This window comes from Nicotiana sylvestris, chromosome 7 (genome assembly GCF_000393655.2).
Source record: "Nicotiana sylvestris chromosome 7, ASM39365v2, whole genome shotgun sequence".
Classification (NCBI taxonomy): Eukaryota; Viridiplantae; Streptophyta; class Magnoliopsida; order Solanales; family Solanaceae; genus Nicotiana; species Nicotiana sylvestris.
Genome location: NC_091063.1, coordinates 50,481,307 through 50,553,395, shown reverse-complemented (window position 1 = coordinate 50,553,395; position 72,089 = coordinate 50,481,307). Strand labels below are relative to the sequence as shown.

At 37.4% G+C, this 72,089-nt stretch overlaps 2 protein-coding genes and 1 non-coding gene across 4 annotated transcripts; 1 reads left to right on the top strand and 2 right to left on the bottom strand.

Moving 5' to 3' along the window:
* The first annotated feature begins 33,159 nt into the window (after positions 1–33,159).
* LOC104236893 (GDSL esterase/lipase At4g10955) lies at positions 33,160–36,638 on the top strand. Its single transcript, XM_009790970.2, has 2 exons — positions 33,160–33,411; positions 35,377–36,638. The coding sequence occupies exons 1-2, from the start codon at positions 33,254–33,256 to the stop codon at positions 36,350–36,352; spliced, it is 1,134 nt and encodes a 377-aa protein (XP_009789272.1). The 5' UTR covers positions 33,160–33,253; the 3' UTR covers positions 36,353–36,638.
* A 266-nt stretch (positions 36,639–36,904) lies between these two features.
* TRNAR-ACG (transfer RNA arginine (anticodon ACG)) lies at positions 36,905–36,977 on the bottom strand. Its single transcript has one exon. It is a non-coding gene; the product is annotated as a tRNA-Arg (tRNA).
* Positions 36,978–42,292: 5,315 nt separating this feature from the next.
* Positions 42,293–63,541, bottom strand: LOC104236817 (callose synthase 7-like). Of its 2 annotated transcripts, none has more exons than XM_009790863.2 (42): positions 62,949–63,541; positions 61,312–61,412; positions 60,636–60,748; positions 60,460–60,547; positions 60,258–60,368; positions 60,012–60,134; positions 58,668–58,766; positions 58,435–58,526; positions 57,913–58,036; positions 57,229–57,363; positions 57,075–57,151; positions 56,911–56,998; positions 55,414–55,536; positions 54,226–54,343; positions 53,737–54,068; positions 53,611–53,663; positions 53,339–53,399; positions 52,483–52,564; positions 52,354–52,403; positions 52,193–52,279; positions 51,979–52,083; positions 51,771–51,865; positions 51,580–51,661; positions 51,333–51,496; positions 51,065–51,188; positions 50,821–50,924; positions 50,604–50,697; positions 50,346–50,497; positions 48,411–48,520; positions 48,197–48,316; positions 48,024–48,092; positions 47,736–47,925; positions 47,551–47,662; positions 47,273–47,392; positions 47,086–47,201; positions 46,924–47,007; positions 46,513–46,625; positions 46,213–46,442; positions 44,196–44,993; positions 44,053–44,103; positions 43,319–43,504; positions 42,293–42,727 (listed from the first exon to the last, which is right to left on the bottom strand). In XM_009790863.2, the coding sequence occupies exons 1-42, from the start codon at positions 63,163–63,165 to the stop codon at positions 42,494–42,496; spliced, it is 5,727 nt and encodes a 1,908-aa protein (XP_009789165.1). In that variant the 5' UTR covers positions 63,166–63,541; the 3' UTR covers positions 42,293–42,493. The 2 variants fall into 2 exon arrangements, with proteins under 2 accessions (XP_009789165.1, XP_070006827.1); XM_070150726.1 differs by lacking the exon at positions 62,949–63,541 and adding an exon at positions 61,616–62,882.
* Between the last annotated feature and the right edge of the window lie 8,548 nt (positions 63,542–72,089).

The window sequence follows — 72,089 nt, the reverse complement described above, 5'->3', positions numbered from 1 at the left end:
CTGTTTTGTTCTTTGGCGGTGGCAAATCTCGGATGGATTTGATCTTGGATAGGTCTAACTCAATACCCCGTCGACTGACGATGAATCCTAACAGCTTTCCTGATGGAACCTCGAACGCGCATTTGGCCGGGTTGAGCTTGATATCATACCTTTGGAGTCTTTGGAAAACTCTCCTTAGGTCTGCTACATGGTCTTCCTGACACCAAGACTTTATGATCATATCATCTACGTACACCTTAATTTCTTTGTGTATCATGTCGTGAAACACAGTAGTCATTGCTCGCATGTACGTTGCCCCGGCATTCTTCAATCCGAACGGCATTACCCGATAGTAGTAAGTTCCCCATAGCGTAATAAAAGTTGTCTTTTCCGCATCTTCCTCGTCCATTAGGATCTGATGATAACCCGCATAGCAATCCACAAAGGATCCGATCTCGCACCCAGCACAATTATCGATCAGGATATGGATGTTGGGCAATGGAAAATTGTCCTTGGGACTTGCTTTGTTGAGGTTGCGGTAGTCGACGCACACCCTGATTTTCTCATCCTTCTTTGGAACTGGTACCACATTGGCCAACCACTCGGGATATCGAGTGACCCGAATGACCTTCGCCTGCAGCTGCTTAATCACCTCTTCTTTGATCTTTACACTCATCTCTGTTTTAAATTCCTTAGCTTTTGCTTGACCGGAGAGTATGCCGGGTCAGTGGGCAATTTTTGAACCACTAAATTGGTGCTTAATCCCGGCATATCATCATATGACCATGCAAAAACATCTTTGAATTCCACGAGGGTTTTGATCAATTCTTCCCTGACATTAGGCTCAATGTGGATATTGATTTTGGTTTCTCGGACATTATCAGCGTCTCCTAGATTCACAGCCTCAGTGTCATTTAAGTTAGGCTTGGGTTTCTCTTCAAATTGGCACAGTTCTCGGTTTATCTCTTCGAAGGCTTTATCTTCATCATATTCAGATTCATCGTCACAAACGACCTCTTGTATCATTAAGTCGGACTCAGATTGATTTATTAGACTAGGTCGAAGATCCGTTGTGCATGCCATGTCATTAGAACCAGTAAAAAGAGAACTGTTCAGAAAGAAAAAGAACAAAACAAAATTAAAATGAGACAAAAGAAGAAAACTTTATTAAACTTGCGGGATAAAAGGGTTTACACTTTTACAAAATGAAAGTAAAATTTGGATTACACCCTGGAATAATCCGAACAAGAAAAAGCATAAATCAAAGACTACTACCAAGGCTCCCCCCGGACAGGAAGAGGAGTAACCGTCCAATTGTTGGTTTTGGCCTCAGGCCCCACAAATTGTATCTCTGCTCTGCTGGAACCTTCTCCAGCTTCTACCATACTGACATCAGCGAATAGCCTCTCGAAACTCTGATTTAGGTCCCCGTCCATCCCGATCAATGGTTCGAGAATCTTTAGGACCGGTGGCCCCTTGGCACTTGCTCTGACAAAAGATCTCGAGAGACGTGGCACGGGTTTGGGAAGATACCAGACTTTCTTCTTCATTTTCCGCGCTTGCTTTACATCTGCTGCGGTTGGTTTGAACCCCAACCCGAAAGTTTCCAAATTTTTAGGCAGGGAGACAGGTTGGACAATCCCCTGAAGCTCGGCTCCCAGGCCTTTTCCCGGCACAAATCCATTACCCAGTATTTTCGAGACCATCATGACTGTTGCGGCAGCTACCCTAGGGTGCGGGATGATTTCTCCTTCAGAAATTTTGTTTGTCGACACTGTATCGAAAATCTGGTAGACCCAAGGACCTTTGTCATCATCGGTCTCTATGAAGGGCACAATGGCGCCACCCATGGTGCACGCCGTGTCCTCGCCGTGTAGTATGACCTCCTGCCTATCCCACTCGAACTTGACCATCTGGCGTAGGGTGGAGGGCACTGCTTTGGCTGCATGAATCCACGGTCGTCCTAACAGAAGGTTATACGATACTGTGGCGTCTAACACCTGGAACTCCATGGTAAACAGGACTGGACCGATGGTCAATTCAAGTACAATATCCCCCACAATGGCTGTTCCATTTTCGTCAAATCCTCGGACCCAGATGCTATTCTTGTGGATTCTTCTGTGGTCGATCTTTAACTGGTTCAGGGTGGATAATGGATAAATGTTGGCACTTGAACCGTTATCCACCAATACCCGAGTAACTACTGAGTTTTCACATTTGACAGTTAGGTAGAGAGCTTTATATGCTCCGTACCTTCCACCGGCAAATCATCATCTGAGAATGTTACCCTGTTCACCTCGAAAATCTTGTTGGCAATGGTTTCCAGGTGTTTTACAGAAATCTCGTTGGGCACATGAGCTTCGTTCAATATCTTCATCAGGGCCCGACGATGTTCCTCAGAATGGATTAGTAATGACAGTAGTGAAATCTGGGCCGGTGTTTTTCTCAGCTGTTCGACCACGGAGTAGTCCTGCACTTTCATCTTTCTCAAGAACTCCTCAGCCTCTTCTTCGGACACAGGTTTCTTGGTTGCAGCTGGGTTGGGTCTTCTCAGCTCCATCGGAGCAAAACACCGTCCTGATCGAGTCAGCCCTTGCGCTTCACAACTAACCTCCTCCACTTGTTTTCCTTTGTACATCACTACTGCCTTCTCGTATTTCCAAGGCACGGCCTTCCTATCAATCATAGGCAACTGGACTACAGGCTTTATGGTGACCAGTTCCCTGTATACCCCTTTCAACACAACTGCAGGTGTGGGTGGAGTCCCTGATATTACCAACTTGTTTGGCTCGGGTTTGCTTGTTTTGGTGGATGGGCTCTTTCCCAATATCACTACTGGCTTGACGCCTTTTCCCTGCGATTGCACCCCCGGTCTTCCACTGGTCGATCCCTCTTTCGGAGCGGCTTGAATCATCATTACTGTCTGTGAGGGCTTCCTCAACTCTCCTCCCTCATACACCAACTCGATCATGTGAGCCTCGTGGTGTGTTGGCAATGGGCTCTGGTTGATGTTAGGCGCCTCCGGTGTCTGGACCTCGATCTTATTGGCATCAATAAGATCCTGTATGCATGCCTCAACTTCCAACACTTTTCGGTATCATGCCCCAGCATCCCTGAGCAGTACTCACAGCTTATTGATCTGTCCAAATTTTGGGGTGGGGGATTTGGCTCTCGAGTCTCGACAGGACTAACCAAACCCAATTGCCTCAATTTGTGGAACAATGCGGTGTAGGTTTCTCCCAACTCAGTGAAAGTTCTATGTTTCTGTAGCCTATCATTCCTGGCAGCTTGATTTCCCCAAAAACCTGCCCCTGGAGGGTTTCTATATGCCCTTGGTGGAGGATAGGTGTTTTGTGGGGGTGCATATGTGTTCTGGGGAGCCGGCGCGTGCCATTGCGGGCGAGCCGGAGGCTGAGTGTACGTCTGGGCTTGGTGTACGGAGAAATGTGGTTCTCGAGGCGGATAGTTGTGCTGCGGTGGGTTATATGGGTAGTTTGGCCTGTGAGGTCTGGGTTGGTTGTAGTGGGGTTTGCTAGACCTGGACCAACTGCTTGCCTCAATCGTGGCGATTTCTTCTTTCTTCCTTCTTCCTAGCGCACCTCCCGTGCCGCTCTGAATAGCCTGGGTCGTGGCCTTGAGTGCCGAGTAATTCAGGATTTTGTCAGACCTCAGACCCTCTTCTATCATGACCCCTATCTTCACTACCTCGTTGAAGGATTTCCCAACCGTCATCACCAAGTGACCAAAGTAGGTTGGATCCAATGTTTGCAAGAAGTAGTCCACCATCTCTCCCTCTCTCATGGGAGGATCGACTCTGGCCGCTTGCTCTCTCCAGCGGAACCCGAACTCGCGAAAACTTTCCCCGGGCTTCTTCCCTGTCCTTAACAATGTGAGACGATCAGGGACTATCTCGAGATTGTATTGAAAATGACCTGCGAAAGCCTGCGCCAGATCATCCCAGGTGTACCATCTGCTGGAATCCTGCCTGGTATACCATTATAGTGCCGATCCGCTCAGACTTTGGCCGAAATAAGCTATCAGCAGCTCATCTTTGCCGCCTACCCCCCTTATTTTGCTACAGAATCCCCGCAAATGCGCCATGGGATCACTGTGCCCTTCATATAAATCAAACTTAGGCATCTTGAAGCTAGCCGGGAGCTGGACATCCGGGAAGGGGCATAGATCTTTGTAGGCCACGCTGACCTGGTTGCCCAATCCGTGCAGGTTCCTGAAGGACTGCTCCAGGCTTTTGAACTTCCTCAATGCCTCATCTTGTTCTGGGGCTTTAACCGGCTTTTCAATCTCTGCCGATACCTCCAAGTGCGGATTGTAGGCATGTGGCTCGGGGGCATGGAATGTGGGCTCAGGGGGATAGTATTGCGTATCGTGAGCCTGAACAATGGCTCGCTGGTCGTTCTTTGCAAGGTGGCTGATGTGGGTCCTACAAAAGTGGGCACATTTGGTGTTGGGAGAGGTTGATGGGGTAGTGGAGCTTGGGAATCATGGGGGCTTCTCTCTTGATGATAACGGGGATTTGGGAGGCTTGTTGAAGGGCCGGAGTGAGGGTATTCCGGCATGTGCCCCAGTGGCTCAGGGCTCTTTTGTGCTTTGGCTAGAGCTAGCTGCATTGCATTCATCTCTAGTCCCATCCTTTCAATCTTTTCCATCGCTTCTTTTAACAACTGGCTCATCGGCCTTTCTTCCTCGGTACTATTCTCTGAAGTAGTCACGCTTGTTGCTACCGGTCCTTTGGATCTGGTTTGGTAAGGGTGTGTTGCCAGAATTCTTTAACAACTAACTGTCTGGTATCAGACAACAACAAACTTTGTTAGCGTTAGAGTTTAACAGATTTGATAACAACACATAGAGGATGCAATGCTCCTAAGCAGTTAACCGTTTCTACATGTTTTACTTCAAACAACATGCGTCATCCCGGCTTGCTCATTTGTCCTTTTAAAGCACTTTGGGAAACCCTGTATTTTATTTTATTTTGTATTTTCTTTTCTCTCTTTTTCTTTTCTTCCTTCTTTATTAAAGGCGGTCGAATCTTATGTGGATTGCCTACGTATCACGTCCCCGCGTGAATCAGACCGGCGTAGTTCTGCCATAAGGTAAAGACACACAAAATTCTTTTTGGAATCATTGAATTCATCATCAAAATTTGCTATTACAAATTACTTCAAACAAAGAATAGCAACAGTACAGACTCCACAGTTTTTAACTTGACTTGGCTAAAAGAAAAGAAAACAACATATGGGAAAGCACAAAGCCTGAACAGGACTCGACCGAAGATTAATTTTCCAACTTAGGGGCCCACGAGGAATCATTCGGCCTTTTCGCGGCTCTAGGTGTGAGGTCTCTCTGCAAGCTTTTCAATTCATTCATGATCCGGTGGATGCAGCCCATGATGGAAACAAGGAGGGTTTTCCGAGGCATTTGCTCGCATGCTAGGCATCTCATGTAGATGTAGTGCCCAATCTCGTCGATCCTTCCTCGAATGTTGTCCCTTTCAACGAACAACTGCCTTATTTGTCGGTTCTTCAATCCTAGTGTTTGCGCATTGTTGGCGAGTTGATCCTGGAACATTTCCATTTGCCTTTCCATTCTGGTCATCGTATCGTAACAGCGCCTTCTGTCGGCTTGGGCATCTCGTGTTTGCTTGAAGATCCGCTCTTGAAGAGTGGAGTTCGTTTCCCTTAATGTCCCGATGCTCAGTTCATAATCCCTTATGACATGTTACAGGTGCTGCCTCCGGGCCATTGTACCTTTTTCCCACTTGGTCCGTAATCTTGTTGTGCTAGCCTTGGATTTTTCCAAATCTTCCTGGCATTCCGCAACCTAATTTCTTAACCCTGCTATCAACCTTTTATCCGCCCGGCTTCTCAGTCGGTTGTCGGCCTCTCTTTTCATCTTCCGGATCTGAGTTTTGAGGATCTCGCCATCTCTGATTAATCTGTTCTTTTCTCCCTTGTGGGCAGCGGACTATAATTGGCTTTCAAACTTCATATCCTGAATTTGTTGTTTCAGTTTGCCTGTTTCGGCAAGGTATTCCCGCTCTTTGGCCAACCAGCCCCACTGCTCTTGTGAGGACCTGGCAAATTCTTGCAGGTGAGGTCTGTCGCACCTCCTTTTTCCGCGCCCGCGGGGCGCGTGGGGAGTTTTCTCCAATTAAAGGACAGTCGAAACGGGATTTGTTTGTTTGTTTTAGAGTCGCCACCTGAGAATTTTAAGGCGTCCCAAGTCACCGGTTTTAATCCCTGAATCGAGGAAAATATGACTCTGTCTTTTTAACAGTCTGCGCACCAGAAATCGGGATAAGGAATTCTGTTAACCCGGGAGAAGGTGTTAGGCATTCCCGAGTTCCGTGGTTCTAGCACGGTCGCTCAACTGTTATATTCGGCTTGATTATTTTGATTTGTAAAATACATTTTTTATTGCATGATTTTATTGTTACCGCTTCTATTTAAATTGTTTATAATTAAAGACCCTTCTTCGAATCGAATCACGCGTACGTGTGTTCGTTTTATATATTAATATTTTTTAACGTGAAAATCGTGTCACGCGTACGTATACACAATATAATAATTATTATTTATTTATTTATTTATTTCGAAATTTTTTTATTATATAAAAAAAAACTTAAGTTCGAAATTGTGCTAAAATAAAATTATGAACGTTCTTCGCTCTTGTATAATTAAATATTGAACCGCACATCTCGAGTTATATGAAATTAATATTGATATTCTCCGAAGAGCCCCCTTTTTATTAAATGTTCTTTCGAAGTTGCGCGAACGCATAATCCGAATTGCTTTTAGAAATATAATCAGGTTACGCGAACGCATCCCTAATCACGCAAAAGATTCTTAATAGCAGTATAGATTTTCCATAAATGTTTATTGCATCTATCTATTTTTAAATGTAAGAATCGTGGAGAATTACCGATTGGGATGCCACCAAATTTCTTGACAAAGAATTCAAAATTTATTAGGCGTTGCTACAAGTCTTATTTTACGCGTATGAATTATATACCTCAAAACTATTCAAATTTTAAAGAATTAATGATATGAAAAAGAAACAAACAACATGTAACTAAAAATACTACCATTTTTATCGTGGATACAACATTAACATATCCAAAAATTGAATCGCATATAAAACTGGAAAAAGAATTAATTTGATAAACAAATTAATAGTTTCTGCAGAACTTTTATTGTTACATTTAATGCGAATTCTATTTCTACATATCCTTGACATAAAATGTTGCAATTCGTGCTTGTAAATCCCATATCCTTCTCATATACTTGTTTTTAGTCCAAAGTTATAATTGTTTGGTTAATTTGTTTACAAAGATTGAGTTTGAGATAAATAAACCAATTCTTATTCTCTGCCTATGCGACTATTTGCAAACACTTAACTCTATATTTTGTAAAAAAAAAATCATTGACATTATTTCATATATTAAAAGAAATGAGTTGATCGCGTTCCTAAAATAACTAAGCCATTAGTTATTAAGAAAGAGAACTAATCTACTAATTGATTTAATACTATATTAACCAACTAAAACAAAACTGAAATTTAAACTAATAAAATCTAAATGAGTAGAAGACATCCTTATGATTCCAAACTTCATTTACTTGCCATGTTGAAGCTTTTCATGACATGAATTTTTAGATATATACCTGATATTGGAAGCAAAAGAAAATGATGATGAGAATCAGCAGCAATAATAACAGTACAATAGCAACAACTGCTCAGCAACAGTAACAACCCAGTAACAGACCGGTGGAGTAGTAAACCCAAAAAACAAAAGCTTTAAGCTTTAAATGTAACAACAACCATTAATACTAATTTCAAACAAAGAAAGAAAGCAATATATTTTTTAGCTTTTATTTTTATTTTGAAAGCTTAAATATTTTTCGGAATTTTTCTCTCTTCTATTCTCTGTCCGTTTTTTTCTCTCTATCTGTATTCTTGTTCTCCCCCCATTTGTCTTCAAGACTTCCCATATATATAATCTCATCCCATAAATCTTTTAATCAATTAAATCAATACTTTTTCTCTACCCAACCCATTATCTTTCCACTCATCCCCATTACATTAAATAAACATATCACACCACCCCATTATATTTTGTCCCCCATGCTTTATTTAAAATAATGCAAGATTCCCCTTTAATTTAAATCTTGTCCCCCCTTTATATTAAATAATCATATCACAACCCACCCCATTTCATTTTGTCCCCCATGCTTCAAATAAACAATTTCAAAATGTACAATTCCTAAACTACCCCTTCCGACCTTACTGAAATTACCAAACTACCCCTGAACGTACTACAAATTTACCAAACTACCCATCAGCTATAACACATCAATTAATCAAACTTAACCAAAATATAGACAATATGATCAATTTCTAACAATGTTCAAACAACAATATGAACATGGATGAACATCATAACAACAATATCACATGAACACGATTTTAACAACATTTCAACAACAAATCACATGAACACGAATTGAACAACAAAGAACAACTAAAACTTGATTGAACAATATTTTAGCAACAAACAATCCTATTTTCGGATTCAACAACAACAACAAACAAAGTATGAAGATTTCTAAATTCAATCATATTGAACTTAAAATCAACTCTAACAACATTACAACAAACAATTCTTATATTAAACTTTAAACAAGATTATGAGAACAATTCAAGCAATAATCATAAATGGTAAACAAGAAATCAAACTATACAAAATTCGGATTCAAGATCATCCAAACAAAGTATGAACATGAATGAATCTATTTTAAGACAACAAACATGACGGATTAAACGATTAAAACAATATATTCCTTTAATACAACTAAATTCTTTAAACAAATAACAAGATCGACGAAGAAACAATTATGAACTTAAACTTGAACTTAACAATATTAACAATTTCTAACTATACATAAACACATGAAACAAATTGAAGAAATAGTTGATTAAATTTCAATTTGAATCTAACAAACATCAAACTAACAAATATTCACTTAAACAATAATACAAAACATGACATGAATATGAAAACAACTAATTAAACTTCCATTTTAAAATCTGAAAATTAATTTAACAAATAACACATGAACATGAACTAAAAATTAATTCAAACGATAAACAAAACAAACAAGAATCAAATACTTATCGGCTTTTACTTCGAAAAATATAAAAACGAAATAGACTCAAAACCAAACTAACCGGTTTAAAACAACTATGAAGCACGAAGAAGATGAAGGAACAGCAGAAATGGCAACGTGCGCAGCAATCTAGCTGTGTCCATGGCAATGAAAGAACCGAAACATGGCCATGGAAGTCGTTGAAACAGTAGACAAGGCAGTAACGGACGGGCTGGCAGCGTTGCGGCAACGGAGGAGCTTTGTCAACGTACTTTGGTGAAGCAGTAGCAGTTGATCGATGCCGAACAGCAACAGCAACGGAGGCCATGGCAGCAGCAGTCGCAAGGCAGCTGGAAGGAGGGAGGGAAACCGCAGCGATGGGGTTCCTCCTTTGTTGGTCGAGGGTTTTTTCCGGCGTGACTGGGGTTACCTCGGGTGGAAGACGAGGCTGGTTATTCGATGAAGAGGATGAAAAGGACTGTGAGGAAGCAGCCATGAACGAGCTTGAGCTTGGGGTCATTCATGGCGCGATGAAGAAAGCTTGGGGTCGTTCATGGTGCGATGGTGGAGTTGTTGGTGTTCAAAAGAAGAAGAAGCAGCCATGGGACTGCTCGTTCATGGTGCGATGAAGAAGATGAGGATGAGGCTGTCATGGGAGCTTGAGGGGGAAGCCATGGATGAGCTTTGGAGAAATTTGGAGAAGAAGAAGATAGGGGAGGGGGTGGCGGATTGTTTAGAATTTTTTTTTTAGGGTTTTTTGTCTTCTTGTTTTGTTTTGTTTTTGTAAAATGTAAGACAAAAGGGTTTGGGTCTTTTGGGTTATGGACTGGGTCGACCCAGTTCGAAATGGACTGGGTCGTAGGGAAGATTGGGCCATTTTTTGGGCCTATGGCTTGAAATCGAAGAAGAGGCCCAATTCCGACTTTCTTTATATTTTCGCTCTTTTTTCTTCTTTTATTTCTCTAAAACTAAATTATAAAAATACTTAAACTATTATTAAGAATTAAATTAAGTTATAAAAGCGCAAATTAACTCCCAATAACAATTAACGCACAATTAAGTATTAATTAAGCATAAAATTGTATATTTGGACATTAAATGCTAAAAATGCAAACGATGCCTATTTTTGTAATTTTTAATTTTTGTAAAACAAATTTAATTACTAACAATTGTAGAATTAAATCCTATATGCAAAATGCGACATATTTTTGTATTTTTTATTAATTTAGCAAATAAACATGCACAGATAAATACAAATAATTATTCAAAATATCACAAAACATCACAAAATTGCACATCAAGAAAAATCATTTTATTTTGCATTTTTTGGGAGTATTTCTCATATTGGGCAAAAATCACGTGCTTACAGCTGCCCCTCTTTGCCCGAAGACACGAAGGGTTTTCGTGCAAAGATAAAGGCGAGCGATTTTTGCCCATCCGAGTACTCCGTTGAAGCATTTTTTGAAAAAGATTTGACCGAACCTTTGCTTCAAAGGTTTCCTACATATCCTGGGCTAAACAGGAATCAGGTCAATGTAGTTCGGGAAACTTTGGTAGCTGGGACTACCGTTGGACTGCACTGTTACTGTTGTTGCATGCTATTACTACTGCTTACTGATCTCCTTGTTACACCGTGTTTAAAAGAAAACAAGAAGCTAAGCTATACTGCAATTTTTCTTGTTGCCTTGCTTTCTTGTCTGCTTGCATTTTTTCCGGTGCTTTTCTTCTTTTGACACATGCACTTGAGTTTGTGCTGTGACCTCTTGTTGCAACCTTCTGCTTCCCGGTGCCGGGGAATTTTATTGTTTCCTGCTGGGGATTCCTATTGTAACCCTCTGTTTTATTGTTCTTTGACTTGATCTTGAAATGTATGCCTCTGTTATCTGGGCGGGCTCCCAACTTCAATACTTGAAAATTAAAGACTTGAAATGTATGCCTCTGTTATCTGGGCGGGCTCCCAACTTCAACACTTGAAAATTAAAGACTGAAATGTATGCCTCTGTTATTTGGGCGGGCTCCCAACTTCAATGCTTGAAATATAAAGACTGAATGTATGCCTCTGTTATTATGGGCGGGCTCCCAACTTCAACACTTGAAAAGTAAAGACTGAATGTATTCCTCTGTTATTATGGGCGGGCTCCCAACTTCAACACTTGAAATGTAATCGCCATTCCTCTCTTCAGGCGGGCTCCTGACTTCAAACCATACATCGCCATTCCTTTCTTTAGGTTGGCAAGATTTCAACATCTTTTTAAAACATCTTTCCTCTCTTCAGGCGGGCTCCTGACTTCAACAACAACTTTGAAAATAATCGCCATTCCTCTCTTCAGGCGGGCTCCTGACTTCAACCAATAAATCGTCATTCTATTCTTCAGGGGGGCTCCTGACTTCAACAACTTCTTTTTTTTTTCAAATTATCCTAGGAGAAAATTCATCAGACTAGGATTTGATATCTTATCTTAGGAGAAAGATTCATCGGACTAAGATTTGATATCTTATCTTGGGAGAAAAATTTCATCAGACCAAGATTTTGACTCTAGGAGATAAATCGTCAGACTAGGTCCATTTTGTTGTGATCTTAGGAGAAAGATTCATCCGACTAAGATTTTATCTTGGGAGAAAAATTTCATCAGACCAAGATTTTGACTCTAGGAGATAAATCGTCAGACTAGGTCCATTTGTTGTGATCTTAGGAGAAAGATTCATCCGACTAAGATTTTATCTTGGGAGAACAATTTCATCAGACCAAGATTTTGACTCTAGGAGATAAATCGTCAGACTAGGTCCATTTTGTTGTGATCTTAGGAGAAAGATTCATCCGACTAAGATTTTATCTTGGGAGAACAATTTCATCAGACCAAGATTTTGACTCTAGGAGATAAATCGTCAGACTAGGTCCATTTTGTTGTGATCTTAGGAGAAAGATTCATCCGACTAAGATTTTATCTTGGGAGAACAATTTCATCAGACCAAGATTTTGACTCTAGGAGATAAATCGTCAGACTAGGTCCATTTTGTTGTGATCTTAGGAGAAAGATTCATCCGACTAAGATTTTATCTTGGGAGAACAATTTCATCAGACCAAGATTTTGACTCTAGGAGATAAATCGTCAGACTAGGTCCATTTTGTTGTGATCTTAGGAGAAAGATTCATCCGACTAAGATTTTATCTTGGGAGAACAATTTCATCAGACCAAGATTTTGACTCTAGGAGATAAATCGTCAGACTAGGTCCATTTTGTTGTGATCTTAGGAGAAAGATTCATCCGACTAAGATTTTATCTTATCTTGGGAGAAAAATTTCATCGGACCAAGATTGTATCGGGGAGGTAAATTCATCAGACTAGGACTTTTTATCCTAGGAGAAAAATGTAGTAAAGATCAATGATTTGAGAAACTTACCTTCGTAATTTCTTCTTTTCTTTTCTCCTTCCTTCGCGCTGCTTTGTTCTTGCTTGCTAGGGATAATACCACTGCGGTAGTTTTCTTTCTTCTCCTCCTTCAAATTCAATTTTTTTTTTCTCTTTTTTTTCAGAATTTATTTTCTCTCAACACTGCTGGGGATAAAAGTGTTATCTTCTTGGGATAACGTCGTTGAGGATAACGTTGCTGGGGAATTTTATCCCTTCAAATCGATGCTTCATTCTTCTGGAAGCTCCTAGGGATGATAATGGCTTTTGTTTTTCTGAGCACAAATGTCATCCCTTTGTTCTGTCTGCTGGGGATCAATTTCCTCCATTGGAAACTTATTATAATGGGGCAACACTGGTTCAAAGACCACTTCCCTTGAGACTGGTGTTATTTTTTATTCTTCCTCAAATGGTACCTGACTTCCAGAAAATTTTCCAAATGAAAGGAAAATTTTCTGCCCCAGTTTTACAGTCTCCCTTATGGCATGCATTTCTGTCATCAATGCCATTTCTTTTACCTGTTTCAAAACAAAATTTGTTAGCTTAAAGCGTGGTAGTTGGTTGTGATACTCCACTGGGACGGCTTTTCCCTTTTTCCTTCCTTGCTCTGCATTCCACAAGGGACGATATTATTTGCTGGGGATAATCCTTTTCTGCTGGGGATATCCCTCTTGACACTCGTTGATCTTTTTTTCAATTCCCTTTTGCTGGGGATATCTTTTTGACACTGGTCTCGCGCTTGTTCCTTGCTTACTATACCATTTGTATGTACTAGTCAGATCTTATCTTGGAAAGCTGATGGCCTATTTTGAAGTCATTTCCCACTGGTTCTGACCAAACAGACTCTACTGGGAAAATTTCTATGAAAGGAAAAGACAAAAGGGAACAGAATAAAAGATAACGGAAAAAGATGACTCTTTAACAAAAGAAAAAAAAACTATCAAACGCAAATACCGACTCTAATGGTCATGACATGCACATGTGGCCTATCCTCTGCCGTCAATCGTCTTTCAAGACCTTCAATTGGCAATTCCTCATCTGATTCCCAATCTTATTCGACTTGTAGTGCCCGAAGGGTTTTCACTATCAAGCCTCTCTCATTTTGGTTTTTCTCTCAGCTTTCATCGCCTTATGGTGTCCGTGAAGATTTTCACCGATAAGACTCTCTCATTTATATCACTTTCCAGCTAGGGATTTGGAGTGTTGCCGGTATGACTCTCTCTGCTGGAGATTAGAGTCCTTTCTGTTGTGGAACAGAATGTTATGTTCGCCGGTAAGACTCTCATTTGTCTGACTTGGCATCTTTTGCAGACTGGTCAGAAGGTCTTTCTTTGGACCGTAATGTGGGTTTTTTGGATAGGCTTAGAAAGAAAGGGTATTAAAGGCTCAAAAACAAATCAAATTTGGGGTTCAAAATTACAACCTTCGAAATCATATTTGTTTACAACAAGCGCAACATTTGCCCCAGTTTCTTGCTTGGGGATTATTTATTATTATATACATTTTTTAAATTTTTATTACACCATGCACACTGTGACCATTGTGGCAATTATTCACCCTATGACCGAGCCGTGAAGCGCCTACGTATCCTCTTTGAGGAATCAGGTCAAACGTAGTTCCCAATTCCTCTTTTTCATTTGACTTTCTTTTGTTTTTTTTTTTTTGGTTATCATTTTTCTTTTCTTTTCCTTTTTTCGTTTTTTTTTTGATTTTTTGATTTTTTTTTTTTTTTTACCTTCCAGGCTCGTATTTCCTAGTCGTTGCTATTGATTCCGAACGAGGGGTATGAAAGAAAATAAATAAGGCTCAAAGGGGGTAACGAAGGATAAAGTGTTTAGATAGCAGAACAAAATGCCTTCGTCATTCCAATCTTCAAAACATGCCAAGTGCAAACAACATAATTGAACATAGATTTATAGTCTCTTCCGATGGTGCTGGTCTTGACAAATATGGTAAACACTTGCTTTTCATTTGTCATTTCTAAAGCACTGCTGGGCGACACTCTCACTCTCATGAACGACCCTCATGCCAATTCGGCGAATCTTGCATTTAGCGGTTTTCTTTGTGTTTTACTTGCCCTAATTCCACATGACTCGGGCTTCAAATAATCTCACACCGTTCTTATTTCCTTTAAATGGTCTGATCACCTCTCCAGGGTTTTATGATTAACTTTAAAGACCAGGCCCAAACTGTGCGCGCATGTCATGTCACTAGAATCTTTGTTGAATAGAAGCAAAACAAAAGAGTAAAGAAAACTAAACAAAGAAGATGAAAAAGACTGGAATTTGCTTTTAGACAAAAGGTAGAACCGTTTACGACAAAATAAACAGTTACAACCCTAAAACTAAACTAGATAACACCACATTAGGTACTAGACAAATAAAAGGATAAGGGGGTTTGACCACAAGACAATATCCGAATTACAACCCTAAAATAATCCGGATGAATGAAATGACAACAAAATAAACCACCAAAAATCCTCTCTGGCTGACCAGGAGATGGAGCGCCTTTCCAATTGCCCAATACGGTGTTTTAACCATTAAGTTCTGCATCATCATTGCCAAGGCCGTTACCAACTTCAATATCATTATCATCAGTTAGCGGCTTCCCAGGATGACTCTAAAATCCCATGTTACCAGGCATCCTCCCCATAAAGTGTGCATCATGATGTGCAGGTAAAGTATTCTGCGCGATATTCAGGGTGTCATTACCTTGGATCACAATCAGATTTTCCTGTATCATCCTTTCTATTTCTCTTTTCAAATCCCGACAACTTTCAACATTGTACCCCTGGGCATTGGAATGGTATTCACACCTTTTAGAAGGGTCAAAGCTTCTTGCACGTGGGTCCAGATGATTTGGAGGAATAGATGCAATCATGTCGTGATGCTTTAACCTCTCGAATAAGCTTTCATAGGACTCTCCTATTGGTGTAAAATTATCTTTCAACCTTCGTTCCCCTTTATACTTCTGGCTTGGATGTGGGTTATAGGGCACCTGAAAGTTATGTGGAGGCTTCTGGAGATTTTGTGACGCTCGTGCTTGCCTTCTGGGGCGTTTTTGTGGCCGGGCAACATACTGAGGCGGAACAATAGAGTGTTGTGGGTTCTGAGGGGGATAATATTGCTCAGGGGATTCATAGATAACTTTAGGAGGCTGCTCATACCTTCGAGATGTTCTCATAGGACCTCTTCTTGACCCTGATGTCATCATGATTTCTTCAATCTTCTCATTTGTGTCGCAAAAATTATCAGACTCAACCCGGACAGCGTGAGTTGCAGCTTTAAAAACTGCTTGACTTATAATTTTTCCTGTCTTAAGACCATTCTCTATTATTTCTCCCATTTTGATTGCTTCCGAGAAGGATTTGCCAACTGCGGACATCATGTTCTGAAAGTAATCTGGCTCTTGCGCTTGAAGGAAGACATTTATTAGCTCGTGGTCATCCATGGGTGGCTTAACTCGAGCCGCTTGCTCTCTCCATTTAATGGCATATTCCCTGAAACTTTCACTTGGTTTCTTTTTCAGGTTTGAAAGGGAAATGCGGTCTGGGGCCATGTCGATGCTGTATTGGAACTGTTTGACAAATGATTGTGCCATGTCGTCCCAGACATACCAGCGAGACGTGTCTTGATCCATAAACCATTCGGAAGCTACTCCCGTAAGGCTTTCCACAAAATAAGCCATCAACAATTCTTCATTTCTTCCCGCACCTCTCAGTTGATTGCAATACCTTTTCAGGTGGGCAATGGGATCTCCATGTCCATCGTACTTTTCAAATTTGGGAGTCTTGAAACCAGGCGGCAAGTGGACATCGGGGAACATACATAGATCTTTGAAGGCAACACTCTTTTGACCAGACAACCCTTGCCTGTTTTTCAACCATTGTTCTAAGTTTTTCACTCTTTGGGTCATATCTTCTTGTACCATCTTTCGGGCAGGCTCTTCAATCTTTGAAGGAAGATCAAACGAGTACGGGTGGTACTTAGGAGAGTGGTATTGCTCTTGTTGTGTCGCAAATTGTGACTCATGACGAGGCTGTCCTTGCCCACTGGCCCATGCTTGACACACTCCGGTCATTTGCTGTTTCAGTATTCTATTTCTTCCCGGCACAGTAGACTCTTGTTGAACCCTCTTAACAAACCGACCAACTCAACTTTCTTCACAATTCAAAACAAAACATGTTAGAATGGACTCAGTCGGTTCTTATTACTAGCAACATCTTTTTCCTTTTTTTTCGGTTTTTTTTTTAATTTTTTTTTCATTTCTTTTTTGTTGTGGTCGAATCTTATGGAGATTGCCCATGTATCATGACTCCGCATGAATCAGACCTTGCGTAGTTCGGACCAATAAAAGATAAACAATATTAATCACTTTTTTTCAATTTTCATATTAAAATAAACTGGGTTTTAAAGGTTTGAAGATGACCTACAAACTCGAAAATCAAACAACCCACATATTCTAATTAAAGATTTATAACCTCGAAACAAAAAGGTCAGCTTCCTTTCCCCGTTTGACAAATGCAACCAAATGGCTATTTTTGCAAATGTGGCCCCTTCCAAATCTCACAAGAATTTGAGGCCGGGGAGGATTATTTTGACACTTTACAAACTTGTTCGTTCTTTTACGAAAATAGCTTTTCGACAACTGAAAGATACTCTAAGGCTATTTTGGCAAGAACGGTTTAAGACACTGTCGAAGCTAGCTCGGCTTATTTTTGACTAAAAAAAAATTCACCTGACCGTTGACTCTTTTTTTTTTCAAATTACAATAAAAACCAGGTGTTGCAACACGGTCCTTCAGCGCCTCGGGGACGAAGATTTTTTAAGGCTGTGTGGGTCAACTGAACCAAATTTTAAAAATGACCCAAAGGTGGCTGTTTATGCAAAGTCAGTCTTCCGGCGTCCCTTTCGGGAACATTCGGCTATGTCTTGATAAAACGGCGTCACCCGACTTCTTTATGACAAAACTAAAATTTGACATATTTTTTTTTTTTTTAGCAAAAAGTGGAGGCTGGACACTACCCGACTTATTTATGAAAAAATTAAAATTTTGACATGTTTTTTATTTATTTATTGATTTTTGGCTATTTTAGCAATAAAGGGGGTTGGACCCGATGAGGGTTGCCTACGTATCTCACATCCGGTGAGAATCAAACCCGCGTAGTTCGGGCCTTGTGAATAAGTAAATGAACTAATATTTTTTTTTATTGGAACTGTGAAAGAACTGCTCAAAGGAAGTATATATATTTTTTTGATTGATTTCTTTTTGAAAGAAAAACTCGTAAAAATTCCTTTTCTTTTGATTTGAACTTTGAGAATTTCAAAAGTAAAAGGAAGTTTTTTTTTCGAATTTCCATTTGTCTCTTTTTTTTATTCTAAAGAAAAAAAAATATTTTTGGAATTTTACTTTTGATAAAAGAAATGCTTCTAAAAAATATTTTTTGAATTTTGAATTTTCTTTTCAATTTTGAAAGAAGAATCAAAATATTTTCGGATTTTTTTTCTTAAAAGAAAATATTTTTATTATTTTTGTTTTATCAACAATGGAAAATAAAGATATTTATATTATTTTTTGCAAGACATATTTTTTTTTGGAATTTTATTTTGAATTTTCTTGGCAAGACAAATACTCTTTGCAACAAATAAAGATATATATATATCTTTTGGAAATAAAAAAAACTTTTCATATATATATATATATATATATATATATATATATATATATATATATATATATATATATTTGCAACAAATAATAAAACCACTTTCAACGCGACTCTTTTTATTTTATTATTTTTATTTTTATTTTCATAAACCAATAAATAAATAAAAAAACAATTTTAAAAACAAGACTCTTTTTCATTTTCATTTTTATGGCAAGACAAACTATTTTTTTTTCTATTTTTTTTTATTTTTTTGAAAAACAAGACAGAACAACGCTTTTTTTTTCTATTTTTCCTTGGTTTTAATAAAACAAACTAATAAAACATTTTTTTTTCATTTTCTCAAAATTTCGGCAGAGTTTTGACAGTATTGGGGCATTGGTTTTTTTTTCAAAAATAAACAGTCAATTCCCTAACCGCTATTTCTTTTTTTTCAATTTTTAAAATATTATTCATGATATTCAAAAGTCAGTCAACACACAAATCCGGATCAAATAAATGCGCAAGTAGCAGCAAGTAAGATGCATCAGGATGGTCATTTTTTTTGGTACACCTGTCCTAGACAGACCCAACCCCTGTGTTGAGTCTCCAAAGTCAAATGCACGTGATGCAAACAATCGCTCCTACTAGGGATCCGGCATGAAGCTGAGTTATTCTAAGTGAAAAAACCTGAGGCATATTGATCTAGCCCTGGCTTACCCAAACGGACAGTTTGAGCCGAAGCGGGGGCAACGTACCGGGAGCACGAAAGTCTACCCGGCCTAGTTACTTGTCCCAACTTCGTCTTATTTGGTATGACTTTAACAGAAAGGTGGGCCACGCGCACGTGTGCACCATAAATTTAGAAGACTCAGAAAGAAGGGGGTTTCGTAGCAGTTGTATATATTCATAATTCAAATAATATTAAAGCGGTAAAAGTGTCATTTAGCACATTGGGCATATATCATGTAAAAAAATCAGATAATAAATAAAGCCAACTATAACAATTATTTTAAGCTCGAATTCTCGAACCCTGAACCAGTGGTTCTGGGTTTAAATCCCCAGCAGAGTCGCCAGAGCTGTCGCACCTCCTTTTTCCGCGCCCGCGGGGCGCGTGGGGAGTTTTCTCCAATTAAAGGACAGTCGAAACGGGATTTGTTTGTTTGTTTTAGAGTCGCCACCTGAGAATTTTAAGGCGTCCCAAGTCACCGGTTTTAATCCCTGAATCGAGGAAAATATGACTCTGTCTATTTAACAGTCTGCGCACCAGAAATCCGGATAAGGAATGCTGTTAACCCGGGAGAAGGTGTTAGGCATTTCTCGAGTTCCGTGGTTCTAGCACGGTCGCTCAACTATTATATTCGGCTTGATTATTTTGATTTGTAAAATACATTTTTTATTGCATGATTTTATTGTTACCGCTTCTATTTAAATTGTTTATAATTAAAGACTCTTCTTCGAATCGAATCACGCGTACGTGTATTTGTTTTATATATTAATATTTTTTAACGTGAAAATCGTGTCACGCGTACGTATACACAATATAATAATTATTGTTTATTTATTTATTTTTTCGAAATTTTTTTATTATATAAAAAAAACTTAAGTTCGAAATTGTGCTAAAATAAAATTATGAACGTTCGTCGCTCTTGTATAATTAAATATTGAACCGCACATCTCGAGTTATATGAAATTAATATTGATATTCTCCGAAGAGCCCCCTTTTTATTAAATGTTCTTTCGAAGTTGCGCGAACGCATAATCCGAATTGCTTTTAGAAATATAATCAGGTTACGCGAACGCATCCCTAATCACGCAAAAGATTCTTAATAGCAGTATAGATTTTCCATAAATGTTTATTGCATCTATCTATTTTTAAATGTAAGAATCGTGGAGAATTACCGATTGGGATGCCACCAAATTTCTTGACAAAGAATTCAAAATTTATTAGGCGTTGCTACAAGTCTTATTTTACGCGTATGAATTATATACCTCAAAACTATTCAAATTTTAAAGAATTAATGATATGAAAAAGAAACAAACAACATGTAACTAAAAATACTACCATTTTTATCGTGGATACAACATTAACATATCCAAAAATTGAATCGCATATAAAACTGGAAAAAGAATTAATTTGATAAACAAATTAATAGTTTCTGCAGAACTTTTATTGTTACATTTAATGCGAATTCTATTTCTACATATCCTTGACATAAAATGTTGCAATTCGTGCTTGTAAATCCCATATCCTTCTCATATACTTGTTTTTAGTCCAAAGTTATAATTGTTTGGTTAATTTGTTTACAAAGATTGAGTTTGAGATAAATAAACCAATTCTTATTCTCTGCCTATGCGACTATTTGCAAACACTTAACTCTATATTTTGTAAAAAAAAAATCATTGACATTATTTCATATATTAAAAGAAATGAGTTGATCGCGTTCCTAAAATAACTAAGCCATTAGTTATTAAGAAAGAGAACTAATCTACTAATTGATTTAATACTATATTAACCAACTAAAACAAAACTGAAATTTAAACTAATAAAATCTAAATGAGTAGAAGACATCCTTATGATTCCAAACTTCATTTACTTGCCATGTTGAAGCTTTTCATGACATGAATTTTTAGATATATACCTGATATTGGAAGCAAAAGAAAATGATGATGAGAATCAGCAGCAATAATAACAGTACAATAGCAACAACTGCTCAGCAACAGTAACAACCCAGTAACAGACCGGTGGAGTAGTAATCCCAAAAAACAAAAGCTTTAAGCTTTAAATGTAACAACAACCATTAATACTAATTTCAAACAAAGAAAGAAAGCAATATATTTTTTAGCTTTTATTTTTATTTTGAAAGCTTAAATATTTTTCGGAATTTTTCTCTCTTCTATTCTCTGTCCGTTTTTTTCTCTCTATCTGTATTCTTGTTCTCCCCCCATTTGTCTTCAAGACTTCCCATATATATAATCTCATCCCATAAATCTTTTAATCAATTAAATCAATACTTTTTCTCTACCCAACCCATTATCTTTCCACTCATCCCCATTACATTAAATAAACATATCACACCACCCCATTATATTTTGTCCCCCATGCTTTATTTAAAATAATGCAAGATTCCCCTTTAATTTAAATCTTGTCCCCCCTTTATATTAAATAATCATATCACAACCCACCCCATTTCATTTTGTCCCCCATGCTTCAAATAAACAATTTCAAAATGTACAATTCCTAAACTACCCCTTCCGACCTTACTGAAATTACCAAACTACCCCTGAACGTACTACAAATTTACCAAACTACCCATCAGCTATAACACATCAATTAATCAAACTTAACCAAAATATAGACAATATGATCAATTTCTAACAATGTTCAAACAACAATATGAACATGGATGAACATCATAACAACAATATCACATGAACACGATTTTAACAACATTTCAACAACAAATCACATGAACACGAATTGAACAACAAAGAACAACTAAAACTTGATTGAACAATATTTTAGCAACAAACAATCCTATTTTCGGATTCAACAACAACAACAAACAAAGTATGAAGATTTCTAAATTCAATCATATTGAACTTAAAATCAACTCTAACAACATTACAACAAACAATTCTTATATTAAACTTTAAACAAGATTATGAGAACAATTCAAGCAATAATCATAAATGGTAAACAAGAAATCAAACTATACAAAATTCGGATTCAAGATCATCCAAACAAAGTATGAACATGAATGAATCTATTTTAAGACAACAAACATGACGGATTAAACGATTAAAACAATATATTCCTTTAATACAACTAAATTCTTTAAACAAATAACAAGATCGACGAAGAAACAATTATGAACTTAAACTTGAACTTAACAATATTAACAATTTCTAACTATACATAAACACATGAAACAAATTGAAGAAATAGTTGATTAAATTTCAATTTGAATCTAACAAACATCAAACTAACAAATATTCACTTAAACAATAATACAAAACATGACATGAATATGAAAACAACTAATTAAACTTCCATTTTAAAATCTGAAAATTAATTTAACAAATAACACATGAACATGAACTAAAAATTAATTCAAACGATAAACAAAACAAACAAGAATCAAATACTTATCGGCTTTTACTTCGAAAAATATAAAAACGAAATAGACTCAAAACCAAACTAACCGGTTTAAAACAACTATGAAGCACGAAGAAGATGAAGGAACAGCAGAAATGGCAATGTGCGCAGCAATCTAGTTGTGTCCATGGCAATGAAAGAACCGAAACATGGCCATGGAAGTCGTTGAAATAGTAGACAAGGCAGTAACGGACGGGCTGGCAGCGTTGTGGCAACGGAGGAGCTTTTTCAACGTACTTTGGTGAAGCAGTAGCAGTTGATCGATGCCGAACAGCAACAGCAGCGGAGGCCATGGCAGCAGCAGTCGCGAGGCAGCTGGAAGGAGGGAGGGAAACCGCAGCGATGGGGTTCCTCCTTCGTTGGTCGAGGGTTTTTTCCGGCGTGACTGGGGTTACCTCGGGTGGAAGACGAGGCTGGTTATTCGACGAAGAGGATGAAAAGGACTGTGAGGAAGCATCCATGAACGAGCTTGATCTTGGGGTCATTCATGCCGCGATGAAGAAAGCTTGGGGTCGTTCATGGTGCGATGGTGGAGTTGTTGGTGTTCAAAAGAAGAAGAAGCAGCCATGGGACTGCTCGTTCATGGTGCGATGAAGAAGATGAGGACGAGGCTGCCATGGGAGCTTGAGGGGGAAGCCATGGATGAGCTTTGGAGAAATTTGGAGAAGAAGAAGATAGGGGAGGGGGTGGCGGATTGTTTAGAATTTTTTTTTTAGGGTTTTTTGTCTTCTTGTTTTGTTTTGTTTTTGTAAAATGTAAGACAAAAGGGTTTGGGTCTTTTGGGTTATGGACTGGGTCGACCCAGTTCGAAATGGACTGGGTCGTAGGGAAGATTGGGCCATTTTTTGGGCCTATGGCTTGAAATCGAAGAAGAGACCCAATTCCGACTTTCTTTATATTTTCGCTCTTTTTCTTCTTTTATTTTTTCTAAAACTAAATTATAAAAATACTTAAACTATTATTAAGAACTAAATTAAGTTATAAAAGCGCAGATTAACTCCCAATAACAATTAACGCACAAATAAGTATTAATTAAGCATAAAATTGTATATTTGGACATTAAATGCTAAAAATGCAAACGATGCCTATTTTTGTAATTTTTAATTTTTGTAAAACAAATTTAATTACTAACAATTGTAGAATTGAATCCTATATGCAAAATGCGACATATTTTTGTATTTTTTATTAATTTAGCAAATAAACATGCACAGATAAATACAAATAATTATTCAAAAATATCACAAAAACAACCAAAATTGCACATCAAGAAAAATCATTATTGCATTTTTTGGGAGTATTTCTCATATTGGGCAAAAATCACGTGCTTACAAGGTCTTCTAGCCGGCCTTCCAGATGACGTTTCCCCTTTGTACCAAGCCTGATACCCGGGCGAAACTTCCCTTTTTGCCCGATTCAATACACAAGTGTTTGCTTCTAAGTATTGACATTGGCTCCAAACTTGGCGAACCCTTGCTTCAGGAAACTAGCCATCGGGACTGATCTCAATCACCTGGGTGCTTAGATCGTCGTCTTTCGGCACTATTTGACACCTCCCAAGCTGCCTTAAAACCCGATGCGGCGCATATGGTTGAATGCTCTTAAGTCCCATTAAGAGAAAATGGGGTCTGGCTGCTGGCATGTATATGACTTCGTCGATCGGTAACCATCCCAGCGTCCACTGTATTTGACTGGCGTTGAGGGCACGGAAATATGAGGTCCATGACGAGACTCCTTCAGGTAGGTAGGCCTCATTAACTCTTGTATAGAACTCCTCTATGCAGGTCTTTTCAGCGGATCCATGGCTCAGAAACTGGGCTCGGTGACATAGGTGTTCAGTCATCCACATTTGCAACAACAAGTTGCAACCTTCGAAAAAGTTTCCTCCGGCCTTGCAGGACGTGAGAGCCCGGAACATATCAGATACAATCATGGGCGCCAGCGTGCTATCTTTCTGTGTGAGCAAAGTACTGACGACCACCGCTATCTTTATGTCGATGTTCCCGTCTTTTCTTGGGAACACTAAGAGCCCTAAGAAAGTTATCATGAAAGCAACCCGTCTATGTTCATCCCACTTTCGACGGTTACTTTTGCTGCACAACTGGTTTTCTAGCTTGTCGAATCCTCCTATGTGACCATATCTTTGGTATATGAAACTCATAGTGCAAAAACCTTTTGCCAAGTCAGGGTTATGAATTGTTCTGACTATCTTTAATGAGTCCAGAAACCGGTGTACTGCCACAGCTCTTGGAGTAACCAAGTATTTATGCCTCAATGGAGCCTCAGCACTGCCGATATACCCTGCTATTTCTTGTAAAGTTGGGGTAAGTTCAAAGTCCGAGAAGTGGAAGACATTGTGCGCAGGGTCCCAGTGAGGGACTAGTGGCCTTATGATATCTCCCCGTGGCCTGATATCCAACAAACTCGTGAGGTCTTTCAGATATTTCTTGATTTCGTCATGCCCTTCTTTGCCTAAATCATTCCACCAAAGCCGCAATTGGAGGGGAATTTTATTCATGATTGAAAAGGGTTCATTTGGAGTCGTGCTCATTCTGCACATTTATTGATAAGATTTTAACAAACGAAACTTATTTTGATAAAAACAACAAAAAAACATATGCTCACTTTCCTCAAAAGGATTTCTGAACACGACCTCTCAGCACTTCATGAACGAAGATTTTTAAGGTTGTGTGATAATAAAAAAAACAACAAGAGGTGGCCGTTTGTACAAAGGTAGCCTTCCGGAGTTCCTTTTGGGAACATTTGGCTATTTTTGATATAAACGGCGTCACCCGACCCTATGACAGAAAAATATACTTTGGCGTTTTTGCTACTTTATCAATTTTCAAAAAATGGGAGGTTGGACCCGACGGGGGTTGCCTACGTATCTCACACCCTATGAGAATCAAACCGGCGTAGTTCGCCAATACAAACTAAACTTTCTACTATTTTTCCTTTGCTTTTAATAAAACAAACTAATAAGACGTTTTTTTTTCTTTCCAAAATTTCGGCAGAGTTTTGACAGTATTTGGGTATTGGGTTTTTTCAAAAATAAACAATCAATTCCCTAACCGCTATTTCCTTTTTTTCAATTTCACAATATTCATAATATTCAAACACCGGTCAGCATGCGGGCACGAGACAAATAAATGCACGGAAAACAAATAGGATGCATCAGGATGGCCTTTTCATATCAGGTTGCTAGTCCTAGACGGACCCAACCCCTGTGTTGAGTCCCCTAAGTCAAATGCAACGTGATGCAAATAAGCGTTCCTACTAGGGATCCGGCATGAAGTCACGTTATTCTATGTTCAAAACCTGGGTCGGTGTTCTAGACAGTGTACCCGAGCGGACAACTCGAGCTGAGGAAGGAGCTCCTTTCCGGGAACCAAAAGGCCAGCCGGCTTAGAAACTTTCCGAGCCTCTTTTATTTAGGGTATGACACTAACAAAATAGGGAGTCTCAACCAGTAAGCACATCCCCGGAGGTAAGAAGAGAAAGGTTTCGGCACAGTTTATATACAGTTCAAATAATATCAAAGCGGTAAGAGCAACATTTTGCACATTTTAGGCTAAAACATATAATAAAATCAGATAATAAATAAAGCCAAATAATAACAATTATTCTAAGCTCAAATTCTTAACCCTGAACCAGTGGTTCTGGGTTATACGGGATCCCCAGCAGAGTCGCCAGAGCTGTCACACCTCCTTTTTACATACCAGAGAGGTACAAGGGAGTTTTTTCCAATTAAAGGACAATCGAAACGGGATTTGTTTATTTATTTCAGAGTCGCCACTTGGGAGGTTTTAAGGTGTCCCAAGTCACCAATTTTAATCCTGAATCGAGGAAAAGAATGACTCTATATTACAGTCTGCGTACCAAAATCCGGATAAGGAATTCTGTTAACCCGGGAGAAGGTGTTAGGCATTCCCGAGTTCCGTGGTTCTAGCACGGTCGCTCAACTGTTATATTCGGCTTGATTAATATGATTTTATACAAATATGAACTGATGTGCAAATTTTAACTTTTTACTGCTTTCATAATTATTATTATTTTTTATAAGACTTGCAAAGTTGTGAAAACATATCTCGAACCACGTTACATCAATGCACCCGTGGTTATTGACATATCTCGACTCGGTTGAGATTTGGAATTAGGTCACATAAATGTGCACCCGAGTTAAGGAAAATAAATTATTAAAGGCGTGCCTAAAGCAACTAGAGTATTGTTATTTTGGGGAAGGCCGTAAAATTCGCTAAACGGTCTGTCCCGAATTCTAAGTATTTTAACATATATACATTTAGAGGGCCCCGCAGCTTGTGCATTTTTTGTTCGTCGAAGCTCATCTCTTTCATTATTTAAAGGAATTTGCAACGTCATAGAAATGCATCTCAGACCACGTCACAATCAATGTACCCGTGATTAGAGACACATTTCGATTTCGTTGAGATTTGGATTTGGGTCACATAAATGTGCACCCGAGTTTAAGGAGATAACATTATTAAATACGCGCCTAAAGCGACTAGCGCAGGGTTATTTTGAGAAAAGGCCGTGAAGTTCGCTAAGCGGCCGATCCCGAGTTCTAAGTAATTAACACATACATTTGTGAGGGCCCCGCAATCTATATATTTTACTAGGCGAGGCTCATCTCATTTATTTTAAATGGACAAATCCTAAAGCGACTACATCTTTTCTATTAAAATTAGTCTCTAAAAACAAAAGAAAATACCTCAATTAATTACATGCTGAAAAGGTGTAACTTATCAGTTATTAGTTTACGGCTGACATAAATGAGAAATTGCAACAGAGTTTGTACAAAGAGGGATTGCTTTCGTTCTATATTCTATTATTTAACAAAACTGAAACATCAGATTGACGCACAATAATATTGAAACAGATTATTTTTAGATGAAGAAATTAGACGTATGCAACCTTATTTATTGACGGGCATGCACATGAGGTTCAGTTAATGATTCCTTACATACTTGACACTAAAAAAGAATGAAACAACTGAAACCGAACCTATCTAACTTAGTGTGATATTGCCATATGTTTGACTACACGATTTTTCCTTTTTGCTATAACCCAGATTGCCTAGTACGCCTTCGAAATATACATTATCTACTGATGAGTTAAGGTGAAGCAAATGTGATTACTACATTCATTTCAACAGACCCTATGTGAAACCATTGTTGGCCGAGTATCATTACTATCCAGCTAGCTTCTTTCTGACTAACATACAACGATAGATTACCAGACCAAACTCCTTATGGACTGAAAACTGTTTTATTACATAGTTTGAAAACCAAACTTTACATGTTAAACACACAAATATTCTAAACTACAAACAGCAGAATAATGGTAACTATGCTAATGTTTGGACTGCAATACTTCTTATGCTCTTATTCAGCTCCAAACTCATCATTACATCAGTGAATTTAGAGTGTGTACCTGGATGTTTGGACAATAAGAAGGAGAAGAAGAAAAGTATCAGCAGCAGGCAACCAAATAGCAATAACAACCAGCAACAATGTCACCAATAATCCACAAACAAACAACAGCAGTTTCAACAACGAGGAAACCCACAGGTGGTCGAGCACCAAGCAAACAATCCCAGAAACAGAGTAGTAAAACAGCCGAGAAAAACCAGAATATTCAATGCAATAGCAACAGCAGTTCAATAGTCACAAAAGCTCGGCAAATAACCAACAACAACCTCAAATGGCACTAAGACCAGAACCAGCTAACAGCATATAGAAGTCCAGAATAGTAGTAATCCCGCAAAGCAAATCAGAATATCCTAATGGAGTGGTAGCAGTCCAATTAGAGTAACTGACTTGGCCAAGACAGCCTGACCAACTTAATTTCTTATGCAGTTTCAGACACTGTTTAGTTACAGTATTCTGAAATTTCTTTCTGTTTTTCCTCTGAAGACTAAAAAATGTCCAGCCCCTTCTTAGCTAAAAATAGCTCTATTTATAATCTGAAAGAGAACCCCTAAGGTCTGCCTAGAATTTCACAGCCCCCAGGTCTGCCCATACCCTTCACTTCCCATGCCTAAACATCTTCTTGATGCAAGTTATTTGGTTCCCCATGCTTGGCCTATTGCTCTAATCAAGAGTCATGGGTTTTAAGTATTCATTTTAAACTCCCATGCTCCTATGTTTTATCCCCACTAATACTAGATTAATAGTATTTCTGATTAAACAATTGATAGCCCATTAATCCTGAACATTTAATCAGTTTTTCCCCAACCAAAGTTACCTAACAGACCCTTGATCATTGCTGTTTTGCCCCACCCTTTCATTCTATTGAATATGCCAGTTATGACCCTTTTAGAACTAGTTCGAACCCCCCCCCCCCCCCACACACAGCTAACAAACAAACCTATAATCAGCCCAATACAACCATTCAACAAAATCAGCCAGTAAGAGTTAGGTCGTTTGTTTTTTTTTAATACTGCGAAACAAACGACAACATGTGTCGAGTCGACTTTGCGAGTTATAGCGTATACTAATTAGTCGCTAATCAACTAAACTAAAAAAACAGGACAATTGAGTGATTCAGGCATTTTCCGGACAACAAAGGAACTTACGAACCTTAATTATTTGACGATGTCACTCAAATCGACTATACGAACTATTATACGTAACAATTAATCGACCAACCACATAGACTAAACAGGGCACCAATTTATTTCAAGACTCGGGGCATTTATCATAGAGTTTATGAAACTTAACTAGTCGACAACATCAATCGAAGCGAATAGACATCTTATAACACTCAATTAACACTTAAGAAAAGAAATCGACCAAACAAAAGGGTCTTTGAAGATGGGGGGGGGGGAATTGACAGAAAAATAATCAAAAATTCAGAACAAATCTACGAACATGCACAACACAAAAGGAAAGAAAAGAAGATTACACCGGAAACTTACCTCAACACGAACCAGGTTTGGTTTTTAGGGTTCTTGAACTCAGATTTGGTGTTCGAAGAGTTCTGCTTATATTTGACCGGAACCAAAGCTGATTAGGGTATGAGGGATGTCAGGGGAGTGAATAGGGTGAATTTGGGACTCATCCGGTGACTTAGGGTTTCGGCTCGAACCTTCGAATGATTATTCGAGACGTTCCAGGAAGATTCGAGCCAAACCATTACCAGATCGGGGTTGAGGGTGGTCTTGTGTCTTAAGGGTGTTAGTCTGGTGGTCATTGGCGTTGTTGCCGCCGGGTTCAGGTGAAAGGGAAGCTATGGCGGTTGCTAGGGTTTGGGGGTATTTTGAGGTTCCGTTCTGAGAGACGGAGGAACAGGGTGGGGGCTTGGATAGGGGGCATGGGGTGCGATGGAAGGTTTATATACGGAAGGGGAAAATAGATCAGGGCCGTCAGATCAAGTGAAATCGAGGGTTAAGATCCCTTCACATAAAGGGAACGGTGTCGTTCCATCTGAAGGAGGTCGGGCTGGTCTGGGGTTAAAATGGGTCGGGTTTGGAAACGGGTCGCGGAAACGGGTCTAGGGCCGTTGGATTGGATTGGTTGGAACGGCTGAGATGAACCGTCCCTGAAACGACGTAGTTTTGGTGTTGAACTACGTCGTTTTGATGGCCTGGGGATGGGTTGCTTGGGCTGGCTGATGTGGGTTGCTTTTGGGCCTATTTTTGTTTCATTTCTTGGCCCAAACCAATTTTCATCACTCTTTTCTTTTGTTTTCTAATTTTAAAACAAAAAAAATGAAATTAAAACAACCATTAATTCAACACTTAACACAATGATCACACACATATTAAAATATTTAAATGGTTAAATCACATCCTAGAATAAAGGATGCATATTTTTTGTGAATTTTCTTTTAATGACCGAATTATGGCTTAATTACACATGACATACATATTTTGTATTTTGTTTGATAAGATTAAATGAACAATGGACAGAACCACAAATGACTACCCACACATGTCACGTAAAATCGAAAAAATTGTACAGCGAGGCCATTTGCCATTATTTTTTATTTCTTTTGGAATGATTGTCCGTGAAGCAAAAATCACGTGCTTACAACCCTCATTGAACAACCGAGCTACCTCCTCTCTTAGCTACCTGCAATCATCGATTTTATGACCATGTGTTCCATAATACTTGCACATCAAGTTTGGGTTCCTTTGAGAAGGATCGGTTTGTATTGGCCTGGGCCACCTTGTGTCTTTGATCCTTCTAATAACTGACACGATCCCCAATGCATCTATGCTAAAGTTATACTTTAACAATCAAGGTGCCTCCGGGGGGTCGGTATGCTTATCAAACCCGCTCTTACTCATGATTCCTCAAGAACTTTGGCCTCGATCGTTTCTCCGATCATTTCCAGGGGCGTTATGGCTCGAGCCCTTGTTTCTCCGATCGACGTATGGTTGATACCTTTCCTTGATCGATCTTGATTCCCTGTCTGCATCCCTCGGGGCCTTGGCTACGAATCTGTTAGGATGAACTGAACACGAGGGGGCTCCCAATTGGTCGTCCTCGACCCTGATTTTTTATTGATAACGATTGTGCACATCTGACTACGTCACAACTGGATACTCGATCAGATTCTACTTTAACTGTCAAGATGCAATCGAGCTCCTTCCATTAAAGCCCTTTAGAAAAGCTTGTACTGCCCAGTCATCTGAGACCGGTGGTAATTCCATTCGTTCCATCTAAAACCTAGACACGAACTCCCTCAACATCTCGTCGTTCCTTTATTTTATATTGAAGACGTCCGATTTCTTCTTAGCCACCTTTATGGCCATGGCGTGTGCTTTCACGAAGGCGTCTACTAACATAGCAAACGAATCAATAGAGTTAGGAGACAAGTTATGGTACCAAATCATGGCTCCTTTCGACAATGTTTCCCCAAACTTTTTCAATAATACTGATTCGATCTCGGCGTCATTCAAGTCATTTCCTTTGATCCCACAAGTATATGAAGTAATATGCTCGTTAGGGTCGGTTATCCCATTATATTTGGGTATATAGGGCATGCAAAATTTTTTGGGAATGGGCATCGGAGCCGCGCTCTGAGGGAATGGTTTTTGTATGAACTTTTTTCTATCTAAACCTTTCAAAATTGGAGGTGCCCCCAGTATTTGGTCAACACGGGAGTTATAAATTTCCGCCTTTTTATCATTGTCCTCAATCTTCTTTTCCCTAGTTTTGATCCTCTTGGTGAGCTCTTCGAGCATCCTCATAATGGTGAGGTCAGTCCCCGAGCCGTTCTCTTTGATCTTCCTGGTACCGGCTCAGTACGTCGAGTGTTTCTTGGTTCGACTATACTTGGAGTTTTATTCTGACTCTAAAGTTGAGCAATGGGAATCTGTTGAGCTTGTAGCATCTCGAATATCACTTGGAGGCTGATTCCTCCATCTCTCATTCCTTGTGTTCCTTGGACACCAGAACGGGCTTCCCTACGTACATTCCCTCCGGGGTATGTGCCTAATCCTCGTTTAGAGCAATGTGTGAACTAACATCAACTGATTCTATATTTGGCACTTCCCCTAGGTTTATCGGTGGTACACCGACCCCTGCATTGCTATTTTCTCCAAGACCTTCGTTGTCATGAACATGTGCATTTTGTGAGTTAGACATGTTTTAGCCTGAGAATCAAAAAATCTTGACAAGAAAAAGTGTAAAAACAACGTGTGTAATGAGAATCGGTAAAGAAATAATCACTATTATCTTTAGCTTTACGGTCGGCGCCAAACTGTTTACCTCGAAAATACGAGTAACCATTAAATTTGATTAGTGGTTTTAAAGATACGTGATTTAGTTCAATACCAATTAATAATCAAGAAATATGAAGTAGAAATGAAAGAAATAAGTGAATCAAACCAATGTTACTCAGCAGTGGTGGCCTCAGATGAATTAAGTGCAATAAAGTAAGAACAATAAATGTAAAGGACAATTCTGATGAACAGTAAGAGAGAAACGTAGGGTAGTATATTCTTGCCAATGATTAGATGGTGTTACAAATGATTGGGGTCCCCTTTATATAATAGGGGATCCCTAAATAAGGTACATTTCTATTTACAGTAAGGAATATTATTGGTACAGCTGTCTAACAGCCTAGTACGGAATAGTACAATCTTATTCCGGGATTTTGCGCCATGATCTTAGGAGCGTGGCAGGAATCTTTCTCATTCTGTTACAAGTCCATAACAGTACTATTTCGGGGTCGAGCATACTCGGTCTCGGTATGCATCATGCTTCAATCTTCGGACATTGCACTCTGTCTTCGAACTTGGATCTGGTCCCTCGAGCTCGAACTCGACCTTACCTAAACTCAGGCTTTAGACGACCTCTTGAGCCCATAGATTGAAGGCATACGATCTCGACGGTATACAACCTAATAGTTATGAAATCACAAATTCGAATTCTAATTCATAGTATCACAAGTTCCAATCTCATAAGTAACAAGTTGCCCAATTACTTTTTCCTCTGCCCGTTGACTATGTGAAAAAAGAAAAGAAAAGAAAAAAAGAGGAATGAGAGAAGTATTGCCAAAAGTAACCTCCATAACAAGATAGGTTTTGTTGCGTGCACCTGGATAAAGTTAAGGGCTTTCTTGCCAATTACTCATCAGGGGTGACGGGCAGTTGAGAAAGGTAGCAAATCCAGGTAGGAAAAAAGAAATATGACCGTTAGAGACACCAACATTTCGAAATAAGCGATTTACTCCTAGATTATTATAATCCAACAACTTGAATTCCCTCATTAATTCCTTCGAATCCAATACCGTGAAAAAGCCTCGACAACACCCAAAAAAGGCAAGCCCACACCACTTCCGTCTCTGAAGATCCCCCATTTTCTGTGCTGGGGTCACACATGTTCAGGTGATTAACAAGAATAAGAAGAGAAGCGAGGTAGGGTTTGCATAGATGGCCAAAATTAGTGCAGAGGAGATGAGAAATGAGGTGGGGACTGAAGGAGAAATAGTGAAGGAGAGTGCCACTGAGTCTCATCCCTATGCATTCCATGTATCTGGACCTCGCAATGTTTCTTCTCCTAATTGGAGAGACCTTATTAATTCCAGTTGGTTAGTTTCCTATTATTCTTATTTTCCTCTTTCTAAATTTGGACACCTTTTCAGCTTTTATTTGGTTCATTTAGTGGTTTATACGAAGCTGATTGTTAATTTAAGTGCCTTGAATTATGGTTCTTTTTTCATCTTTTTTTTTTTTGGTTGGATATGTCGGTCCTGATTATCTGACTATAAATGTTATGCTGGTGATGTGTTCTTTATCAGTTGGTAATGGTATAATTTAATTTTCTCAGAAGGTGTGACTAAAATTTATCACAATATCCATTAATGTAGTGGCAGTTCCTTGGGTTCTAGATCCTTTTTTCTTAATTAATGAAAGCATTTGCAATAAAAATAAATGTGTGGAGAAGACAAGCATAAAAAAATGAGCAAGATGTGATGAAGTTGAATTTGTTGATGTCGTTTGGGTGTATCAAGAAAATGTTGAGGACATTAAAGGATCTAACTCTAAATAATTTATCATTTCGGGACTGATTTTTGTTAGAAACATAGAAATGGCAAACCTATAAACATCAGAACTGGATTAAAGGAGTCAAGCAATGAGGTAAAAGTTTCCTCAGAGGAAGTCCTTTTACTTTATTTTCGCCCCTTGCTGCTTCCTGTCTTTCTGGATTTTGTGTTCCTCAAAATTAGCTCAGAACTTTTCACACAATTCCTCCTCTTATTTTCCAAAATGTTTTCTCCAACATCCAGCCGAGAAAAGTTTTCCCATAGAAATGCTCAATCCTAGGCTTTAGTCATGACATTGAGCACGAAATTTTAGTTTTAGACATTTGCTCATCCCACATTGACAGGGTGTATATCCCCCTTGGTGTTCAAGAAAGCTCAAGTCTTTCTCAAAAACATTAATTGGGCGATCAAGAAGGCCCATGGCCTAAATTGGTAACCTCCATTGCACTTTGGAGGGGCGCCCGCCTAAGGTCGGCCAAAGTCTTTCTCAAAAAGAAATAAAAAAAAATATCCCCTGTGGTGTTCGAATGGTTTTGGGAAGTGCTTCATGTGAGTAGGAACACGACAAATTAATTGCAATAGTGAAGAATTCAATCACCTGTCTCTTTGCTTATACCACTGGATGTCCTTCTGTTTTGCTTCTTTTTTTTAATTCTTTTCCTTTTTTTGGATGGTGGTGGTAAGGGAATATTTAGGGCTTTTGCTATTTGATTTGAAGTGATAATTAATAGAAAGTTTAAATAGCCATTCTAATATAAAGAAGGAGAATCTTCTTTTCTGAATAAAGGCCAGAGTCACGTAAGCTTCCTACGAATATCCTATCACCGGGCACTAGAAGAGATTTGACTTCTCTGAATTCTTATTAATAAGTGTTTTCCCAACTATTCTCTTTAGCCTAAGGCAATGGAAGTTGACTTTGAATATGATTCTCTTTCTGCTAGTTATGTTTTTCGATAAGGTTCTTTTTTCCTGCTAATTATTTTGTATAATTGAATGTTCCACTTGCTAATAAAGGTTCTTGTGGTTCTGGGGATAACATAACTTCAATTCATTTCTGGATATGAAAAGCACTGGCTTTATCTTACTGAGTCCCTAAAGGTTAACGGTTCTTGGAAATCTTTACTCGTTTCATGCAATTTTTATGATCACTATTTTCTTCTTTATTAGTAATATTTGTACTTTCTGGGAAATGGCTACAAGGCTTGTGGTGCGATCTTAGTGTAGACTTTTTCTTTCTTTCAATTATTTAACGTGTATGTTAATTGCACGTGTCTAGCTCTGGAGCCAAATCCGTATCTAGTCTAAATAATTCGGAACTGCAACTAATCTTTTTTATGAACTTTAAGTGGTCTTCCTGCATGATAAAGTTTGTATCGTCCTCTTTCTTCTATACCTGAATATGCAACTAATTGTGATGGGTTACTAGATCTCATAATGCTTCTCTGATCACTTTTCCGTGGAAATACTAGACTTTTGACTCTGACACCAATCAGTAATTCACTTCGACAGGAAGGATGCTAACTACAGAAGAACAGTAATGGCCTGCTTTATCCAAGCAGTTTACCTTATTGAGCTTGACAGACAAGAAAATAGGACAGAACAAAATGCCCTTGCTCCAAAGTGGTGGATACCCTTCAAGTACAAGTTGGTTGAGACCCTAAAAGACGAAAGAGATGGATCCATATTTGGTGCAATATTGGAGTGGGATCGATCTGCAGCTTTAGCTGATTTTATAGTCATCAGACCCAGTGGTGCACCTAGAGCTGTTTTGGCGTTAAGGGGAACACTTCTGAAAAGCCCAACAATGAGAAGGGATATCGAGGATGATCTCCGCTTCTTAGCGTGGGAAAGTTTGAAAGGATCCGTGAGATTTAATGGAGCCCTGAAGGCGTTAAAAGCACTTGCCAACAAGTATGGAAGCAATAATGTATGTATTGCTGGTCATTCCCTTGGAGCTGGCTTTGCTCTTCAAGTGGGAAAATCATTAGCCAAAGAAGGAATATATGTAGAGGCACATTTGTTCAATCCTCCTTCAGTTTCACTTGCTATGAGTTTTAGAAACATTGGAGAAAAAGCTGGCTTTGCCTGGAAAAGGCTCAAAGCAATGCTTCCATCAAAGTCTGATTCTCAGATCAGCTACGAGGAAGGTGCAACGACATCTATTCGGGTAGGCCTAAAGCAATGGGTGCCACACTTGTATATTAACAACAGTGATTACATATGCTGCTCTTATACTGATCCAGACGGAGCACAAAACGACCAAGCTGCTGACAAGGAGAATGCAAAACCAATAAATGGCCAAGCTGCAGCAAAACTTTTCTTGTCATCGAAAGGAAAGCAGAAGTTTCTTGAGGCGCATGGATTGGAACAATGGTGGTCTGATAACTTGGAATTGCAAATGGCTATTAGTAACAGCAAGCTCATTAGCCAGCAGCTGAAATCCTTGTACACTTTGCCAGCTTCTCAACTAACGCCAGGCAAGTGATGACAGATGAAAGTGGCTTCGCTCCCTTTGCTAAATAACTCATTTTCAACGCCAATAGTTGTTCCTATGTCATCATGTTGGTATTCATTTCAATTGTTCTCACAATTTATTTTTTTTTTTATTTTTTTTGAAAAAGAAGAAGTGTTCTTGTGATTCTCTTTCCCCTCTTGTATCGAACAATATATAGCTTCGAAAATGCTCTGAAGGTGGAGCCAAATAATCTCAAATGTGGAACCCATATTTTCTTATTCGTATAGTCGTATGGTTCACCAAACATTTAACCCAAGATACAGTCCAAACATAACGATGTCGATCATGCATTGATTCACTTATCAGAAAGAAGGGTTGGTTTTTTTTCGAATAATTGTGTTGGTTTACCAAAACATTAACCCAAATACAGCCCAGACATAACAATAGGGATCTTGCCATGACCACTTGTCAGAAAGAGGGGTGAATATTAAGGGAAAAGGAAAGAAGAAAATGAAGAATTAACACAAATAGCCGTCTACCGTAAAGAAATTTTTTTAAAAAAAATTTTAAAAAAAGGTACATCGACTCTGCTGGGGATCGAACCCAGAATCTCTGGTTCCGTAGACCAGCGCCTTATCCATTGGGCCACAGAGTCTTGTTGTTTAGTAGCTGAGAAACATATCTATAAGTTTTCAATTAGTTTATTTTATGATTAAATAATTAAGAACACGTAATTTAAGTTTGAGATAGTTGTACTTTCTTTTTGAGTTCGTTCCATCTTCCAAAGTAACTTTAATACACACCATATCATAAAAAGTTATGTAGGCCTTTCTTTTTACTCTTCCTAGCAGGCTAGCACTAAATTCTCTCTAGCTAGTTAGTAATATTCTAGAACACAAAACTCAACATATTACTCCACATGTTCCTCTAATGAATACTCACGCTTCAAACTTTTTTTAGAAAAAATTGTGACAAATAAAAGTTGAACTATTATAATGGTAGAGAGGGAATAAACTTTATTGTGTTCTTAATTTGAGTTATTTTTCGCCAAACACCTAATCTGTAGTACATGATAAGTTTTCAGCCAATTAAGATATATGCTACTTTCTTCACTATCAAAATTCTCATATTGATTTTTAATTTTATAAAGAAAAGACTCCATCTCATAATCAATAGATGAATGGTAATACTTTAATTTCTAACTTTAAAAGGTTAAAATGGGTAATTACAATTTACTCAAACAAAAATGAAGAAGGTATCGTATTCGACATAAATATCATATTTGGGCAAGATGATTGGAGAAAACTGCATATATAATTCCATGGAAAAGAAAACTTAAGATTGCTAGTTGCTTTGATATATATGGCATCAAGAAAGAGCAACGTCTCATGCAACACTATTTACGTTGTTTCATACGAGCGTATAAACGGCTCTCTCTTATTGCAAATCTTGTGATATATATGATATATATTCATATAAAAATGAACATCGTCGAGCAAGAATCCCATACTTTTCAGAAATTGATTAAAGTTTACTAAGCTATTAAAGTTAATTAAAACCTCCATTAGACCACACACTCCATTACATCCTAAAGGAGAAAGAGGATCCAAGAAGAAGAGGAAGGAGGAGAAAAAAGGTTGATACATGATTGATGATGTATATAACTTAAATTCATGACAAGGAATAAGAAGAACTATCTATAAAACTTGGATTACACATAAAAGAGATCCAACCTGAAACACTAGAATATAACTTGTCCAGCGGCATAAAACTACCATACAAAGTTTGAAATGTATCAAAATTTAGACATTTCTAATTAAGAATTTGCTGCTGAAACTATATATATAGACATAATTCATATATATGAACAAGACCTATGCACATACTACAATATTCAGTCAACTGATACTGATCACTCCACACTCACTAATTATTAAATTAACAACGTAACCTATATATCTCTCCACATCGAGATCTAGAAAAGAAGAAGAAATTGATATGAAAACAACATATATATACAACCATTTACAGTAATTTCATATACATAGCTAGATATGAACAGTACGTAAGTAGTCTAGATAATCATGCACACACGATACTTATTAGCTAATTAAGTCTCACAAAAGACTGGAATAATCATCAACAGAAACCTGTTCTTGAATAAACGGAAAGTGTCCTTCATACTGATGATGATAGCTAGTATATGAATCCATCTCCAATAGCCATATCTCTATATTTCTATATTCTTCAGAAAAATCCACTTGATCTTGGCTTCCCATATTGGAATAATTATTACTATCCAACAAACTGAAAGATGGTTCTTGGTCAAATGTATTAAAGGATGATGGAATACTTCCTTTTGATGAATCTATGGATAATTCCTGGCTATATTCTTGATATTGGTGATCATTAATGAATTGCAACCGTGGATCGTGATCGTGATGATGATCAGGAGGAGGTGGGGATGAGATCATAGGACTTGATGATCCATTGCCAGTGAGTTGTTGGACAAGATTCTTGAAGTTTGAAGAGTTTGTGATATAAACTTTGGGTTTCAAGAATTTGATCAAGTTGTTGAGACGTTGTTTCTTGTTGTCATGAATATGGTTATTATTCTTGGAGATGATCTTATGTGATTTTGAAGCTTGACCACCAGCTGTGACTTTCTTCCCCATATTTTCTTGCTTAGAGAACTAGGAAAAGTCTTAGAATTCACCGAAGCTTTTCTTGCTTTCTCTCTTTGCTCTTAACGATCGATGGGATATCCCTTAGAGCTAGATGGATGGATATATTAATATGAGAAGGATTATTGGATGGTGTTGAAGTGGTTTTAGTGGAGATTTGGGAGAGAAAATTATGGGTATTTACACAAGACATTCGGAAGATTTTACAACATGCTGAAATGATATGTTTATTAATTCTACACTAAGGTATGAAAATTGGAGTCCAATATTCTCTCCTTTTCTTTTTATTATTGTCGCGATCAATTTATATATACGTCGACTGTTCTACTGGATATCTATACCTTCTATAAATATTAGGTAACTCTAGAACATGAATCATAATTCCCATGATGTAGACTCACTTCATTGACTCTTAAAGAACGTTTAGTAAAGTTATCAAAAACTGTTTATTTTGAAAAGTGCTTTTAATTTGTTGCAAAATATAAGTTTATTTGACCAATTTATTTAAGTAGTGCTTTTTGCTAGTACATTATGTTTGGCCAATCTTTTTAAAAATTACTTTTAAGTATCAAGTTCCGAAAAAGGACAGTAAAGGTTCGGTTTGCAATTAGTAATATACTTAAAAAGAGAAATAAATGTAAATATTTATTGTAAAGGAATTCAATTAAAATATAAAACATAAAGTAAAAATATAAATTAAAGATTCTAATCAATATAAAATATAGTTATTCAAAAAAATATTGTGTATCTGTTATTACTTATTATTTACATGATGATTTAGATATATCAAAATGCGTCATCAATATATAAATTAAAAATCTACTCTTATGAGATTATTCCAAAGAGCAATAAGAGAAAGAGAATAAAAATATAATTGAAATAAAGAAAAAAAGAAAAAAGTTATGGTAGAAATAAAAAGAAAAAGGAAAAGAAAAAGGTTAAATTAATTAGAGATAATTTAAAAAATATAAATTTATTGTAAAGTTATTTTAGTTTCGAATAAATTAATTATCTGTTTCTGCGTCTTGGAAGAAACTAGAATTTGTAATATTCTTCTCAAAAAAAAATGTTTTTGATGCCATCTTGGCCAAATGCCTCAAATTTTTCAAAAAGTGCTTTTTGATAACAACAAAAACAGTACTTTTACCCTCTTAGAAGCTCAGCTAAACAAGCTCTTAATTACTTCCATGGTGCTAGATGTCTAATATTATGCCCTTCGACAGACAAAGAATGATTAATTAGTTGATTAACACCCTTTACTGGAAATTTATATATACAACAACATACCTAATGTAATTTTAAAAGTGAAGCCTGATCTAGGAGAATAATATATACGGACATTACCCCTACCTTATGAAGGTAAAGAAGTTATTTATGATAGAACTTCGAGTTAAAGTATTTCAAAGTAGTTTTGAAAAAGAAAACCGGTAGTAAAGAAGCCACACAAAAATAATAAGAGAAGCATTTCAAAGCATTTGAAAAAAGGAAAAGTAACAATGCTGATGCTAGAAGAGCTATTCCCGCCGCCCACCCGAAAAAGACGAAGAAGACTAACCGTCATCCTTCTCGAACCTTTGCTGCCTGAGTTATATAGCTGACTAATAAGATATCCAAAACACAAGAAACAAAATATAGTAATACAAACAATACGAGCATAGTACTAAAACTATTGGTATGAAAGGAGAAATAGATAATGAGCAAAAAATTTATATAATGTATTATAAATCATATATATAATATATTAAATTTTAAACACTTTCAACAAATATTGTTGGATTTGTAATTGATTAATTATATCCTATTGGGCCCCTCCACTCATTGCTCTCCTTCGCCATCTACCTATCAATTGTGATATCTATCCATGTGTCACCTCAAGGTGTAGACTTAGGACAATATATATATATACCAAGAATTGTAATTACATGGATTTTTTGTGTATTGTTAGGCAGTTAAATGTAAACGTTAGTCAATTTCTATAGGATTGACAGGAAATTGTATTGGCGAAACGAATCAATAAAATAAAATGTATGTATCACACAGAAGAACAGTAAAGGCACGCAACAACCGTTCAGCTACTTTGTAATTTGTATTATTATACTTTTACTTACATCCAAAGTTAGAGAAAATAAAATATACAATACTAAATTTGGTTCATCTTTATGGTTCTAAAATAATTACAGTCAATCTTGTTTCCGATATATGAAATATATTTCAAGCCACAAAGCTCAACTTTCTATCTTTTTATTAATGTATAAAAATTTACTGTATTTTCTAATTTTTTACTCAAATTAAAATGTTATTTTATTGTTAGAGAAGACGTTCCTTACACATCTTGCAAATATAATGTTTAATTGTACAATCTTGAACCATATCGTCAGATATATACAAGTTAGATAGAAGTAATGCAATTATTTGGACAGATGGAGCAATTATCTGCAAGTATATATTTCTCCTCTAATTGGGACAGATATGTATGTATATTATAATTAGAATGAAAAAGAGACATTTAGCATCAGATGATAAACATCCTTATTGCAGCTTGAAGTGCTTTTTATTAATTAAAATCACATCAGAATCTGGAATTTTGGCTGGTGGCTGTCTTGCATCTTGATTGCGATGCCAGAAAGAAGACAGACAAGGAAAAATAAATAAATAAATAAATAAATAAATAAATAAATAAATAAAGAATAAGCCACAAATATCTGTGCCGACTAGGGATCAATATTAATCTTCTAATCGTTCCAAATTTGAGCAGCATTAGGCAAATACGTGTAACCATAGTAAGTACCACGTTCTTGACTTATTACTTTTCATAAATTCATTTTATGATTTGTACTTTTGGTTTCTGATATTCAGACGCTTAATTCACCAAATGGTAAAGGAGCTATTAGAACCTAGTGGAAGTAAAGACAAATTATTTAGTACTGAAATAAAATAGGTAAAAATTAATCGCACAGGATATTTACATCAAATTATATTAATTTACCATGAATAATAAGTAATAAAATAAGTGAGAAGTTAGTACACATCCTATGATATTGACCAGGAAGTAAAAGTAGGAGCATCTGAAATTTTTTAAGATGGTCGAAAATCTCAATACAACATTCTTTAATTTTGACCATTTTCCTGAAAAAGGCTTTGCATATCAACTGAAGCCTTGACTGATACCATTATCGCTTTGAGTCTTTGCATTTTCAGGATAATAATATTAGTGAGAATTTATGAAGGCTACAAATAATTGTAAGTAAAAGCCTAAAGATTCGTGTCCAAGTATACACACAGAGCATGACCAACAGAAAAACAGTCAATTGTAATGTATCTTCTACACGAGTATGTAATATTTTCAAGACTTCCACTTTGCTACAAAATGTTTTTACACCCTAATTGAAACATATGATAGAATAAAAGATTTCTTTGTGCATTCAGTATTAATGCCTAGTTAAAAAAGATTTACTGTAAACTGTGCTAAACAATAGCCAGAAAAACTTCAAGAATTTGATGCTTTCTTCCCTGCAAGGATCATTGAAATCTGGAGACCTCTACTGAAAGCCTGGTTGAAGAGCAACCGTGTCTGGAACTCTGATACAAATGGGAACCAAGACAAAACAACAATTGGCGCGAATATGAACAGTCCCATAATGCATTCGTATGCCCTTGCCAATTCCATTACTGAATCCCAAACTCCGAGCCCCTTAAAACATGGTCTGCATGCCTGACCAATCTTTGAACATGAAGAAAGAGATTAAGTCACAAAGGAATATATCACAGTCAGATGCTCTTACAAAAAATTTACTATCTTTGAAAAATGTTAATTTCAGCTTCTTCTGGTGACAGCTTTAAAACATGCTAGTCCATTAGCTGTATGACTTGACAATAGAATTTTCACTTCATTCTAGTAGCTTATTGGAGAAAGAGATTCCATGAATTGGAAAACAATATTAAGAGGGACATTGGATAGTAGATGAGTTAAAGTCGACTTACATTTCAAAGTAAACCAAATTGAAAGAATATAAGATGGGGGATTGTTAGAAGGGGATCCAGGATTTAAGCTCTAGGGTTCAACCTTTAAGATTTTTAGTATTGAACTCATTGTATTTTTAAGGTTAAGGGTTCAGACCTACTATTTGTTACAATTTTACTACAATTTTGTTATTGACCGCATCAGATGAACCCGGCGGCATAACACTCCATCCGCCCTGGAGATTGTAAATTTAAATTTTGCTATTTCACCACAGCCCGAGAACGTACCATATTAGCAAGTAAATAGAACAGTAATGATGATCCAAATGATATGCAAAAGAAATGAACTTACAAGAAGAATGCCCCAGCCTGTCGGTACAAAGGCAAGAATGGCAGCAAATAGATCAGTTATGGTGAGGCCACAAACAACAAATAACACGGTCATGACAGATACAAAACCAAGGAATAGAAGTGCTTTCAGAATTCTGAACATGAGCTGAAAATCAGTCCCAAATCTTCGTCTGCCCATTGATACCATCTATAGCAAGCAAGATAACAAGAAGCAGCATCAGAGAAACACATTTAGGCCAACATAAGCATATGCATAGTTGTTTTCATAATATTTCGCACATCGAGTTCAAGCATATAGAAAGGTGGAATATGAATTACTCTGATAGATACTGTCGATGAAGCAGATATTTTGCAATTGAAAAAAAACTAGATATTCTGTAAATAGACATAACTAGGAAAGATATAACTTTGCAATCTGGCTTAACCAAGACCCTGTATCTAGCTGGGAACAACTTTTGGAAGGTGTCTGCTCCTTAGTTACATATATAATTTTTGTATCTGAGCAGTCACCATTTTACTCTATTGTAATTTTTGTCTGCATCTACTTGATGCCTTTTAATGAAAGCTCTATTACTTCATCAAAAAAAAAAAGGAAAGATAAAACTTTGCAATCTGTTGAAACAGCATTTCACTCCCATTAACAGTAAGACTATGGTAAATGTGATTCCTTCGGCCACTTCCTATATATTAGTTTAGTTAAGTTGTAATGTGTCAAGCACGTTAAGAGGTAAATACCTTTAAGACGAGAAGAGCGGTTAGCATAACAAACCAAGAAAGTCCATACACCTGTATGAGATGATTTAATGGAAACCATAAGACTCTTCTCCAAAAAGGAGAAACAAAAGTTAAAAGGAAAGAATGACAAGTAAAGCTCTTACCAGTAAACTTCTGCTGCCATGAGCTATATCAAGATGATAGACAATTCCATATTGGTAAATAAAAAAGCGGAAGGAAAGGATTATGTCAATCACTCTACCCCTAAAATTTGTGTGTTTTAGATGTTCCTGCTCTCCATTCCACCAAGATTCCCAACTTTTATCCGGCGATATCCCAATACCTCCACGATTTCCCATCCACCTCTTCCAATCTGTCCAATCATCTACCGTCTTTTGCCAGTCGAAACCAGATGGATTGAAGACAAAAGGAGCAAACAACCAGGAAGCTACCAAGAACCACATTGAAATAGTAACAAACCAATACAACTGTGAATCGCGATATGATTCCCCATAAACTTCATAGACAATTAACAGCATAAACAGCTCAAGCCCCTTGACAAAGTGACTGCGAGAATACATCCTGTAGTTATCTGCGTACTTTGCATGAAAAACAACAAAGCCACGACCAGTAGCTCGATATTTAGAACCTCCATGCAAGATTGTTCTACCGTAATAATGTGCTTTTGTTCCGAGTTGGAATGTAAAAAATACAGAAGCAAGCTGCAGCTGCATAATTATAAAATCACCCAGGGCTGTGCGAAATCCTCTCTCCAACCCAATTTCCATTACCATAGGGAGTACAAGCAATAATCCCAGCTGAAATACAGACGACGTAGCCATAGCCTCTTCAAGAGCTTTGGATTGACGAACTGTAGGATCCTCCAAAATTCGCTTTTCCAACCCACTCAAGACCATATATAAGCGTCCATAGAGAAAGACATAGACAGTAAGCACAGTAACCTGGAAAATTTAGACTCCAGAATAAAACTCCGGTTGCAGCAGAAATAAATGGCAACAACAAGCTTGAAACTGAAGGAGACAGAAGCTCAATTTTTTTCGAGGACTGGATAACTACTACTAGTTTAGAAACAAGAGAAAATAAAAGTATCTGGACTTCCTTGAAGATAACTAAAGGCAAGGAAACCAGCAGTAGGAGTAAGTACAACATAGTCTGCATAGAGAGCTCAATTCATTCACATGAATGAAATACTTGACACATGAAGTCCAGTTTTCACCATTTAACCAAGTTTATGATTTTCTATACAGCTGAAGGAATTAGGTTAGCTTTTTAATCAAAATTAATCTTTCATATAGTACAGTAGTAGAGCTGCAAGTCACAAGCAATAAATGCAGGGACAAGCCCAGGACTTATTTTCTTTATCCTATTTTGTATTCCAAATACTAGAACTATGATCTGATGGTTAAATAATTTGTTACTCAGAATTGTGTCCTAAATTTGTTTATTGCATACTCATGAACAGATACAAAACGTTCAGAAACAAAATGTGCAAGGAGCATGAGGCTTCATGTCTGTACTAAATCATGAGCCCCAGTACATAGTTTCATGGGTCCTAATTTCTGATTTTCCCCCTTCTGTTTTAGGAATGCCGGAAGATAGGGTATTAACAAAAGAGAGAGAGAGAGAGAGAGAGAGGATGATATGTCTGAAATGGGGAACCACTCTCTGGGGCTGTTTGGATAGCACAAACACACAAACTGCTTGAAGCAGTTCTAAACATTCATCTCTATCAAGATAAACAGATTGAAGTTGAAATAATGTGCTTTAAAAATTGGCCTCTTAAATGTTTAAGCAAAGTTCACTACATAATCATCAGCGCTTTATCAAGCCTCCAAAAAAAAATAAAGAGACGCTGCACGAATCTATAAGTATGCGCTTTTCTGTTACATTTTGTTTTTTATTCATCAACTTCTTTCATATGTGCGTTCCAAAAATTTTATTTCTCATTACTTTTCTTTGGTAATATTTCAGCTATATAGATAATGTCATGCATCAGTTATGCTATATCAGCTAGCATTGTTTACTCGTGCAAAATATTGTTGTTGACTTAGTTTTTTACCACAACAGCTAGCCAGAAACCCTGCCTGATTCCATCAGTCAGATAGTCAAAAGATTTCATGTAATGAAGTGTATGCATAGAACTAAGAGCAGTTTGCATACCATGCTACTGAAGTAGAAACCAACTGTGGTGAAGTAGAATGACAACATCCTGTAGAAGTCAAATCGACGCCCAAGCCTATAGACATCACGGCTCAGTGTCTGTTCTCCGTTTCCATTTGCCACCTTTGCCTCAAATTGAGAGATCTGATTCATCCCCACATCACGACCCTTCCCCACTTGGATGTATTCATGATGTGTTACGAATCCTCCTCGTAAAGTTGAATTATAACCTGAAGATGCACCCCAGTTAAGTACCCAAAAATGCCGTAGCACTGTCACCGTTAAAGAATACTATCTCACCTGAAAAAATATCTTCACTTAGGTTAATTGTTTTAGAAGCTTTACTAACACCACCCCTTGTTACATGAAAGATTCTGTCAAAAATATCAGGATGACCATAATGAAATCTTACCCTGTGAAATTTAAAAAGAGTAAAAACAAAAGTTATGAGTCAATCTTTGAAAAGAGAGAAAATCATAACAATAAAGTAGCACGAGTTAATTGCAATTAAAATAATGTAGTAACCATTTCACCACAATTGGAATAAAAGGTATGCTCGCAGACAGTTGGAAAGGCAAGAGGCCACAGGAAGAAGCATCAAATAAAGCTTCTAATTAATGATCTATATGTAACGAACATTAGCAGCTTCTGGTAACCTACTCTGTATCAGTGGAGAACCTACTTCATTTGAAGGTCAGTAAGAAGACTCACCTTAATGGGTTTGCCAAAACTCTTTGTCCAATGGTTACAAAACTGGTCTCCTGATTGGACATGAACCAAGCAAGCGAAGAGACACTACAACACAAAGGACACAGTAAGCACTTCTATAACAATGTGAGCAATCAAGGACTTGTAACATCAAATATTGCAAACCTTCCGGTAAAAATATGCTCCCTTAAACCTAGTATTGTCGGTTTTCGCTGCCTATGAGGCTTCAAGAATTCCTCCAATACATTCCTCATCTTGAAAGCTTCTTCAAAATAATTATCCTAGAAGTAAAAGGAGTAAGACTCCTTGTACATTATATTATAATGAAGAAGCAGAAAAAATTGAAACTTACTTGATTCATATCTATGGTTTGTAATGCCTCTCCACGAGTAAAAATGATGGCATGATTTTGATTTTCAGGTTTCCCTTCCCCAATTTTAGGAGGACCAGGAAGCTTGATACGGTATATTTCCTAGAATGGTAGCACAAGAAAACACTGCTTATTCCAGTTATATGAAGACAGAAAGATCTTACTTCAGTAAGGAAAACTTTTGCGCAAATAACAAATCATTGAGAAAAAAGCATTTGTTAAAAAAAATTCTTTGTTTTCCTTCGCAGACACACTCATACCTCATCCAATTTATCACCTCCTTTCACCAGTACGGAGTAGTAAACTTTCTCGGACTTCCCATTAACAGTTTCATCACGCTCATCTATGTAAGCAACACGCAAAGATGGATACCTGAAAGGTTGAGAATAGAATTAACAATACCCCCTATTTCCAACTAGTGGAGTACTCAGATATTCCAACTTACGTCAACATGAGATTCAGAATATTGACATAACAACTACGGTCTCGCTGTTCACTGGATTTCTTCTGAGCACCATAGATTTGACAAGACACAACATAGGTGAACTTCAGATCTGCCAATGCCTGTGCACGCTCCTTCAGTGCTCTGTAATCTGTTTGATTCATATCAATGATTCGATAACCTCCAAAAATTGCTGCAAAGTAAAGAGTAGATAGTTAGCACCAACCACATCCAACTCACAGTCTCACGTATGTATCAGTACACAATGAAACAAAAAGATTCAAGTAGCACCTTTGTCCTCTGCAAAATCTAGAAAGTACTGAAGCTCAAGAGCCTCCCTGTAGTACATCATTCCTCTCACTGGAATTTCACGAGCACAATAGAAGAAGAGAGCATAGTTGAGTGAAAACAAAATATACTGTCAGAAGTTGCATGAAATATCAAATATGTTATTGCTATTTCACCTGTCCTTGCAAGTGTCTGTCCTCTGTAAGATACCCAGTAACGAATCAATTCATTCCTGTCTTTATTTAAGCATCCCATCTTAGGATCATTGATGCGGTCCTCAAAATTTTTCCATTGATCTATTTCATGGCCAAATAAAAACAACTAAATTTAGTGCTTTATCTGTGTTGCAATGCGATACAGCAATTAACAAGCCACAGATTACACACTCACCTGGATATATCTTCTGAAGGTAAAACAGAGTGGTAATACCATCCTCATTTTCCTTGTTAAGTTCCTCATCAGAATAGAGAACATCTTCATTATAGTAAGGAGTTAAGACACTGGACATTAAACAAAAATATTAAAATCAGTTCTGCATTTGCAGCACACCAAGCAGACACGTCGTTGCAACATGAGAAAATAGTATAAAACATGAATATCAAGCAATATAAGATATTTAGAGGAAGAATTTAAAAGTAACAAGCATGGTAAGTAGAGAATTGGTGTTTTCAGAACCAATCAAGTGAACAAACGAAAGAAGAAGTTTCTCAAGTGCCTGTTGTCATTCATTTAATATATGAAAGTGAGTCCCCATATTTTCTACAAAAATTTCTTTTCTATTGTCGTTTTTTCCCCTCAAAATCCTCGTACCACAGCTGTCAAATATCTGTACGGTGTCTGTGTGTCCATAACAGAGGACAAGCATCTGCTGATAACTGCTTTTCTAAACCTATTAATAAGGGAGTGTACTCCCTTTATCCCCAAAACTTGATCTGCTCTTCTTTTTAGTCATTCGTAAGGAACTCGCATTTTATCATTATAGAAATAATTTCTCTGTCCAATGTTCAATGTATTATAATCATACAGTACTCTATATCATGCCATACTTGATATCACAATTTCAACTAACTACTCAGACTTCAAACTATGGTTTTAAGTACTACAAACTCAAAATATCATCTGTACAAACAGTTTACTCTTAGTTTCATTTTTAATTGGAACAGTGAGTTGAAAAATGAAAGAGTGAGCACTTTCCTCTACAATTAAAGATCCATTCAAGCTGTATATGGAGCATAATAGTGGACAAGCATCTTCTAATTTACTGTTCACTTAAAACTGTAAGTTGGAAGATGCTGAATCAGCATTCAGCCCATCAGTAACAAATTCTATAAAGGTTTGCTTTGTCACTACAAGATTCATTTGTCAAACTACCACTTTAGCAGTGTGGCAGACCAACATAACTTTAGTTCCTGATATATAGCTTTAGGGATGGCAATGGCAATGGCAATGGCGCGGGGCGGGGCGGGTTTGAAGCTTATGCGGGGCGGGGCGGGGGAACTCTGATGTGGACGTGAGTTGGAAAATAAAAAATGTTAAGCGCGGCGGGTCAAAGATTTCAATCTTTTTTGGTATTCAGGAGCCCGCTGGTTTTTCGTATCTAATGAAGCCAGCCATATATTATCACCATTAAACTGATTTTATCTCTAGTTCCTTACAGTTTGTATAATATAATATTGTCACATAATCTCTTGATCATAATCACCCTTAATGAAATCTGTACTCCCAGTCTACACAACGAATACGAGAGAAAATTGCTTTGGTTTATTAACTCTAAGGAATCAATCATGTACAGGACTGGAATATGTTGTCCTATTTTTCTATTAGTTTGTTTTCTTAGTTTTCAGTTTAATTGTTGGCGTCTTTATTGGTTTTAATTGGTTGTTTCAAATTATAATTTTCTCTGCAATATGTAAAAATTATTATATTCTTGTAAATTAAATGTTATCTTAAAGAATTTACTTGATAAGTCTAAAGGAGTTGGACAAGAAGTTTTTAGGAATGATAAATATTAACTTCATAGATACTTCATTTTTTTAAAACTTAAAACAGAAAAATCCAACCGAGATGTTAAAATTTGAATTTGATAAATAACAAAGTGAGAAAGAAAAGAAAACTTAAGCGGGGCGGGTTTATCTGGGGCGGGGAGGTTTAAAAACTGAAAAATACTATGTTTTGGAGGGGGGGGGGTTAAGCTCAACCCGCCCCGCGCCATTGCCACTCCTATATAGCTTCAGCAATGCTGCATAAAGAACAACATCTGGGGAATGCTTCATAAAATTCACCAGCAAAGCAATAAAGGTCCTTTAATTCTAGCTCAGAACTAACCTGAAAGAAAGCATATTACGAACTTTTGGAGCATCTGGCATTTTCATAAAAAGGGAGTTTGCGAAAAAGGTCATTCGACGACGAGCATCCAAATTCGTTGGCACATTAATTGCAGATTCTTTCACAGTCAACAATAAATTAAGCCTGATAACCTATAGAACAAATGTGGTACAGAAGAGCCAGATAAAAAGCATTAGTAAGATATAAGAGCGTGATTTAAAGAATTAACAAAGAAACAAAGCTCAGATTTCAAAATACCTTTTCCCTCCAAGATCTGTTATGAGTAAGATAGATATTTATCCTTTCAAATATCTGCTCCTTTCTGTCAACCTGGTGAGCTCTCTCCAGAATTCTAAGGGAAAAAAGAAAAGAAAATACAAATTGTACATCAAAATTGAAGATGCTCGTTACAATGCAGACTTGATTGCCTAAATCTCGTGTCCTCTGAGAAAACTACTTTCTGTCAAGAACTTACTCATGGCCATCAACCATAACATCTTGAATGATAATTTCCATGATATCTTGGATAAGGTTAATCATAGGGGATCTTTTCGCCTCTTCATCTTCATAATCAGTCACCTGTAAGTACCATATTAAACACACAGAACGTACTAGCAGACAACTCAACGTCCAAAATTTCTTCAAAAAGCAGAAAAATACAGAAGGAAGCAGTTAGAACTAGTTAGTTGTGTTTGTACAAATACATGTATTGCACTAACCAGCAGATTCAAGAATCTCTCCAATTTATCATTCAGTAAGGGCAACCCACTCATCCGAAATTTCCTTAAGAACCTTCTTTCTTTTATGCTGTCATCTACTTCTTTGCGTATCTGCTCCACAACCCTATAAAAGAGACCAAATTCCAAGTGGTCATATGGCTTCTTCGCGACAAATTACGGGAAAACTGTATGACAAGTATGGACCTGAACCTTCAGCATTAGATAGTCCGAAAAATAAACAAGAAAATAGTACTTGAAAATGCCTTACATCTTGTCATCTTTGTTTTCCAGAATGCCGACCAGCAAATATCTGAGTGTCTCATAGCATTCAATCACTGCAGAGCGCATAAAATCATCACTTTTAATCTTCCGGAACAGGTCAGCATCTTCTTTTCCCCTGAAATCTTTTGCCATATCCAGTGCTATCGGAATCTAATAAGAATCAGGTGAAAAAACTGAGCCAAAAAAGGAATTTCGCAATGATCTTAAAATAAACAACAGGAATCAAGTATCACCTTACTAGCGAGCAAGAAAGGAGGCCACTGAATAACAGAGACTTCACTTGATGAATAGGGTACAAGAAGCAGATCTCTTTCCCTGGAAGTTCACAGCAACAAAGGAATCACCAACTTAATTTTAAAGTGCATAACTACCAAAATCTATTCACTAAGTTCGGAGCATAATGAACTTCAGGCATAGTCCCCACTTATGGTTGATGAGATCCTCCATCCGCAAGGAAAGTATGAACTCATTCCACATCTGAGAGAACTTCGCAATGTTCTTCCTTTCCAAAGAATCATCCTACCACAGTAACACAAAGTTCAGCAGAACTAAAAATAGTTAAAGAAGGACAAAGGATTTGTGATGATGCAAGAATGTGGGAGCATCAATTTGCATATATAAGTAAGTGCTACCTGATGTCTATGTTTTCTTTCAGCTTTTGACGATGGCACAAGACGTTCACTAAAAGCTGAAGGAATTGACTCAAACCGTGATCGTAACATCCCTAGAGTCCTTATCTGAAAAACAAAAAAGTAGAAATAGGTAACAGTGTGACAATTTTTTTCAAGAGGAACCAGAATAATTCAGTCCAAGAAATAATTCATCGCTTCAATAGAATTAACCAACCTCGCCGAGGTGGCTGAATGCACCATAGATCCCTCCAACAATTGTAGAGAATATAGCATACCAAATTTGTGTGTCCATGAAATAGACCTACAGGCAATCCACATCTCTTAGAACTCAACATCAGATTGTCATTCTCAAGTGGTTTTTCTTCCATAACTTACCAGAAGAATTGGCGCCCATATGACAATCACTACTCCAATGTTATGTGGCACTGAATAATATTCAAATTCGAAATGATTAAGCACATTTTGGCAACAAAGCAAGGTCAAAGATTTCGGACAAAGACTTACTATGTGGAAAGAACTCATGCCAGTCAAAGCTTGTGACTCTTATATCCATAATTGTCTTGGTAGGCTGCACTAATGGCAATATCTGTAGGGAAAGGCAAAAAGAGACACGGAGGAAACAAGAACAATCCAATTAAGAACCATCACGTACTGAAAGGACAGAGAGATCTGAGGAAAATTGAAGTTTCAGCTTGACTTTCATTCATTTTCTTCTTCTTGAAGAAGGAAACGGAGTGGATGCTTTTGTCAATTGAAGTTGCAAATAACACCGTTAGTCTTAAGTAATGCTTCTGAAGCAGTACATATTAGTCTATTGAGATAGAAATTGGTCTAAAAAATAATTCAGAATTGACATTAAAGTGCAACATCAAAAAAACTGATCCCTAACCTTGTAGTGCAAGCCAACCATGCACCATAGTTTCTAAGAACATCTTAGTTTGAACAGCTAGAACCAAATAACCAATACTCCTAAAGGGACAAAAGGTGTCGCAGATAGAGTTGAATAATGTGTGGAAGTCCTTTCAGAAAAGCCACGTTGAAAGAACATAACATGACGGTTATGCGGAGGTAGAATGCAACGTGGACAAGTCTATTCACAACAGTCTAATGATGTGGCAATCCATGTCGACAGTATCATTAAGACAACCTTTTGATGACATAGCAGTTACGTCAGAATCACGTGGATTGCATGTTATGTAGGAACCCACGACAGTTATACAAGTTTTCGTTTACATATTTTTTTAAATTTATTTTTTCTCACATGTGGAATAAGGTAGTCATAAAGATAACCACTCCTCAGACATGCTAAAATGGATTTACAAGGAGAAAAGGAATAATAGAGCTTAAGGAAAAACATTACCTCAACATAGTAGCTGAATGCGAGCTTGCTAATGATGAGCATGATCCAGAAGAGAGTGTACCTGAGCAAATAAAATGAAGGAATGAAATGTTAGATCAGTTCGCTGCACCAAACATGATTACGAGTATTCACTAATCACTACAACCCATTAACCTTGCCCCACATCCACACACAGAATACGAAAAACGAATACGAAAGGAACAGAAGAATAGAAATGCTATCCAACAAGACTTGTTTATATGTGTAAAGATATAAGACAAATGAGTTCTTACTTTAAAAGGGAGAACATGTCTTCGTGCATGCCTCTTCCAACATAAAGCTTAGGCTGGAAACACTATAGCTATTAGACAAATGTGACAGAACTGTCCATAAAAGTACCAAAGCATAAATATGCTGACCTGAGCCCACCACATAAGGAGGGTGATGATTCGCCAATTTGAACGCTCCATGGATTTCCGCAAGAAAGGGAAGAAAAATAGAAAGACAGCCAATATCTCTGGTATCAAGTAAATAGCAACACAGTAGTAATACAGTGACTCATTTTGAATATAACCTCCCAAATTACTCAAGATTCTCAAAACTCCCCCTGGATCCTGAACAGACTTTGAATAAGCAACAGGCATGACAACAACCCAGAATGCGGCAAATGTAAATTTCAGAAGGTAGCGAAGAATCTGGGTAAACTTTAAGCTCCTCCAAGCTCTCAAACTAAGAATTATGTCCAAAGTAGCTGCAGAAAGCACATATCGATGGACCAACGCTCAGCTTCCAAATGAAATACAGTCACTATCAAAAGTGGTAAAATCTAGATGCACTCCTTACACTTTCAATAAAAGAGTTCCCGGTGGGCGATAAAGAAAGGAAATTAAATAAGGTAATGCAAGTACCTCTCAACGCATTAAGAATAGCAGCAGTTATGAAAATGCTCAAGACGCTTTTGAAAACATCCGCGTCAAAAATCACGGACAAAGATCCTGACTGATTCCACGCAATGATAACCATTGCCTGAGAGGGAGTGAAATGAGATCATTACAAATATTTTATAAAGATGACATGAGCTACAACGGAACTTCAATATATTTGCAAGTATAATTTTTTATATTGTAAAAACCCAAGCACCCAACTCAAAATAATGGCAACGCATGTTTGGCCCTTAATATTTATTAACCACCTCAATATCTTCAATAAAAATATTCTTATTCTTAACAACACCAGAACAAGAACTCATAACACTCTAAGTGATCAGGTAACTGTCAATTGGAGGACTTACTGTGGACATGCAAGGTAAATATATGGCATACCATGTGTCAAGTTAACGAATCTGAACTCTTCAGTCCAGTATCCGTTAAATTCAATGCCAACCCAGAAAAACAAACCCCAAGAATTCAGCAATAGTTACACCAATAAATTTCGACTCTAATCATCTAAAATACATCAAAAAGATTTAAAGAAAGCTATAACATTCGCCTATGTGAGCTTTGCTAAGCAGTGACAGACTTAAAGGAGGAGGCCGCATATGATAAATTTCTAAGAGTCTGAATAAAGCGGAATGAACTCAGATGATTCATCCAAACAATCCCCACTAGTTCAGAATCCAGGGCTCAGTCGATCGATGCCTTTTTCGTTAATGACCGCGCTTTAGTTGTGTTTTGCCCTTCCCAACAGACTTTAGCCTCTTTTTTGCACTTTTTGCCTTTGATAACACTGCTCTTCAACCGCAAAATAGCCAAGGGTGGATATTTGAATAACTATACATTTCAGTGGCATCTATATTGAGATTTAAATTCTTAGTACGCTTGGTTTTCTAAGTACTGCAGAAGAATAACGGATTATATCCAATAAAATACTAGAACTATCTTGAAGCACCAGATCCCTTAACATTTACTGGGGAATGTGTAGCACTCAGACCTGCTGAGTAGTTCCATTTCCAAAGAGTGCTTGTACTAACTTATAATGGTTGTGTGGCCTTACTATATCTGTTTTCTCCCATCCCTTGTAAATATGTTCCCACACAGTTTATACTACGAAGACAAGGAAAGAAGAGCGTGCAGATTTTCAAATAAAACATAGCATACCTGAAGTGCCAATATAAAAAATATCCACATCCGGTCAAAACTCCTATAAAGGTGCCAAAAAGTTCGAATTTCAACAAAATTTGTCTTAGGCTTCCTCCCTCCAGTAGCACCATTATTATGTCCCTGATAATCAAGCTATGTTAGTCCAATTATAGAGAAACATGAGAGAATACTGTGTCTAAAACAAAGAAAATGTGAGGACAAAGTAAAGCCAAATTCTACAAGTTTAACAATTTCAGGTATTCTGAACGTCTTAGTTAACTTGCCAAGGAATGTTAGAATATTCACTTCGGAAGTCAAGATACCGACCTGCCAGACTTTCAGAGAAGAACAATTACGTACCTTCTTTTCTCCCGGAGTCAAGGATCATGTGTTCTTTTAATATTTTATTTTCCAGTTTTTATCTTTTGGCGTATTGGTACAGTAGAAAAAGTTCATTCTCCTTTTCCGCAGCTCCAAAAAACAAAGTTTGTCTAATAAGTTTAACATGGAAGTTATGAGTGAACACTTCAAAGCTAAGCATGGTTTATAAGAGAATGAATATCCAAAACAAAACAATCCTCAACAAGTGGAGCGCCTTATATTTTTAATCGCATTTAAAGAGCAACAAAATTCTCTTAGTTTTACACCTGCTATGTGGAAGTTGGAACTAACTCAAGCTAAGCACTCTTAGTGCTCAAACTTACTCGGGCAAAGAACTCAAAAAGAATGTACAGTATACAGTGGTTCACATGCTAAAGGTTTGATGACTATTTTTATTCTTAATGCGATTCAAAAGTGATGCAAATTGTTGAGTTCCCACATTGGTGGGTTAAGGGTGATTTGGTCTCTTTATATGGTCTAGGGAAATCCTCCCCTGTTGAGCTAGCTTTTGGGGTTGATTTAGGACCAAGGTCCAATTTTTTATCACAAAAAACCTACTCAAACTTACTTGCGTAAACAAATTTCTTATTCAAAGAACTTCACTTCCTATTTACATGCAATGCGTGAGTCTAAATATCTCATGTGAATGGGTTGAATTCTGGTTCAGGCTCAGGATGCAACATCATGTTAAAGAATCAAATCACCCAATAGAAAACCAATTGGCAGTAAGTGGCAGCCAAGATCTTGCCAAAGTAACTTGCGCTCTTCTATTTAACCAGATATATTCTTTCATTTTTAAATATATATAAGTACAAACGAATATAACATTCTTGAAGTATAATTAATTTTTCTGTTGAGGTAAGGCAGCAAGAGTTGATCTAGAGACAACATTTTATGATGGGATCTTGCAAACCAATATCATAACCTTATTTAAGGAAGCATAATTCAATACAATGGAATAATCTAGTGAATAAATTTGATGCCATGGAGAGTTTCGTGCTTCCATTAGTATACAGGAACCTCGGGAAGTTAATAGGACTTAAATATAGCTACCCAAGGTCGTCAAAACTACTAAATAATATCTCTTACACTATCTCTACAGACATGGTAATATATCTGATAAGAGACACATACCACATTTGCTTTAATTATTTTTTCTGAGTGCACGAAGAAATCAGCTTTTTTGTCCATTGGCCAACCTAGCTTAAAACATTTATCGGACCTGCAAAGGAAGAGTATAAGTCTCTTCTTCCTTAGCCAGCAAAAACAAAATTATAACGTGTTATACAATTGATTACCAAAAGTATTCATTCAGATCATCATAATTTCTCCATGCTGAATGGCTTGCTGTCCCACTCTGGTTTCTCCTAGCTTCCTTTTTCAGCAAAAATAATTCATATAAGGTGATAAACAACAATACTCTGAAGCAAATAGCACAAATATAGGAGTTACCTTACGAATGACTTCATAAATAGGGGTTACAACATCCCGCAGGAAAGACTCCTCGCCATGGGACACTGGTTGATATGCACCTCCACTGACAGGAAGTACATTTCCAAATAGTATTCCATGCATCTCATGTGCCATCTGATTTTTAGAAGTACAAAAAGCACACACACCAATCGAGGGTTACTTCTTATACAAATAATGTAGCGCTATTTCTGAAAAAGAACATGGAGAACAATCTCTACAATCCATCTGAAATACTTGTGTGCAATGTGTATAGAACTCTTGCATTACATGTGTGCAATGCGTATAACACGACTGGACAGTTCACTATGGAGAAATGATCGCATCAATCAAGCATCGCAAAACTGGTCACATTCCATGAAGAGGTCACACGGTAACATTTTACATGTTGTCACACTGTTCCTCTACGTCCACTTCACCCTTCCAAAAAAAAAAAACTAAGTGTCCCTTAAGACGTATTTATCTTGGTATTACCGTATTAGTATCATGTCAGTTCTTCAGTGTGTGAGAATAGTGCACATGAAATGGTCCACAAGAGACAACACAAGCAGTGATTGATGTAAACTGACCAGCAGATTCTATGTACTGAAGATATAGATAGATATCCAAGCAATCCAATATAATAATAGAGAAGCATTATCTCATCTGATAAGAAAGCAAACCTACATTATGGAAGATATAGCAAAGGCATTCTGGCATAAATCGTATATTTGAAGCTTCCCCCCATATAAGAAGATATAGGCCAATATAAAGAAGCTCCAACTGTAGCTTGTCACAACCCTGAGGAAACCTGAAACACAAGACGTTAAGGCCAAGCAAGAGAAAAATCGCTTCCTGTCCCATTTCTATAATACAATACTACTACCTGAGAATCAAATATATTTTTTACTTCGAGTATGACTTTTCAAACATCTTCTAAATATGTTTTAATTATAAAAATTGTGACTTATAGTACGTTTAATACAATTTTTAAGTATGTAAATTTAACGTAAGGAGTAAAGAACTGAGCTTCATATTTACGGCAGCAATGAGCAGGTTTGGAATCTGTACGCTGAGCTGATTCATTCACTTTAGGATGAAAGGAATAATGTATACATATTTTTTTTTGGAAAAATGAAAAAGAAGCAAATCAATTCATCGTATTCTAGGAGGTTGTGCTTGTAATTTCATAATCGCTACTCGGCTCACCTGAGGTTTGAAGGACAGTGCAAATATTTGCCCCATGATTCATAGTTTTTGAATATCTTATCCTTCAGCTGCTGAACTGTATACACGTCCAACTGCAAAAATGTTCTCTTGGACTCAACTTTCAAGAGAAAAGTGCCAAAAAGGTTGTCTGCTAAGCAGACAAAATAAGTAGAGACCTATATGCATATTTAATCAAACTGGCATAATTATTAAATGAGCAGATACACAGTTACCTGATTATAATTTGCATCTTCCTCCACACTCTTGTTTCTTATATCCATGTTTGCGAGTAGCAATATTAAGTGCTCCCTTTGATTTGCCACATTTGCTTTCTTGATTCCACATAAATCAGCAGCAAGATACAGTCAGATGAAGTTAGGAAATCTCAACTATCAGCATGTTGAAGGAAATAGTACTAGAAGCAATTGAAAACTGCTAAATGCCACATCTTTGTTCTAAGGCATCACAAAGAGTATCGAATGCAATTAACAGAACCAAGGCGAACTCAAGGAGGTAGCTTCCTGTAAGGTGGTATACATATTCCTGATATACTAAGGTATGCCATAACATATCTCACAGCACCCCCAAGTGCGATGCAATAGAAATTAAAAGAAATCACAGACTAGCAGGTGGTTCGATTTCAACAAGAGAGACTTGCAAAATGTAGGATTTCATCGAGGAAGAGTTTAAAGTACCTCTGAAGTTCAAACAGAAACTCATGAATTCATGTAAGCATTTTGGTTTCACATGTATTTGGTAAACACTTTTTTTTTTTGATAAGGTAATGTATTTGGTAAACACTCATTTAGTTAGTTGTTTTCTGGAGTGTTTTTTTTTATGTATTCGGTAAACACTTCAGAAAACAACTAACTAAATGAGGTCAGATAAGCTTTACATGTTTGAGATTTTTTCTTCACTAGTAAATTCTGCTCATTTCCAACTGGACACCACACATGCTTCATATAATTTGTTGAACGATAGAACGAAGAATTTATCCTGGCTTGAATGCACTGTTATCATCAGACAGCCAAGGGAAGATCCAGGCAGCCATGCATATTAACTGAAGATATCTTCAGTAGCATTCTGTGGGAATTGGGTTCCAAACAAGTGCTACTCATAAGTCGTAGTTATAAAAATGTCGGGAAGTAGTGGGTTTCAGAAAGGAGGTGGTGGTTAAAACACAAACATGTTTCAATGAAACAGATTTCAGATACATGATTTTCTAGGTGGAATGAGTTGAAACAGTATGGAATGAACTTTCAGATCCAAACTCAACTTTAACCTTCAACTCCCGAAATGGTGACACCAACATCTCATTAACCTGACTCTGCTGTCTAAAACAATATAGCTTCAAAATGAAAATTTACACTGGCGAAGAGCTGAAATGAACATTAACTATTCATCCAGTGTCACCTTTTGTACGAGAGATTGTCACCGTTCAGAACTTGAGATTTTTTTGGTGTGAATGAAATTTTTGCAATACAAAGAAATGCAACAGCTAATGGCCACTTAAGCACGTTGAGACAATTAGTTTTTGAACGCCTGCCTAGAGAGTCATGGTCAGTACTATATTTTACCTGGAAGCCAAAGGCTGAAGCAAGCCATTCGAGTATATCATTGACTGACTTATCCTTGTCATCAGGCATTCTGAGAACAGGAAGATTATTCATATTTCTTATAGCTCGAAGAGCAGCCTTAATCTGATCAAGAAAGACAATTACATCAACCTTTCTATAATAATAATGATACAGAAGTACTCTTTAATCACACAAAAGGAGCATGCCAGCAAATGAAACTGAGATTAAAGCAAACTTCCATAAAACCTCAGGAAGTTCCATTATTGCCGGTTTGACCCCAACAGCATAAATAGGAAGAATGTTGTAGTGCTCATAGTATTCTCTTTTCTCTTCGACATCTTTGGCATATCTATGTGTCTGTGAAGAAAAAGACACTAGAGCTTCAAGTTTTCATAAGAGGGATAAGTACTGGAAAAGTCAAAGGACTACATACGAACACAGATCAAACCTCATCATCCACTTTTGAAGAGGGTACCACTGTCCTCAGCACATCATATAGCACACTTGCAATTTGATAGATCTTAGCCATCTCTTCTCTAATAAAGCAACCAAGGTCAATCCGTAATTAAATGAACAGCGGCTAAGAATTCCAAAAAGGTCATGAAATTTAGGTTGAAGTCTCACGGTTTCTTTGTTTGATGGCCATCTCTGATATTTTTCTCATAGAAATTCTGGTAGAATTTTTGAATTTCTCTAGGATCATTTCTTGCAAGTTGAGGTTGAGTTTCTTCTTCTTCCTACAATCAACAAAAACAGTACAAATTTTGCGTCCTGCTAATCATTGAGAGGATTTCAAAGCTTTTAACACTAAAGATATAGAACATGAACAAATTAAAAGATGAAAATGAACTACTTATTTACGGAAATAACAAATACGGGTACTGTCAAACAAACATGTCAAATGCAAAATATTTGTCACAACCACACAGTTTCAACACGTAAACAAGAAAATGGCAGGAACAGGCTTTAACCCCGAGGTTGAAGTAGTATGCACTCCAGACAATGAACACCACTAAAAGGAAAGAACTTGTTATTTTGGAACACATTGAGGCCATATCCCACCATAATGGGATATCAGTTGAATTGTGCAGATACTGGCTAAATGTGAAATAATGCCATGAATAGGTTTCAGGGGGAGCCTATTGTAAAACCCATCTGCTTAAGTCACTCCTCCATGTCAACTTGCGGAAGGTCGTTCCGTCCATATGGCTATACCAAACAACATGCGGGAGACTACACTTAAGAAGGGAGCTTTTTATGATGAAACCACAAAGCTTTAACTTGCATATGATGCCCCTACCCTTTCAAGTCTATGTAACAGGTATGTCTTGAATTGACGAACGCCACGCCCACTTGATGTTGGATCCATCCTATGAGCCTTTTCGAAAGCATGGAAGCGACCTAATTTAAAAATATATAAAAAGGAGGAATTGATGAGAAAGCGTAAATCGAATATCAGTGAAGACAATTACTAGCACCAAGTAAAGATAAGAGAGCATAATATAACATTGACCTCTCCTCAACATAACAACAACAACAACATAATACCCGGTGTATTCCCACATTATGAGGTCTGGGGAGAGTAAAGTGTACGCAGACCTTACCTCTACCGTGTGGAGGTAGAGTGGCAGTTTCCAAAAGACCCTCAGCTCCTGCTATATGACTAATCATGACACTGCATTGTTTCAAAACATAACCTAGTATCTCCAGTACTAACGGTCCACATATGATTTTTGCGCATCCAATCTCAGTTAAATGAAACCAAAAAAAGCATTCACGCCCCCCACCAAAAGTCTCCAACATAAACAGTAGGTGCTCTGGTTGTTAAGCATAGGAGGCATGGACAGTACACCGATTTAATTAGAGTCTCTCAAGTAATACATAAACATCATCTTGTGAATCCTAATGTATCTCGCATTATTGAGCAACTTTGAGGTGATCTTCATACAGACTACAAGAGAAGCCCGCTAGAGATTTTGTCAAGGCCACAATGCGAGATTGTTTTGCTGTGTTTCCCTCCCTCATAAGCCACAACTTTTGGGTGCCTCATAATGATTTTTTACTTGGGGAAAACACCAGCTGGAGTTTTCTTCAGCTCCTTCCAAGGCATAAAAGTAGAAATGCTCTCGGCAGCTTTATGCATTGTTAGTCAAACTAAGTTAAAGTAGCTTCAATATGACTGCAATTCAATAAATTTAGCATTCTAACTATTAGAACCAAACCTGATCAGCCCACAAGTCAAAACACTGATGTACATTTTCAGAATTCCACATCATGTGAAGTTGCCAAAAATCCTTGCCATGCCTACCACACGCCTTTATAACTAAATAGATAAAGGAACCGCATGGATGTTCTTTGTAATAAGTGTGCCTCGAATTACCAATTACTCATCCTATAAATTTTATGAGGTCCCATATGCACTAGTTGATTTCAGATATAACTTGAAAGATTTTCTATGTTTATATTTAACTTGACCGCTATAAAGATCCAAAGTAACCTGTTGTTGGTCATATAACTACAAAAACTAAGGGCTTGAATCTTTATTTTAAATTAAACATTAGGTGACTTCTTCTCATTTGCCTACGCTTTGGTGGGCAAGTCACTCGATACTTGTGCTGGTGGGAAGTAGCAGGTGCCAGTGGAATATAAAGGGGAGTGCAAGCTAGGCTGGACACCACCAGCATTAGAAAAAAGAAATCTTTATCTCAAATTTAAACTTTAAAATAAGAACTACGGACTTGAAATTAAACACACCCTACGAGAATTTTATTTTAGTTTATTATACCTATTGACTCCAAATGTAAGCTAAATCCTTAAGTGAATTTCCATGTTAATCATAAGGTACAAAAATTCCAATCAGTAGAACTAAATTATCAAATTAAAGCAGTCAGACATCAGAGAAGAAAAAAAAATTAAAAATCTATCAAATTTGCTTACAGAGATAAGCAACTCTAGGATTTTCTTTTTCGACTTCATTAGCAACACGAAGAATAGGAGCAATGGAGGCTAAGGAGGAAGGCACAAGTTCACTATCCAATGAATTTTGATCTTCACCGGCGGCAGGGTCTACCATAGTGGGGGCCTTGGAAACCCGTCTAGATGCCGTTCTAGGCGGTGGGCCCCCTTCCACCTTCGTTCCACTCGTACTCGCCATAATTTTCCCAAATTCTCTGGTTCTTTCGCCAGAGTAGTAGTAAAGAAAGACATAATTTGTGTATATATTACTTAGTGTTATGGAGATACTTTGGATGGAAAGTGGGGGCAAATAGGGAGGGAGGGGGGCTTTAGCTTTTGATTTCTCTATGAGCAAGAAAAGAATGTGACTGTGATAGAGTAGTAGAAAGATTTCAAACTTCTTTTTCTTTCTTTTTGTTGGAAATCTTGTTTGTATGCGGGTTTTTGGATTTGCTTTATAGCTTTAATGGTGTGATTGATGAGAGAGATATTGTTAAAGAAAGGGGAGAGAAGAGGGCGCACTTTGCTTTGCTTCGACCAAGCACTTTGATACAGACGACCAAAAAAAAGAAAAGAAAGCAAGAGATAGGACCCCGAGCCGCGCCGCTGAGGATAAAAGAGGAAAGTTGAACGGAGTTCCGTACGTTAATCATTTCCGCGCTTTATTATGCATTTTCATGTTACTAATATATCGTTTCCTCTTGCTTTTTTGAGCCGATGGTTTCCTGAAAATAGTCTCTCTATCCTTCGGGGTAGGGGTAATATTTGCGTACATATTACCCTCCCAGACCCCGCTTGTGGGATTATACTGAGTTGTTGTTATTGTTGTTGTTGTTACACATCACCTGAACCGTTAATTATTTATTGGGTTATCGGTTTTGGGTTATTGGGTTAACAATTCGGTAACGGGTTAAAAAAATTATTGGGGTTATCGGTTCGGGCTCGGTTTGGCAATTCTGTTATTGGGTAAAACCGATAACCCAATAAGGATTAACTAATTTACTAGTTTACCCTTAAGTATATACATACTAGGATTTCATAATTCATAGTTCACTCTTTAATTCCCCTATTCTTTCTCAGTTTCTCCGCCTCACGCCCTCACCAGTCAGCCCGTCAAGACTCAGGCCGGCGTCAGTCGCATTTCTCAACTTCTTTCTTTCACTCTTCAGTCGCATCTTCACTTCATTTCTCAGATCCATCAGATTCTTCAGTCGCATCTTCGCTTCACTCTTCAGTCGCATTTCTCAGCCGCATTCTTCAGCTTCATCTTGATTCTTCGTGTAAGTTTTTAGTTGCTTCATCTTCATCTTTTTCTTAGTTTGTTTCAAAGCATTCTGGTTCTGGATTTTTCTTAGTTTGTTTGAAAGTTGAAGTGAGATTTGCCGTGTGCTTTAATTGTTGAGCTGTTACAAAGTTATCTTGTGTCAGTTGTTATAAAATTTGTATTTCATAACTAATAAACTTTTTAATCTATATACATAATTCTGAACTAGAGTAAAAAAATAGATATAAATGTATAAAGAGTTACTGTTAGTCGTTTGAACAAAGAAGATCTTAAGAATACTGATTTTACCGAAACTGTTGCATACATTGCAAATCTTATAAAGTTGTTTTAGCAAAACAGTTTATACCGAAATTGTTTTATACATTGCGAAACTGTTTTAATTGTTTTATCTTATTGGGTAAACCGATAATGATCGATAACCGATAACCAATATCTTATCGGTTTGGTTATCGGGTTATGATTAGGCAAAATCGATAATATTCATAACCGAATCGAACCAACCGATGCCCACCCCTAATCAGTTGCAGCTACTTGAGTAGAGGCATTTTTATGTATACCCACTTTTGGGCCTACCATTGAAGTTATACGAAAATTGTATAAAATTTTGCAAAGTTTGAAGTATTTCAATCTATTGAAGGCTACTTCATAATTAAATTTGAAGTTCTTTTATCTTTTAAATGCAACTTTAGAAATTCACATTTTAAATAGTACAACCTATTGAATGCAACTTCACATTTTGAATCTTAAGTTCTGAAACATAAACTTGTTCTTCGAATTTCAACAATTTAATATATAATTCAATGCCTAAATCTATCCAAATGAGCTCAAGTTTGAAACAAAACTTTCAAATATCAAAGAAATTTCAATCATCAAATTGTCAAAACAGCAATAAATTTAACAAACCCATTTTATAACTAAGAAGAAGAAGAGGAAAAAAACTAAGAAAAAGAAAACGCCAATAAAGAAGAAAAGAAAAGTGTATGTGTCTAAAATTATCCAAAAATTAAGTTTTAGTAAAACTTTTTCTTAAAATGGGTACAAATTTAATGGGTGACGCAAAATTGAGCGCCACTGAAAAATTTTACTGTTGGGGAATACAAGCTAAGAATTTTAAATTTGTGAAATGTGAGTATCATGATGCGTTTACCTCTTTATTCGTTGTGACAATTAATTAGTCCAGACTTATAGTGTGAGTGTATACACGCACACAAAAAATATTGATTGCGTATACATAAAGTTCGACCCAAGGTATAATGCAGTTGCATTTTTTTCTTGATTGACACCTAGACCGTAAATAGTATTTTAAAATAAAAGCATAATACTAATAGATGAGGAAATCACTTTTACAATCAATAAAACAATTTCATTTGATATTTGAGTTGAAGTGCCCAAATCCATCATGCATGCATCCTCTCTTCTATTTTTATTTTCCCAAAATAAACCAAAAAAAAATAAGAGTTTGTGACTTTTGTTTGTTATTGTAAAGTTGAATTCGCTGCAATCTTATTTATGAGTTTAACCACTTAGACACACATCAAACTTTTTAATTATTTGTACTTTACGTGTTGGGTTATTCCTCCTTATGAGTCAAATTACATAAAATTTCTATTCAAAACATCTAGTACCATATTTAATTATAACCATATCATTTAAAACTTAATTAAACGAAGACATTTAGCGACGAATTGAAAATGATGAAGCTCCCAATTTATGCCTCTGGGTTTGATCCAATGGGGTGGTCATGTCCATAGATTTGCTTGAAATCAAACCCATGTGCAGCTTAAAATCTGACCTTCTTACACCTTAGTAGAGTAGTACTGTTTTCTAAGGCTGAGGAACGTGTGGTTTTATATAGAGCCAAAATGAACTTTTCATGGGAAAACCTGTTGAGTTGAAGTAGCTAGGAAGCTTAGTTTGGAAGGAAAGGTGTTAGGCTGTTCTATCTTATAATCATGGTATTGTGATTCCACGGTAGACCTTCGAAATGTTGAATATCTCATCTGATCTGATCTCATCTGCTCCATTAGTTGAATTTTAGGTCCATCTTGTGATGACATATTGACGTAGACGTACGCCTAAACTATTTTTCGGGAGAAGTACACAATCAATCATTCTTTAGAGGACTGTTATTTAGTCATTGTTGTTAGTACTTATTTTGTCCTCAAAATTTAAAGTAAATACAAGATAATTTCAGTACATTTTTCCTTGCATAATGTACATAGGACTAGGTACATATTGGGTAAAACCGATAGACCGAAACCAAAAAAAAAAAACTAATTGGGTTATTGGCATAAGGTTATTGGGTTAATAGTTTGGTAACGATTTTGTGTTATTTGATTATTGGGTTATCAGCTTGGGTCTCGGTTTGCTCAATTTTATTAACAATTTAACCAATAACCCAATAAGTTTTGTCAAAATAATAATTTTACTCTTAGGTATATAAAGTCACCTTGGAGCTTCATTCTCTATTAGTACTATGTTTGGACTTCTTAATTTTTAAGGTGTAATTGCTATTATTTTGTGTTGTTTAATTTCTATCGTGTTTGGACAAGTGGACTTGAGCAAATCTCTTAATTACTGATATGAAAGCAGCTTTTGTAATTATGGTCCTCTAATATTCCCAATATTCAGTATATTTTGCTAATTGATCCTCCCGATAGATCCTTCGGAATAGCCTGCAGTACGTGTGCCACCTTTCCAGGATATGTTATTGCTCTTGCTACAATTGCTGGATAAGTGCATTTTACGGTATCAGTATATCTGATATTTCGCTCTTAAACAATAAAACATTGTTGCTTTAGATTAAAAAAAAATAATGAGTTCTTTAGTCATTGTCTTGGTAGGCATGGGCGGATTTATAGCTTATTTTATGGGGCACATGAACCCATAGTCTCTCTGTCAAACTAGGTATTTTATGTACACATTTGCTAGAATTGATCTAATATTATCTGTTGGCACACATGCTCTAAAAAGAATAAATGGTGCACTTGGTTGAATGCTTAGTTATTTACTTAGAGGAGCAGAGATCAATTCTCATTTAATGCTTTCTTTTTTTCTCATTTTTTTATAGTGCACCCATGTTGTAAAAATTCTAAATCCGCCTATGTTGGTTGGATGCAAGTTAATATAGTAAAGACATCCTCTTTCAGCTCATAATGTCATTGATGCCTATTCGTTTGTGAATGTATGAAATATTGTAACGACCCGACCGGTCGTTTTGAGCTCTAACGCATCGTTCGGTGGTTTGAGTCCATGAACAGTTTCACTTCAGGTGTTATGACTTGTACACGTGGTCGGAATTGAATTTCGGGAAGTTTGAAATTGATTTGGGAAGAAAATTCTCATTTTGGAAGTTTTAAGTTGAAAGAATTAAGTAAGGTTTGATTTATGAGTAAATGACCTCGGAATCGGGATTTGAAGGTTCCAACAGGTTTGTATGATGATATTGGACTTGGACGTATGTCCGGATCGGGTTTGGATGACCCGAGAGCATTTCGACGTCTATTGTGGAAGTTAACATTTTTGGAAGAATTTCATAAATATGGGTTGAAGTTCATTTCAGTGTTATCGATGTTCGTTTGGGATTCCGAGTTTGGGAATAGCTCTGTATGGTGATTCTAGTGTTGGAAGCGCGATCGGAAGTGGATTCGGAGGTCCGTAGGTAATTTTGGAGTCGTTTGGCTAAGGTTAGAAATTTGAAAGTTTTTGAGAAGTTTGACCGGAAGTGGACTTTTTGATATTGTTGGATTCCGATTCCGAAAGTTGGAGTAGGTCTGTAATGTCGAATATGACTTGTGTGCAAAATTTGAGGTCAATCGCATGTGATTTGATAGGTTTCGACATCAAACGAAGAAATTCGAAGTTCTAAAGTTCATCAAGTTCGAAATGGAGTGTGATTCATAGTTTTAGCGTTGTTTGATGTGATTTGAGGCCTCGAGCAGGTCCGCATTATGTTATGTGACTGGTTGGTATGATTGGACGGGGTCCCGGGGGCTTAGGGTAGATTCCGGGTGGTTAACGGATCGAATTGGAGTTGGGAGGAAGAGCTGAAGCCTGATGTCATCTGGTGTAACCACACCTGCGAGTTCATGGCCGCAGGTGCGGAGCCGTAGAAGCGGCCAAAGGAGCGTAGATGCAGTTGAGAAGGGAGAAGGTTGGGACCGCAGATGTGGTCATCTTGCCGCAGAAGTGGGACCGCACCTGCGGAAGGAGAAGCGTAGAAACGAAGCGAGGGGGCCTGGTGAAGGAGCGCAGATGCGGTAGTGGGGCCACACCTGCAGAACCGCATAAGCGGTCAAGTGACCGCAGGTGCGGAAAGGCTGGAGGCAGTGTGTTCTTTTAAAAAGGGGATTTGACCCATTTTCTTTCATTTTCTCTTGGTTTGGGTAATTCTTGGTGGGTTTCAAGAGGGGGTTTTCATCATCAATGGAAAGGTAAGCCATCCCTATTTATTATGAGTTAAATACAATGATTATGTATATATTTTAACATGGAAATTAGTAGAAACTTGGGGTTTGAAGGAAAAACCTAGAAAACTAGTATTCTTGGATTTTGACCGCAATTTTGGACATGAAATTGAGAGTAAATTATATATTTGAGTTCGTCAGGTTGTGGGCAAATTTTATTTTCGAAAAATTTCGGAATTTGGGCACGTGGGCCCGAGGACGATTTTGTCAACTTTTTGATCGGGGTTTGAAATTATTATAAATTGAATTATTATGAGTAATTGAACATATCTTAATGGGTTTACATAATTATTAGCTAGTTTTGGAGCGTTGTGCGTCGATTTGAGTCTTCGATACGGCGTGGAATGCCGATTATGGAACTTCGGAGCAAGGTGAGTCTCCTTTCTAACCTTGTAAGAGGGAATTGTCCCCATAGGTGAATTAATTTGATATGTGCTTCTATTTGTGGGGGCTATGTACGCACGAGGTAATGAGAGTCCGTGCGTAGCTACTATTATGCTTAAGTCCGGGTAGCCTAGGACCCAAAAGAATGCTTTACTTGCAATATTTGCAATCTTGTTGTCAATTTAAAATGCTTAAAACATATCGAACGTGTAAATGAATTTCTAAAAGACTAGACATTGTTTCTTGATTTTTAAAAGAGAAATTGCCTTTTTGGATAATTGCTCCTTGATGAATTTTTGATTGACTGTTTGAATGTGTTTATCTATTGTGGAAAACGCCTCAATAGACTAAATAGATGCATCTATGGTTGGCGACATTCGACTCTCTGGCAGTGCACAGTTTAAATATTGTTGGATCGGGTCGTACGACCTCGGCATGATTTGTGCATGCTTGTATTGCTTGACTTATAAACTTATAAATGATAATATTGTCTCCCTGGCCTGAGATAAATGAATAAACGATGAAAAGAAATTTGGAAATTCTCTATTAATAAAAGAATTATTTACTTGTTTCATGCTATTGAGTTACAGCCATTTGTATAAAAATCCTTGATTTACTATGTTATTGGTGTCGAAGTCGACCTCTCATTTCTACTTCTTCAAGATTAGACGGGATACTTACTGGGTATCGTTGTGTCACGACCCGAAATTTTCACCCTCAAGAGTCGTGATGGCACCTACTCGTAGAAGCTAGGCAAGCCACGAACTTATAAATCTTTAGCTTTTCTGTGTTAATCTTTTTTTTACAACTCATTTTAACAAGTGATAAACACCTACATGACAACGGAATATGAGATTTAAGCGGAAGTCTTAAATAAAAATAAAACCAAAATGTTTTGAAAGTCAACACATGCCTCTACCCAGAAGCTGGTGTCACAATATCCACGGACTATTAGGAGTACTACATACAATAGTTTGAGGGAAAATAACAATGTTTGTCTCGGATACATGAGATAACAGAACATAATAAAAGATAGAGGAGACGCTGGGCCTGCGGACGCCTACAAGGCTACCTCGGTGTCTCGGTGGACTGAAGGCTGGCTCCCCTACTGCTACTGATCAAGTGCCGCTCCAGTATCTGCACAGAGTGCAGAGTGTAGTATCAGCACAACCGACCACATGTGCTGGTAAGTGTCTGGCCTAACCCTGGCGATGTAGTGACGAGGCTAGGACTACACTCCAGATAAACCTATGTAGTTATATAATATACAACAGACGTATAAACAGGTAATAATAGTTTTAAAGGGGGGGGACATGCTTCGGGGAAACATATCAATTCTATTAGAAACTTAATAAAGTACAAAAGAACACTCGATGTCTACAATCAATACAATAACAATACTGTTGCGGCGCGCAACCCGATCCCTTATCATTTAACAATGTTGCGGCGTAAAACCCGATCCACATATATAAATGTTGCGGCGTGCAACCCGATCCACATATATAACTGTTGCGGCGTGCAACCCGATCCAATATAATATCTGTTGCGGCGTGCAATCCATTCCAAATATACAATCAACAATAATCATAATTAACCGTCCCAGTAAGGGATCAACAATAGACTACACTATCTTGGCAAGGGAACTCCACAGTACAAGTATATACATCCCAACAAGGGAGAAACAACCATAACCAAACTTGTTCCAACACCTAACTATCTTAACTATAACTCAACTAGTTTCAACATCTAACTACCTCAGCTATAACTACACTTGTTACAATACCTAACTACCCAGATATAACCAAACTTGTTACAACACCTAACACGAAGAATCATCAACCTGAGCGTCCGTAATATCAATTAAGAACACAATGTAAGGGAACCTCAACTCAACAATAGCCCGGCAAGGGGCAACATAATAATCTCTTCTCTTTCTCACTTTTATTTCACAATTCACTTCACAACTCGAGTCAATGCTCTAGAGTTTCGATTATCACTTATACTTTCACAATTTGTTATACAACTAGAGCCAACGCTCCTCAATATTCATAGGTTACAATTCTTTCCACAACTTTACACTACAAATAGAAATCTTTACCAAAGCATAAATAATACAACGAGATCATGAAAATTACAATATAAGACTCACGGTCATGCTTGATACCAATGCATAGATACTCGTCACCATGCCTATACGTCGTACTCAACAAGGAACAAATAGCAAATAGGACACAACTCCTAATCCTTCAAGCTAAGGTTAGACCAAACACTTACCTCGATGCCTCGAACACAACTCAAGCTTCAATTATAGCTTTACCCCTTGATTCCTCTGCCAATTTTCTCGTATCTAGCCACAAGTTACTTAATTATATCAATAAACACTAAATGAATCAATTTGAATGCATGAAAAATGAGTTCTCCAAAGTTTTACCCAAAAAGTCAAAATCGCCCCCGGGCCCACGTGATCAAAACCCGAGGTTCGAACCTGAACTCGATTACTCTTCCCCCACGAACTCAAATATATAATTTGTTTTGAAATCGGACCACAAATCGAGGTCCAAATCCCCAATTTTTGAAAAACCTAGGTTCTACCCAAAATACCCAATTTCCCCCATGAAAATAATTGATTTGAAGTTGAAATCATGTTAAAAGATGTTAATGATTGAAGAAAACTAGTTAAAAACGACTTACAATTGATTTGGAGAAGAAAGGTTATTTGAAAAATCGTCTCTTATGTTTTTGGGGTTTTGAAAAATGAAAAATGACTGAAAATCCCGTCTATTTATACCCCCATCAGACCCCCTGTGCGGACCGCACAAAGTCGACTGCAGCAGCACAGCAGGGCCCTGTGCGGACCTCACAAAGTCGACCATGGCCGCACAGTAACGCCCTGTGTGGACCGCACAAAGTTGACCGCGGCCGCATAGCCTTCACCGCGCTTCGCACAAGGTCGACCGCGGACCGCACTGGTGGGGTTCAGAGACATGC

Excerpts from the sequence above, each read along its gene's own strand:
- LOC104236893 (XM_009790970.2), top strand. The coding sequence starts at position 33,254 with ATGGCCAAAATTAGTGCAGAGGAGATGAGAAATGAGGTGGGGACTGAA. Across the intron at positions 33,412-35,376 it reads GACCTTATTAATTCCAGTTG|GAAGGATGCTAACTACAGAA; the intron begins GTTAGTTTCCTA and ends TCACTTCGACAG.
- LOC104236817 (XM_009790863.2), bottom strand. The coding sequence starts at position 63,165 with ATGGCGAGTACGAGTGGAACGAAGGTGGAAGGGGGCCCACCGCCTAGA. Across the intron at positions 58,767-60,011 it reads CTTCAGCCTTTGGCTTCCAG|AAAGCAAATGTGGCAAATCA; the intron begins GTAAAATATAGT and ends TGTGGAATCAAG. Across the intron at positions 50,925-51,064 it reads AGAGATTCTTGAATCTGCTG|GTGACTGATTATGAAGATGA; the intron begins GTTAGTGCAATA and ends TGGTACTTACAG.